The 71829-nt window shown below is 45.3% G+C and overlaps 3 protein-coding genes across 11 annotated transcripts in view; 2 read left to right on the top strand and 1 right to left on the bottom strand.

Moving 5' to 3' along the window:
• The first annotated feature begins 19835 nt into the window (after positions 1–19835).
• On the top strand, positions 19836–48718 carry LOC149970061 (serine/threonine-protein phosphatase 2A 55 kDa regulatory subunit B delta isoform). Of its 2 annotated transcripts, none has more exons than XM_090228814.1 (10): positions 19836–20057; positions 20307–20381; positions 32176–32273; positions 32488–32653; positions 33611–33723; positions 39005–39182; positions 40045–40209; positions 43087–43256; positions 44996–45087; positions 47398–48718. In XM_090228814.1, the coding sequence occupies exons 1-10, from the start codon at positions 20051–20053 to the stop codon at positions 47675–47677; spliced, it is 1344 nt and encodes a 447-aa protein (XP_090084940.1). In that variant the 5' UTR covers positions 19836–20050; the 3' UTR covers positions 47678–48718. The 2 variants fall into 2 exon arrangements, with proteins under 2 accessions (XP_090084940.1, XP_090084939.1); XM_090228813.1 differs by lacking the exon at positions 19836–20057 and adding an exon at positions 20100–20217.
• Positions 48719–51691: 2973 nt separating this feature from the next.
• On the bottom strand, positions 51692–64071 carry LOC110531588 (BCL2/adenovirus E1B 19 kDa protein-interacting protein 3). Of its 3 annotated transcripts, XM_090228816.1 has the most exons (7): positions 63673–64071; positions 63338–63473; positions 62004–62412; positions 61586–61661; positions 61185–61291; positions 58430–58579; positions 51692–53270 (listed from the first exon to the last, which is right to left on the bottom strand). In XM_090228816.1, the coding sequence occupies exons 1-7, from the start codon at positions 63682–63684 to the stop codon at positions 53222–53224; spliced, it is 939 nt and encodes a 312-aa protein (XP_090084942.1). In that variant the 5' UTR covers positions 63685–64071; the 3' UTR covers positions 51692–53221. The 3 variants fall into 3 exon arrangements, with proteins under 3 accessions (XP_090084942.1, XP_090084941.1, XP_090084943.1); XM_090228815.1 differs by lacking the exon at positions 63673–64071 and having other exon boundaries at positions 63338–63641; XM_090228817.1 differs by lacking the exons at positions 51692–53270; positions 58430–58579 and adding an exon at positions 59143–59299 and having other exon boundaries at positions 63673–63831.
• Positions 64072–67805: 3734 nt separating this feature from the next.
• The window catches only part of LOC110516041 (Janus kinase and microtubule interacting protein 3), an 89589-nt gene continuing 85565 nt past the window's right edge, over positions 67806–71829 (top strand). For all 6 annotated transcript variants that reach the window (XM_090228812.1, XM_090228809.1, XM_090228811.1 and 3 more), the window contains exon 1: positions 67806–68135. The gene's annotated coding sequence lies outside the window, so the exon portion shown is untranslated. The remainder of the gene's footprint in view (positions 68136–71829) is intronic.

Below are 71829 nucleotides of genomic sequence, written 5' to 3'. Positions count from 1 at the left end.
AAATATTACATCTAGTCAAAATCATCTCCATGCTAATGGATAAATGACAAGGGAAATTGGACATGTTTTCCAAGTGGAGGCAGTAGATCAGAAATAGAATACATGCAGTGGAAAGTAAAAGTAGGTGAACTCTTTGGAATTACCAGGCTGTTGATCGCCACACTGATAGGTAAGAGATCACCACTAAAACAACCCAAAATGGCACCCTATTCCCTTTCTAGTGCACTACTTTTGACCAGGGCCCATAGGACACTATAGGGAATAGGATGCCATTATGGACTCAGTCAGGCACAGTCTGTCTCTATATAAGGCTCTGTTGTTGTAGTGTCCCCATTGGGTTAGTTATGAAGTCCTACTGAACTATGTACAATGGCAAGAAGAAGTATATGAACCCTTTGGAATTACCTGGATTTCTGCATAAATTAGTCATACAATTTGATCTGATCTTTATCTAAGTCACAACAACAGACAAACACAGTGTGCTTAAACTAATAACACACAAATTATTGTATTTGTCTTGTCTATATTGAATACATCATCCAAAACACAGAAGTAAATCAACAACAGAATAGCTTCAACAGAAGAAAATACACCTTCTGGAGTGGCCCTGTCAGAGTCCTGTCCTCAACCCGGTTTTAAAATGCTGTGTCATGACCTCAAGAGAGCAGTTCACACCAGACATCCCAAGAATATTGCTTAACTGAAACAGTTTTGCAAAGAGGAATGGTCCAAAATTCCCCCTGACCGTTGTGCAGGTCTGATCCGCAACTACAGAAAACGTTTAGTGGAGTTTATTGCTGCCAAAGGAGGGTCAACCAGTTATTAAATCCAAGGGTTCACATACTTTTCCCACCCTGCGCTGTTAATGTTTACACTGTCTTTTCAATAAAGACATGAAAACGTGTAATTGTGTGTGTTATTAGTTTAACCTCACCAGGGTACGCTAGCATCCCACCTGGCCAACATCCAGTGAAATTGCAGAACGCCAAATTCAAAAACAGAAATACCCATTATAGAAATTCATAAAACATAGAAGTTTTATACATCGGTTTAAAGATTAACTTCTTGTTAATCCAACCTTGGTGTCAGATTTCAAAAAGGCTTTACGGCGAAAGCATACCATGCGATTATCTGAGAACAGCGCCTTGCAGACAAATCATTGAAAACACTTACCAGCCAAGTACAGGAGTTACACAAGTCAGAAATAGAGATAAAATGATTTGATGATCTTCATATGGTTGCACTCACAAGACTCCCATTTTCTCAATAAATGTTCCTGTTTATATCCAAAACCCACAGGCTCAAACGCAGTCTCAACAGGCAGACGAAAAATTCAATAAAGTATCCGTAAAGTTCGTAGAAACATGTTTTTAACCTAAATAATCGATAATATTTCAACCGGACAATAACGTCGTCAATATAAAAGGTAAACAAGAAAGGCAGACTCTCGGTCTTGCGCATGAAACATCTCTGGGAGACTGAATGGTCCACTCATTCAGAGTGGTCTTATTCTCTCATTTTTCAGAATACAAGTCTGAAACAATTACTACAGACTGTTGACATCTAGTGGAAGCCATAGGAAGTGCAATTTGAGTCCTAAGTCAATGGATACTGTAATGGCATTCAATAGAAAGCTACAAATATTTAAAAAAATATCACTTCCTGAATGGATTTTTCTCAGGTTGTTGCCTGCCAAATCAGTTCTGTTATACTCACAAACATAATTTTAACAGTTTTGGAAATTCAGAGTGTTTTCTATCCAAATCTACCAATAATATACATATCCTAGCTTCTGGGTCTGAGTAGCAGGCAGTTTACTTTGGGCACGCTTTTCATCCGGAGGTGAAAATAGCGCCCCCTACCCTAGTGAAATTAAGCAGACTATGTTTTTCTATTGTTATGACTTAGATTAAGATCAGATCAAATCTGATGACCAATTTATGCAGGAATACAGGTCATTCCAAAGGGTTCACACACTGTACATGTACACAAACACCAACAAGGGGCCCCAGAATGATTATCCTCCAAAAGGCATTGGGCTGCATCCCAAATGAAACCCCATTCCCTACATAGTGCACTACTTTTGACCAGAGCCCTATGGGTCTTAGTTAAAGGTAGTGTACACTACTTTTGACCAGAGCCCTATGGGTCTTAGTTAAAGGTAGTGTACACTACATTTGACCAGAGACCTATGGGTCTTAGTTAAAGGTAGTGTACACTACATTTGACCAGAGTCCTATGGGTCTTAGTTAAAGGTAGTGTACACTACATTTGACCAGAGTTCTATGGGTCTTAGTTAAAGGTAGTGTACACTCCATTTGACCAGAGTCCTATGGGTCTTAGTTAAAGGTAGTGCACACTACATTTGACCAGAGTTCTATGGGTCTTAGTTAAAGGTAGTGTACACTACATTTGACCAGAGACCTATGGGTCTTAGTTAAAGGTAGTGTACACTACATTTGACCAGAGTCCTATGGGTCTTAGTTAAAGGTAGTGTACACTACATTTGACCAGAGACCTATGGGTCTTACTTAAACGTAGTGCACTATCATGGGAAATCGGGAGCCATTTGAGTGCCATTTCTTTACTGTAAGTTACCATTTACTCTTTACAACACAGCGGCATCATTTCATCTTTGACCTTACAATATCGTGTAGGAGGCATGTGAAGTACACCGAGGTAAAAATGGATGCCAATGTCACAAGCCTGAAATGTAACAGCCCAATGTGAGACTTTCAACCAAGAGGCATTTGATCATGAAAATGGAAAAAGAATCCAGGCATGTGAAGGGTTATGATGCTGTTACATGTGTTCAATGTGTCAGGTCTATTGACTCTGCTGTCTGGCCGGCTACGTTAATGGCCATATGATTACCATCCAGCATGTCAACACCCCCACACAGGGGGGCACCGACACAGAGCACTCTCTGGCTCTTGACTGACAGACATGGTAATGATTGCTGGATCGTTCCTATAGAGAGGTGAGTCTGTTTGCACACCAAGGGGGGGGTTCTACTCCCACAACACCATGTGATGAATCAGGGCTGACAGGAAATGTAGTGTTGATGTGAAACAACCTTTAGATTTATCCTTAGGTCCTACTCCTACACAACCTGTGGTGGAACTGTAGTGAACACGTGAAGGAGTGAAAACATTTTCACATACGAACAACGGAGCTAAATTCAAGGATTTTACATTGGAGGGTTTCCAGAATTAATATGTTCCTCATTTACACTGCTGATAAAAACAACCTCTACTACTAGTCCTGTTAATAACAACCTCTACTACCCGTCCTGTTAATAACAAACTCTACTACCAGTCCTGATACTAACAAACTCTACTACCAGTCCTGTTAATAACAACCTCTACTACCAGTCCTGTTAATAACAGCCTCTACTACCAGTCCTGTTAATAACAACCTCTACTACTACTAACCAGTCCTGTTAATAACAACCTCTACTACCAGTCCTGTTAATAACAACCTCTACTACTACTAACCAGTCCTGTTAATAACAACCTCTACTACCAGTCCTGTTAATAACAACCTCTACTACCAGTTCTGTTAATAACAAACTCTACTACTACTAACCAGTCCTGTTAATAACAACCTCTACTACCAGTCCTGTTAATAACAAACTCTACTACCAGTCCTGTTAATAACAACCTCTACTACCAGTCCTGTTAATAACAAACTATACTACTACTAACCAGTCCTGTTAATAACAACCTCTACTACCAGTCCTGTTAATAACAAACTATACTACCAGTCCTGTTAATAACAAACTATACTACCACTAACCTTAACCAGTCCTGTTAATAACAAACTCTACTACTACTAACCCTAACCAGTCCTGTTAATAACAAACTCTACTACTACTAACCCTAACCAGTCCTGTTAATAACAAACTCTACTACTACTAACCCTAACCAGTCCTGTTAATAACAAACTCTACTACTACTAACCCTAACCAGTCCTGTTAATAACAACCTCTACTACTACTGACCCTAACCAGTCCTGTTAATAACAAACTCTACTACTACTAACCCTAACCAGTCCTGTTAATAACAAACTCTACTACTACTAACCCTAACCAGTCCTGTTAATAACAACCTCTACTACTACTGACCCTAACCAGTCCTGTTAATAACAAACTCTACTACTGCTAACCCTAACCAGTCCTGTTAATAACAACCTCTACTACTACTAACCCTAACCAGTCCTGTTAATAACAAACTCTACTACTACTAACCCTAACCAGTCCTGTTAATAACAACCTCTACTACCAGTCCTGTTAATAACAACCTCTACTACCAGTCCTGTTAATAACAACCTCTACTACCAGTCCTGTTAATAACAAACTCTACTACTACTAACCAGTCCTGTTAATAACAAACTCTACTACTACTAACCCTAACCAGTCCTGTTAATAACAAACTCTACTACTACTAACCCTAACCAGTCCTGTTAATAACAACCTCTACTACCAGTCCTGTTAATAACAACCTCTACTACCAGTCCTGTTAATAACAAACTCTACTACTACTAACCAGTCCTGTTAATAACAAACTCTACTACTACTGACCCTAACCAGTCCTGTTAATAACAAACTCTACTACTACTAACCCTAACCAGTCCTGTTAATAACAACCTCTACTACTACTAACCCTAACCAGTCCTGTTAATAACAAACTCTACTACTACTAACCAGTCCTGTTAATAACAAACTCTACTACTACTAACCCTAACCAGTCCTGTTAATAACAAACTCTACTACTACTAACCAGTCCTGTTAATAACAAACTCTACTACCAGTCCTGTTAATAACAAACTCTACTACTACTAACCCTAACCAGTCCTGTTAATAACAAACTCTACTACTACTAACCCTAACCAGTCCTGTTAATAACAAACTCTACTACCAGTCCTGTTAATAACAAACTCTACTACTACGTACCCTAACCAGTCCTGTTAATAACAAACTCTACTACTACTAACCCTAACCAGTCCTGTTAATAACAAACTCTACTACTACTAACCAGTCCTGTTAATAACAAACTCTACTACCAGTCCTGTTAATAACAAACTCTACTACTACTAACCCTAACCAGTCCTGTTAATAACAAACTCTACTACTACTAACCCTAACCAGTCCTGTTAATAACAAACTCTACTACTACTAACCAGTCCTGTTAATAACAAACTCTACTACTACTAACCCTAACCAGTCCTGTTAATAACAAACTCTACTACTACTAACCAGTCCTGTTAATAACAAACTCTACTACTACTAACCCTAACCAGTCCTGTTAATAACAAACTCTACTACTACTAACCCTAACCAGTCCTGTTAATAACAAACTCTACTACTACTAACCCTAACCAGTCCTGTTAATAACAAACTCTACTACTACTAACCAGTCCTGTTAATAACAAACTCTACTACTACTAACCCTAACCAGTCCTGTTAATAACAAACTCTACTACTACTAACCCTAACCAGTCCTGTTAATAACAAACTCTACTACTACTAACCCTAACCAGTCCTGTTAATAACAAACTCTACTACTACTAACCAGTCCTGTTAATAACAAACTCTACTACTACTAACCCTAACCAGTCCTGTTAATAACAAACTATACTTTGAATACATACTATCTAATCATTCAAGACAAGATATCTTAACTTGTTCAATATGTTTGATCTTATGTAATACTATACAGTATGATATTCTATGGTGGTGAATATCAACTTAAAGCAGCGATAGTATTGTATCCTGTAGTGGTAAACGTCAAGACAAGATATCTTAACTTGTTCAATATGTTTGATCTTATGTAATACTATACAGCTGTCAAGCCATTTTATTTTACAACAGGACAAGTTTCCCATTTCAATGTGTTTTCATAACATCTTATATACATAGATTATGTAGGTGAGGATTAAAGCACAGGCTGAATGACTGGTCAAATGCTGTTCTCAACGACCAAACACGACATTCCTGATTGATGCTGTGAACATATTCAGATGTTAAAGAATACTGTCACTCCTTTAAGTTGACGTTTACCACTATAGGATACAATACTATCGCTGCTTTAAATTGATATTCACCACCATAGACCAACAGGAATTAGAATCTGTATGTTCACAGCAGTCGGTAAAACTGAGAGGTGTTGCTGATCTAGACCTTTCACTGAACCGTGTCTTTGTAACATGTTTGAAATCAGACGTTGGAGTTGCATCAGGCCAGATTTCACGGAGGAGTCAGTCCTCAGACAGACAGACGCAGATCTCCTGAGGAGACATTTCCATGTCAAAAGGAAGATCGCTGAGATTGAAAGTAAAGCAGTTTTACACCTCTTTTCAAATATGATTTATTTTGGTAGAGTACCACACAGGAATAGAGATGTCAAATTGCATTTCCCCACATAAGACATCCTGATATTTATCCCTCTCCTCATCCAAAGCTTTATAAAAGCCTGTTAACTGTCAATCCACACATCTCAAGACAACAGGTAGGTATCCCAAATGGCACCCTACTCCCTATATAGTGCACTACTATGGTACCCTATTCCCTGTATAGTGCACTACTATGGCACCCTATTCCCTATATAATGCACTACTACGGCACCCTATTCCCTGTATAGTGCACTACTACGGCACCCTATTCCCTGTATAGTGCACTACTACGGCACCCTATTCCCTATATAGTGCACTACTACGGCACCCTATTCCCTGTATAGTGCACTACTACGGCACCCTATTCCCTATATAGTGCACTACTACGGCACCCTATTCCCTGTATAGTGCACTACTACGGCACCCTATTCCCTATATAGTGCACTACTACGGCACCCTATTCCCTGTATAGTGCACTACTATGGCACCCTATTCCCTAAATAGTGCACTACTATGGCACCCTATTCCCTATATATAGTGCACTACTATGGCACCCTATTCCTTATATATAGTGCACTACTATGGCACCCTATTATATTACTATGGCACTACGTTTGACAAGGGCCCATTTTCCCAACGCTAAGGTCATAGGGGTATCGTCAAATCTCAGAGTATATCATGTTCAATAAATAAATTGAGTTCTATTTTGCTACTTCTAGGCTACTGTCTGTAATGCGTCTCAATATACTTTACGATGTGTATCCTAGCATGTGCTCAATGATGTGACAAATCTGGGATTTAGTGCGTTTGTGTTGGGTAAGCAAAACATTAGAATAAGCCATAGTAGTGCACTATGTAGGGAATACGGTGCTATTGGGGATGTATCCCAACAGGTATCAGTCATAAGAGTCTTCCTGATGCTCCATGAAATTGTCACACCCTGATCTGTTTCACCTGTCTTTGTGAATGTCTCCACCCCCTCCAGGTGTCGGACATCTTCTCCATGATCCCCTGTGTATTTATACCTGTGTTCTCTGTTTGTCTGTTGCCAGTTCGTTTTTTTTCATGAAACCTACCATTGTTTGTTCCCCTGGTCCTGTCTGTTCTTGCTCCTGTTTTCTAGTCCTTCCCGATCTTGACCGTTCTGCCTGCCCTGACCGTGACCCTGAGCCTGCTGTTCTGTACCTTACCCTACCTGTCTGGATTATTGACCCCGGCGAACCCTGACCCTGACCCTGAGCCTGCTGTTCTGTACCTTACCCTGCCTGTCTGGATTATTGACCCCGGCGAACCCTGACCCTGAGCCTGCTGTTCGGTACCTTACCCGACCATACTGGATTATTGACCCTGGCGAACCCTGACCCTGAGCCTGCCTGCCTGCCCTGACCCTGAGCCTGCCTGCCCTGACCCTGAGCCTGCTGTTCTGGACCTTTTGCACCCTCTCTGGATTACTGACCCCTGCCTGTCTTTGACCTGTCGTCTGCCTGCCCCTGTACTAGAAATAAACTTTTGTTTATGTTATCTATGCTGCTATCTACCAACCAGGACCGTTATATTAACCATGTTTATGTTATCTATGGTGCTATCTACCAACCAGGACCTTTATATTAACCATGTTATCTATGGTGCTATCTACCAACCAGGACCTTTATATTAGCCATGTTATCTATGGTGCTATCTACCAACCATGACCTTTATATTAGCCATGTTATCTATGGTGCTATCTACCAACCATGACCTTTATATTAGCCATGTTATCTGTGGTGCTATCTACCAACCAGGACCAACCTGGGGGGGGGGGGTACACTGGTTCCATTCCAGACTGTATCACAGCGGTCTGACTGAACATATTCAGTGATCCTGACTGAACATAAATCCTCAAAGGGTTTTTGATATTTACTTGACTGTTTTCTATAGCAGGAACCTCTCTCTGCCACCTCCACCTCTCTCTGCCACCTCCACCTCTCTCTGCCACCTCCACCTTTCTCTGCCACCCCCACCTCTCTCTGCCACTCCCACCTCTCTCTGCCACCCCCACCTCTCTCTGCCACCCCCACCTTTTTATGCCACCCCCACCTTTCTCTGCCACCTGCACCTTTCTCTGCCACCCCCACCTTTTTATGCCACCCCCACCTTTTTATGCCACTCCCACCTCTCTCTGCGACCACCACCTCTCTCTGCCACTCCCACCTCTCTCTGCCACCCCCACCTTTTTATGCCACCCCCACCTTTCTCTGCCACCCGCACCTTTCTCTGCCACCCCCACCTTTTTATGCCACCCCCACCTTATTCTGCCACCCCCACCTCTCTCTGCCACCTCCACATCTCTCTGCCACCTCCACCTCTCTCTGCCACCTCCACCTCTCCCTGCCACCCCCACCTTTCTCTGCCACCCGCACCTTTCTCTGCCACCCCACCTCTCTCTGCCACCCCCACCTCTCTCTGCCACTCCCACCTCTCTCTGCCACCCCCACCTCTCTCTGCCACTCCCAACTTTCTCTGCCACCCCCACCTCTCTCTGCCACCCCCACCTTTCTCTGCCACCCCACCTCTCTCTGCCACCTCCACCTCTCTCTGCCACCTCCACCTTTCTCTGCAACCCCCACCTCTCTCTGCCTCTCCCTCCTTTCTCTGCCAACTCCATCTCTCTCTGCTACCTCCATCTACCTGCCACCAGGTTATCAGGTAAAGGTAGGGGTTGTCTCTACTTTAGGGGTGGGTGGGTGGTGTCATATGAGACCGGCTAGGTCCTGTCTGTTTATTGAATCATCTGTCATCCATTAGAGAGTCTGGTTACTATAGCTGTAGAGACTGTAGGAGCTGGTCTCAGCAGTAAACCAACAGCTTGTTAAGTGAATAGAGAGTCTAGTTACTATAGCTGAAGAGACTGTAGGAGCTGGTCTCAGCAGTAAACCAACAGCTTGTTAAGTGAATAGAGATTCTAGTTACTATAGCTGTAGGAGCTGGTCTCAGCAGTAAACCAACAGCTTGTTATGTGAATAGAGATTCTAGTTACTATAGCTGTAGAGACTGTAGGAGCTGGTCTCAGCAGTAAACCAACAGCTTGTTATGTGCATTCTTATCATTCTGAGTTATTGTAGCTATATATAGTCCTTTGGTATTCCATGTATAGCATCTGTGTCGAGACGCTGATCTAGGATCATTTTTGTCTTTTAGATCATAATGAATGAGAGTATTATGGAAAGGGAGGGCCTGATCCTAGATCAGCACTACTACTACTCCTACTACTAGGAACTAGTACTTAATACAGGCCCAGGACATGCATCTGAAGATGTGGATTTAAAGTTTCCCTTTAGGTATGTTACCTTGTATAATGTTCATTTTAAAGGAGGTGGTTAACTTTTTTAAAAGTTTTTTTTACCAAATCTCTGTTTTTGTCGTCATTCTGAACTTTATCCGCAATGTTATATTCCATTTTGTTGGACTCGAGCGATATATTTCCTTGTGCGAGCATGCTTGTGTTTTCTCATTTCTCGTTACCACGACAACGGAAGCAGAAATCACACGGTTGCTCGCTCGAGTTCAACAAAATGGAATATAACGTTGCGGATAATGTTCGGAAATAACACAATTTCACGAACATGCAAAGACTAACATCACTATACTAAAAGCTTTTGCGTTTCTAAAATGACATTTTTTTGGAACTTTTGTTCATGTTTGTCCATGTCCCCTGTACTACAGAATAAACACCGCTGGTTTCGGTTTCTCAAAACCAAGTTATTAAATAGTAAAAAATAAATTCTATAACATACCTTTTACATTAAAAAAAAATGATATTTGGTCAATGAAAAGTGAACCAGTCTTTTAAGTAGGTTAGGTTTCTTGAAGGTAAGAGCATTATGACAAGAGAGGAGGAACCATAGCTTGACTAAAGTGTCTACTGCTGTGAACCATTCATGTAGGTCTCAAATGGCACCCTATTCCCTATGATAGGGCACTACGTTGTATTGTTGCACTGCACTAGACAGGGAAAGGATGTGATTTGAGCCACGTACACTGTCTCTTATGACCCAGGTATGAACATGACGGTGCTTTTCCCTGCCTTTTTCAGCTTCCCTTCTGACTGACACAGCTTTTATTTTTAGACAGAATGACAGAAGACAGAAAGGATGTCAGGGTACAAGAGGAGTAAACACACTCCAGTCTCTCGCTCTCTCTCTGGGTTACTGAGGTCGTAAAGAACTCACACGCCTTATCCTTCCTTTAGATTTCCACATGTATATTTGTTTGATAATAAATGCATTATAAATGTCTCCTTGGGCCGGCTTACATGGCACCAGCCTTGCGCATGGTGTCCCCGGTTCGCCTGCATAGCCCAGTGCGGGCTATTCCACCTCGCCGCACTGGCAGGGCGACCGGGAGCATTCAACCAGGTAGGGTTGGGCAGGCTCGGTGCTCAAGAGCTCCAGTGCGCCTGCACGGTCCGGTCTATCCGGTACCACCTCCACGCACCAGCCCTCCGGTGGCAGCCCCCCGCACCAGGCTGTCTCTCCGTCTCATCCTTACAGGTGCTCCCGCCTGTCCAGCGCTGCCGGAGCCTTCCTCCTCGCCAGCGCTGCCGGAGTCTCCCGCCTGTCCAGCGCTACCGGAGTCAGCGAGGAGCTGCGGGAGCTGCCAGTCTGCATGGAGCAGCCAGAGCTTCCAGTCTGCATGGAGCAGCCAGAGCTGCCAGTCTGCATGGAGCAGCCAGAGCCGCCAGTCTGCATGGAGCAGCCAGAGCCGCCAGTCTGCATGGAGCAGCCAGAGCCGCCAGTCTGCATGGAGCAGCCAGAGCCGCCAGTCTGCATGGAGCAGCCAGAGCCGCCAGTCTGCATGGAGCAGCCAGAGCCGCCAGTCTGCATGGAGCAGCCAGAGCCGCCAGTCTGCATGGAGCAGCCAGAGCCGCCAGTCAGCATGGAGCAGCCAGAGCCGCCAGTCAGCATGGAGCAGCCAGAGCCGCCAGTCAGCCAGGATCTGCCAGAGCCGCCAGTCAGCATGGAGCAGCCAGAGCCGCCAGTCAGCCAGGATCTGCCAGAATCGTCAGCCAGTACGGAGCTACCCCTCTGTCCCGAGCTACCCCTCTGTCCCGAGCTGCCCCTCTGTCCCGAGCTGCCCCTCTGTCCCGAGCTGCCCCTCAGTCCAGTGGGTTCATTTAGAAGGGTCGCCGTGGTTAGGAGGCCATGGAAGCGGACAATGGGGCGGACTAAGACTATGGTGAAGTGGGGGTCACGTCCAGCACCGCGGACAGATGCCCACCCAGACCCTCCCCAATAGGTTTGGGTTTTCCGGCCGGAGACCGCACCTTGGGGGGGGTACTGTCACACCCTGACCATAGTTTGCTTTGTATGTTTCTATGTTTTGTTTGGTCAGGGTGTGATCTGAGTGGGCATTCTATGTTGGATGTCTTCTTTGTCTGTTTCTGTGTTTGGGCCTGATATGGTTCTCAATCAGAGGCAGGTGTTAGTCCTTGTCTCTGATTGGGAGCCATATTTAGGTAGCCTGTTTTGTGTTGGGTTTTGTGGGTGATTGTCTCCTGTGTCAGTGTTTGTTTCGCACGGGACTGTTTCGGGTTTACACGTTTGTTGTTTTTGTAGTTTATTCATGTATAGTTTTCTTATTAAAAACAAACATGAATTTCAACCACGCTGCATTTTGGTCCTCCTCTCCTTCCCAGGAAGAATCCCGTTACAAAAAGTTTGGACACACCTACTCATTCAAAGGTTTTTCTTTCTTTTATTTTACTATTTTCTACATCGTAGAATAATAGTGAAGACATCAAAACTATGAAATAACACATATGGAATCATGTACTGTATACAGTGCCTTGCGAAAGTATTCGACCCCCTTGAACTTTGCGGCCTTTTGCCACATTTCAGGCTTCAAACATAAAGATATAAAACTGTATTTTTTTGTGAAGAATCAACAACAAGTGGGACACAATCATGAAGTGAAACGACATTTATTGGATATTTATAACTTTTTTAACAAATCAAAAACTGAAAAATTGGGCGTGCAAAATTATTCAGCCCCTTTACTTTCAGTGCAGCAAACTCTCTCCAGAAGTTCAGTGAGGATCTCTGAATGATCCAATGTTGACCTAAATGACTAATGATGATAAATACAATCCACCTGTGTGTAATCAAGTCTCCGTATAAATGCACCTGCACTGTGATAGTCTCAGAGGTCCGTTAAAAGCGCAGAGAGCATCATGAAGAACAAGGAACACACCAGGCAGGTCCGAGATACTGTTGTGAAGAGGTTTAAAGCCGGATTTGGATACAAAAAGATTTCCCAAGCTTTAAACATCCCAAGGAGCACTGTGCAAGCGATAATATTGAAATGGAAGGAGTATCAGACCACTGCAAATCTACCAAGACCTGGCCGTCCCTCTAAACTTTCAGCTCATACAAGGAGAAGACTGATCAGAGATGCAGCCAAGAGGCCCATGATCACTCTGGATGAACTGCAGAGATCTACAGCTGAGGTGGGAGACTCTGTCCATAGGACAACAATCAGTCGTATATTGCACAAATCTGGCCTTTATGGAAGAGTGGCAAGAAGAAAGCCATTTCTTAAAGATATCCATAAAAAGTGTTGTTTAAAGTTTGCCACAAGCCACCTGGGAGACACACCAAACATGTGGAAGAAGGTGCTCTGGTCAGATGAAACCAAAATTGAACTTTTTGGCAACAATGCAAAACGTTATGTTTGGCGTAAAAGCAACACAGCTGAACACACCATCCCCACTGTCAAACATGGTGGTGGCAGCATCATGGTTTGGGCCTGCTTTTCTTCAGCAGGGACAGGGAAGATGGTTAAAATTGATGGGAAGATGGATGGAGCCAAATACAGGACCATTCTGGAAGAAAACCTGATGGAGTCTGCAAAAGACCTGAGACTGGGACGGAGATTTGTCTTCCAACAAGACAATGATCCAAAACATAAAGCAAAATCTACAATGGAATGGTTCAAAAATAAACATATCCAGGTGTTAGAATGGCCAAGTCAAAGTCCAGACCTGAATCCAATCGAGAATCTGTGGAAAGAACTGAAAACTGCTGTTCACAAATGCTCTCCATCCAACCTCACTGAGCTCGAGCTGTTTTGCAAGGAGGAATGGGAAAAAATGTCAGTCTCTCGATGTGCAAAACTGATAGAGACATACCCCAAGCGACTTACAGCTGTAATCGCAGCAAAAGGTGGTGCTACAAAGTATTAACTTAAGGGGGCTGAATAATTTTGCACGCCCAATTTTTCAGTTTTTGATTTGTTAAAAAAGTTTGAAATATCCAATAAATGTCGTTCCACTTAATGATTGTGTCCCACTTGTTGTTGATTGTTCACAAAAAAATACAGTTTTATATCTTTATGTTTGAAGCCTGAAATGTGGCAAAAGGTCGGAAAGTTCAAGGGGGCCGAATACTTTCGCAAGGCACTGTATATCAAAGTGAAACAAATCAAAAAATATTTTTGATTCTTCAAAGTTCTTTGCCTTGATGACAGCTTTGCACACTCCTTGAATGGTACTGTATGGGAGAACAAGTGGGGAGTGGGGAGAACAAGTATTTGAGACACTGCTAATTTTCCAGGTTTTCCTACTTACAAAGCATGTCGAGGTCTGTAGGTACACTTCAACTGTGAGAGACAGAATCTAAAACAAAAATCCAGAAAATCACATTGTATGATTTTTAAGTAATTCGTTTGCATTTTATTGCATGACATAAGTATTTGATACATCAGAATTTGGTACAGAAACCTTTGTTTGCAGTTACAGAGATTATACGTTTCCTGTAGTTCTTAACCAGGTTTGCACACACTGCAGCAGGGAATTTGGCCCACTCCTCCATACAGACCTTCTCCAGATCTTTCAGGTTTCGGGGCTATCGCTGGGCAATACGAACTTTCAGCTCCCTCCAAAGATTTTCTATTGGGTTCATGTCTGGAGACTGGCTAGGCCACTCCAGGACCGTGAGATGCTTCTTACGGAGCCACTCCTTAGTTGCCATGGCTGTGTGTTTCGGGTCGTTGTCATGCTGGAAGACCCAGCCACGACCCATCTTCAATGCTCTTACTGAGGGACGGAGGTTGTTGGCCAAAATCTTGCGATACATGGCCCCATCCATCCTCCCCTCAATACGGTATAGTCGTCCTGTCCCCTTTGCAGAAAAGCATCCCATAAAATGATGTTTCCACCTCCATGCTTCACGGTTGGGATGGTGTTCTTGGGGTTGTACTTATCCTTCTTCTTCCTCCAAACAAAGGCGAGTGGAGTTTAGACCAAAAAGCTATATTTTTGTCTCATCAGACCACATGACCTTCTCCCATTCCTCCTCTGGATCATCCAGAGGAGACATCTACATGCTTTGTAAGTAGGAAAACCTGCAAAATCGGCAGTGTATCAAATACTTGTTCTCCCCACTGTATATATATATATATATATAAAATTCATTTGCAGACTAAGAGACAATTTACGCTTGCTTTTGAAAATGTGGTCGGATGCGTCGTAAGGAGGGTGTGACTCAATTGCGGGGCTTCCGGAGGCATGCAGAAGCCAAATTGAGCTCCGTACCGCATCGCCGTGCACCTCTCAAGTGTTGTAACAATACAGAGGGCTCCGTATAGCTCCGCATTCATATGATTGGTTGACGTTAGCTGAGGGCGGGAGGTCCTGAATAAATACAAATACCACTTCCTTGACAACAGCTCTGCGAAGCACAAGAAGTAGAAATGCCCTGACTTCTACAGAAGCCATAACACCATAAATGCTGCACGCCCAATGCAGACGTCGGATTGACCATGCAGCGCCTGGAAAAAAACGAGGTCCTGAAGAGACCAAACGGAAGCAATCAGGATAAAATGGGGAGAAATCTACCTAAATGTGTCCAATAAAAACTCGTTTTCATAGCAAAACATTTTCCTTTGCAAAAAAAATTCTACAGTGTGCACTAATGATGTCAGTGCGCACTACCCGATGTTGAGTTCACTGCTCCGTGTTGTGGTTGGGGAGAATTCACACCTCCATATATCTCTCCTGACATTCAATCCATAAAGATAAATCATTTTAAGAGCTGCTGCTTTCCCAGCCCAGGGGAGCCTATATTGTTTCAAACTCTGATCATATATTATAGACAAAGTAAGTCCGGTGGGTAGAAAACACATTTCCAGGAAACTTTCTTATGTAGGTCTACAACATTGTCCGTTTTAGATATGCCAGACCTTGTTTGCTTCCCAAATCGCAGCCTATTCCCTATATAGTGCACTACTTTTGATCAGATCCCTAATGGCTCTGGTTAAAAGTAGTGCACTACATAGGGAATAGGCTGCCATTTGGTACATATCCTTGTTTGATCCCGACGTCCCAGAAAGGGCTGAGTAATACCTCATGTTGTCGGAGAAGAGGAACAGAATATAAATGACAGAAGGTCCATCAGGGCTTTCAAACTTAAAGACAATTAATTTGACCAGAACATGTCTAATATTGGAAGAATGGGCACTGAAGCTGTAGACTACTGTGTTCTTACAACAAAAACAAAAACTCTAAATAACAGCGGGCTATGCTCTCATCTCTTCCGCTCTCATCTCTTCCACTTTTCCAGAGTAATTTGTTTTTCAAAATAACAAGACCTGTTTCCAATGGGTTACAGAAAGGTTCCCCGAAGGCTGCTTCTTTTATACCCCTGCTAGTCATTATATGGCATGTCACTACACCTGATTGGACATATGTCCCAAATGGTACCTCATTTCCTTTTAAGGGACACTACTTTTGACCAGTGCCCACAGGACCCATAGGACAATGTGTGTGTGTGTGTGTGTGTGTGTGTGTGTGTGTGTGTGTGTGTGTGTGTGTGTGTGTGTGTGTGTGTGTGTGTGTGTGTGTGTGTGTGTGTGTGTGTGTGTGTGTGTGTGTGTGTGTGTGTGTGTGTGTGTGTGTGTGTGTGTGTGCGTGCGTGCGTGATATGTCCAGTCAGGAAAACATCCCATTATTTCCATCATAATTATACAAAAAGGGCACTTTACTTTTGGCCTGGATCTTTTAGGAAGGCTTTATATGCAGGAGATGTTGTGTTGTGTTTAACAGTGGGACTCCAGGTGATGTTGTGTTTTAACAGTGGGGACTCCAGGTGATGTTGTGTTTTAACAGTGGGGACTCCAGGTGATGTTGTGTTTTAACAGTGGGGACTCCAGGTGATGTTGTGTTGTGTTTTAACAGTGGGACTCCAGGTGATGTTGTGTTGTGTTTTAACAGTGGGGACTCCAGGTGATGTTGTGTTGTGTTTTAACAGTGGGGACTCCAGGTGATGTTGTGATTTAACAGTGGGACTCCAGGAGATGTTGTGTAGTGTTTAACAGTGGGGACTCCAGGAGATGTTGTGTTGTGTTTTAACAGTGGGACTCCAGGTGATGTTGTGTAGTGTTTAACAGTGGGGACTCCAGGAGATGTTGTGTTGTGTTTTAACAGTGGGACTCCAGGAGATGTTGTGTTGTGTTTTAACAGTGGGGACTCCAGGAGATGTTGTGTTGTGTTTTAACAGTGGGACACCAGGTGATGTTGTGTTGTGTTTAACAGTGGGGACTCCAGGTGATGTTGTGTTGTGTTTTAACAGTGGGGACTCCAGGAGATGTTGTGTTGTGTTTTAACAGTGGGGACTCCAGGAGATGTTGTGTTGTGTTTTAACAGTGGGACTCCAGGAGATGTTGTGTTGTGTTTTAACAGTGGGACTCCAGGAGATGTTGTGTTGTGTTTTAACAGTGGGACTCCAGGTGATGTTGTGTAGTGTTTAACAGTGGGGACTCCAGGAGATGTTGTGTTGTGTTTTAACAGTGGGACTCCAGGAGATGTTGTGTTGTGTTTTAACAGTGGGACTCCAGGAGATGTTGTGTTGTGTTTTAACAGTGGGACTCCAGGTGATGTTGTGTTGTGTTTAACAGTGGGGACTCCAGGTGATGTTGTGTTGTGTTTTAACAGTGGGACTCCAGGTGATGTTGTTCTTGGGTTAGCTCTCGTTGGGTCACCCATTGGAGGGTAGCTTGCTGGAGTCGTGTTCTTGGGTTAGCTCTCGTTGGGTCACCCATCGGAGGGTAGCTTGCTGGAGTCGTGTTCTTGGGTTAGCTCTTGTTGGGTCATGTACTCTGTTAAGTTTGTACACCGCCAGTTCTGCAGTCTGAATGAGTCTGACATAAGTACATTGGCAGTCACTACAGTGCCTTTGTTAAGACAGTAACCATTTTGTTGCAATATCGTTTGGCATATTTGTTCACATATTAGATCAATTTTAATTTAAACATATTTCTGACAAATACATTAAAATAAAACACATTTCACAAAACATTTCCAAATATGTTGATAAATACATGTGGAAATACGTTGTAAAATAAATTCTTTAAAGGATTTCAGAATGTACTTTAAATACATTTTCTGATGTGTTTAACATGTACTATTTAACTAGGCAAGTCAGTTAAGAACAAATTCTTATTTTACAATGACGGCCGGGGATTCAAACCTGCCGGTTACTTATCCAACGCTCTAACCACTAGGCTACGCTGTCCCCCCCACTTACTTTATGTGATATATACTGAGTGTACAAAGCATTAGGAATACCTTCTTAATATTGAGTTGCACTTCCCCCCTTTTCCCTCAGAACAGCCTCAATTCGTCAGGGGCATTGGACTCTACAAGGTGTCGAAAGCGTTCCACAGGGATGATGGCCCATGTTGACTCCGATGCTTCCCACTGTTGTGTCAAGTTGGCTGGATGTCCTGTGGGTGGTGGACCATTCTTGATAAACATGGGAAACTGTTGAGTGTGAAAAACCCAGCAGCCCCAACAGTTCTTGATACACTCAAACCGGTGTGCTTGGCACCTACTACCATACCCCATTCATTTAAAAAAATACTTTATTTGGACATTTTTATATCATTCACAAATGCATGTTTTTCCCCCGAATGGGTTGGAATTCATGAAGAGAGAAGCTACAACAAAGTAGATAGAGGATTACTCTGTCAGGCCGAGGAGGATTTCTACGGCTTTTAAGTCTAACAAGCAAATTGAAAAAATATATAAAAAAATACATAGAGCAAACAAGCTTCCACTAGCAGGAACTTAGTCACATTCAGCAGAACACTGGCGAGGAGAGGACACCACCTCGTCATAATGAGCAGAGAAAGATCTGAGGAGCCTCATCATTTCTGGCTAAATACTGCCCTCTACTGGCTGGTCTGGCTAAATACTGCACTCTACTGGCTGGATCTGGCTAAATACTGCCCTCTACTGGCTGGTCTGGCTAAATACTGCACTCTACTGGCTGGATCTGGCTAAATACTGCCCTCTACTGGCTGGTCTCTACAGTCTGCCTCAAAACAAGATTGTAAATTGACTGTCAGTGGTTGTGAGTAGCTTTGTTATTGTTGCAGTATTGACAAAGACTATTTATTATATAGACAAGATAGCCGACTTCCTGTAACTGCTATAGTTGTGATTTATCTCACACAATTGCACGGAGTAAATAATTTGTTCAACAACAACAACAAACAACAAAATGAAGGATGGTTTACTTTACAGTTTCAACTAGTTTCACGAGATCTAGAATCAGGTTCACACCAGCACATCAGGAACGTAAAGGTTTACATCATTCAAACAAACAAAAAACGTTGTTACTTTTCGGTCTCTAAGCAACAGTAATGGAGTAGACATTAACTCCACCATTGGTTCGTTTGGCAAATCCTATGGGTAAATGAATGGAGTTTTTTTTGGGGGGGGGGGGGGGTTCGGATAAACACCCAAAATAAGCAGTGTGGTAAACACAGACTTAGGAGATCTTATACCTTTTGTTCTATGAGATCATCTTCATCCGCTAACGTAACGTTTTGTGAATTTTTAAGCATTTGTGTAATTAAAAACAATAACATAAAGGTTTCATAATTCATAAACGTCATGTTAACTGACTGATATTATCTCATAGAATAAAACGTATAAGATATCCTAAGCCTGTGTTTACCTTTTCGCTGTTTATTCCAAAAACCCATTCTTTCCCCGAGAATTTTCCCATAGGAATGGCTGAACGAACCAGTGGTAACTTATTTACGGTTTTTAAGACTACAAACTGGCGAGCTCTATTCCCTGGTATATAAATGCTTGTGAAACACCAGCCAATGGCCTAGGATTAAGGCTCTGTCTATTTCTTAGATTTCGATGCCTATGACAATGTCTCTGACTTTGTGTCGAATGTCTTTATCTAAGTATGAAACCAAAAAAAAAAAAATGTTTTGCAAAAAACATTGAATGGTCATTACTGGGGAAAACAGAGAGATAATAGTCCACTTTCCCACGCCCTGCATCTGTCAGCTCGCCAAGGCCCTGTGAAGCTGCGCATAGACGGTGCGCCTCTGATGCGGTCGAGCGCCTGAAATAGACCTCCGAAGCGTCGCAATGACGTCACCGTGTCACGTCGACTGTCACTTGTGCGCCATTTTGGATTTTTGGAAATGAAATGAAAAAAATCACGGGCATTTCTGTAAAGCCCATATTCACGACTCTAATAACTGTTTCCTTTTTAATAACCTTGTACTGAAATTACAATCCTTACAACTCTAATCACTATCGGAAGACCCCCTCCCCCCTCCCAAAAAAAAGAAGCCAGTTGTGTTGCAGAAAGTGACAATGGCAGGTAAGGTTGACAACTTTGTAGACGGGGGGCCCCCGCATCAGCGCGGCCTAAAAGCATTGCAAGTTTCTTGGCTAACAGGCAACGGAGCAGCTCTGACAATGTGTGCCAAAATGTATACTCCATAGTTAACTAGTTGCTATGTTGAAGTACACATTTAAAGGTGGGAATTAATTCCTCTGTATTTCTATAACATCTGCTCCTATTTTCTGGCTATTTATTCACCTTTATTCAATTTGTGATGTTTTATAGGTGTCGGAGGAGGGAACGATTTCCAATGGTGCTTCTCTCAGGTGAAGGGAGCCATAGACGAAGATGTGGCTGAAGGTAAAGCTCGTTTCCATTTCAACAGATAGATGAACATTTTGAACGTTATTTATTGACCTAATCACGGGTGTTTTGTGCATGCTAACGTTAGCAAGCTAGCAACGTCGCTAATACAGATGGTTGCTAGTTCACTATCTAGCTAGCCAAGTGACTAAGTTGGCAGCATTCAAACCTTGTTAACTCGCTAGCCAGTTATAGCAATGGCTATTTAGGGGAGCTGTCTTGTTAGCTGCAAGTACTATTGTTTTGGCTAGCTAGGTGTAGATGGTTGACCTATGTAGTTATTGCAAGCACATGGTAGGTTAACAACAGTTGTTCTCTCTTCACCAGGCAGAACAAGGTCAGATCTTTGCTAACTACATCTGTCACTAAACATGGGCTTTAACTATATAGTTATATACCTATAGCTGTGAAAACACTGCAAGATCTTGTTAACAACTGTCAGTGTTGGTGTGAAAGAGAATCATGGATACATTGCCCTGCACACCCCTGTTATCTAAGACGGCATTGATTCGGATGTAGCGACACATTGATCTGTTCTGTAAGGCCCGCTATTGGCCGGCAGTGTGAAGGCTGACCGATATGGTGATGCTGGCCCCTCTGGTTTAAAATAAGGGGTGTCTCAGACATTTCGGGGTGCCTTCCTGACTGTACAGTACGATACACACTGTACTGTGCGGGAATCTGTGGAACTAGCTAATCACCTTGGTCTCTCAAAGATGAAAGATGTATGTTTGTCTGTACAGGACTGTCTTTGCTGCACTACTGTGATACTGATTCTGAAGCTATTCGGTTGTGTCGTTTGGGACTGGGACTACTTGTCGTACTGACATTATATTTTGCACCACAATTAATCGTCTGTTTTTGAAGAAAGGGATTGGTCTGTGTATCTGTTATGGACTGGCAGGTGGCACACTGGGCAGGGGCATCCCAGGAGAAAGGGCAGGAGGGATACTGCTGTGCTGCTGTCAGCTGGTCGTTTCCGGCTCCTCTCCTCCTCACTGCTACTTTGTTATAAATAATCAAGTGGCCTTGCTGTGAGATGTGGCACTAAAAGAGACACAGAGAGACAGAGCCCCCAGCATCACAGGGAGAGAGAGCCCCCAGCATCACGGGGAGAGAGAGCTCCCCAGCATCACGGGGAGAGAGAGCCTCCCAGCATCACAGGGAGAGAGAGCATCACAGGGAGAGAGAGAGCCACCTGCCCAGCATCACAGGGAGAGAGAGAGAGCCGCCCAGCATCACAGGGAGAGAGAGAGCCTCCCCAGCATCACGGGGGGAGAGAGAGAGAGAGAGCCCCACCCAGCATCACGGGGAGAGAGAGAGAGAGCCCCACCCAGCATCACGGGGAGAGAGAGAGAGAGCCCCACCCAGCATCATGGGGAGAGGGAGAGAGAGCCCCACCCCAGCATCACGGGGAGAGAGGGAGCCCCCCCAGCATCACGGAGAGAGAGAGCCCCCCCGCAGCATCACGGGGAGAGAGAGAGAGCCCTCACCAGCATCACGGGGAGAGCGAGAGCCTCCTTCCCAGCATCACGGGGAGAGAGAGAGCACCACCCCCCAGCACCACGGGGAGAGAGAGGGAGAGAGAGCGCCCCCAGCATGACTGGGGGGAGAGAGAGAGCCTCATTCCCAGCATCACGGGGAGAGAGAGAGCACCACCCCCCAGCACCATGGGGAGAGAGAGAGCCCTCCCCTCCCAGCATCACGGGGAGCGAGAGAGCACCACCCCCCAGCACCACGGGGAAAGAGAGAGCCCTCCCCCCCAGCACCACGGGGAGAGAGAGAGAGAGAGAGCGCCCCCAGCATGACTGGGGGGAGAGAGAGAGCGCCCCCAGCATGACTGGGGGGAGAGAGAGCGCGCCCCCAGCATGACTGGGGGGAGAGAGAGCGCGCCCCCAGCATGACGGGGAGAGAGCCCGCCCCCAGCACCACGGGGAGAGAGAGGGAGAGAGAGCGCCCCCAGCATGACTGGGGGGAGAGAGAGCGCGCCCTCAGCACCACGGGGAGAGAGAGGGAGAGAGCGCGCCCCCAGCATGACTGGGGGGAGAGAGAGCGCGCCCCCAGCATGACGGGGAGAGAGAGGGAGAGAGCGCGCCCCCAGCATGACTGTGGGGAGAGAGAGCGCGCCCCCAGCATGACGGGGAGAGAGCCCGCCCCCAGCAGCACAGAGGGGCCAGCAGCATCTTTCCTGCCCAGTCATCCATACTGCAGCCTCTCTCTATTCTTCATGAACAAGCCATAAATGTGCATGAACACTGAAACAGAGAGAGAGACTACCTCAACTTGTTCAATAAAGAAACCCCTCATTTTCATTCTCGGGCGAAAGCGTTTTGCTACGTTACGTCCTAATGAATACGACCCCCTTGGCTCTGCATCATCATACTGTCTCAACCAGCACAGAGAGTCAATAGATTTCCCTTGCTGCAGTCTTGCTGTTCAGGCCGTGCTTAGATCTTCCACGGCTGAGTGCATTTCCCCGATGTCAGCTTCATCCTTTAACCAAGGTACAGAGTCCTACTACCTCTTTATAATATGCTACAGGGGCTCTGCACTGCACCTGACCCATTGGCTTCCAGCCCAAGCGGGGGGGGGGGTTGTGTATCTAAGGTGGTTGGGTTGTGAGCATAGAGACATATATATTAGTTATCTGTATGTTAATGTACAACAAAGTACGTCTTGTCAAAGACTCCAGTCACCCAAGTCATAGACTGTGTTCTCTGCTCCCGCACGGCAAGTGGTACCGGAGCACCAAGTCTGGGTCCAAAAGGCCCCTTAACAGCTCCTACCCCCAAGCCATTAGACTGCTGAACAATTAATCAAATCACATTAATTACAATTACATCCAGCCCCCTCACCTCAACCTCCATCTGACCACACCATCTAGTGTGACAGTTGAAGCACTGATCAATGCACTTAGTCAGCTAAGTTAGACTTGTTTTAGCCTTGGTTTCTCTGCTACCGCACAGCAAGCGGTACCGGAGCGCCTAGTCCAGGTCCAAAAGGCTTCTTAACAGCTTCTGTGTGATGTCACGTGAACCCATAAGATGTGATGTCACGTGAACCCATACGATGTGATGTCACGTGAACCCATAAGATGTGATGTCACGTGAACCCATAAGATGTGATGTCACGTGAACCCATAAGATGTGATGTCACGTGAACCCATAAGATGTGATGTCACGTGAACCCATAAGATGTGATGTCACGTGAACCCATAAGATGTGATGTCACGTGAACCCATAAGATGTGATGTCACGTGAACCCATAAGATGTGATGTCACGTGAATCCATAAGATGTGATGTCACGTGAACCCATAAGATGTGATGTCACGTGAACCCATAAGATGTGATGTCACGTGAACCCATAAGATGTGATGTCACGTGAACCCATACGATGTGATGTTTCACCTAATGGCTAGCTAGACAGACATGACTGGAATAGACACTACTGTGTTCACTCAAATGTTATTTGTCTTCATGCTTGGTAAGCAAACGGTGTACAATCGTGGCCAAAAGTTTTGAGAATGACACAAATATTAATTTCCACAAAGTTTGCTGCTACAGTGACTATAGATATTTTTGTCAGATGTTACTATGGAATACTGAAGTATAATTACAAGCATTTCAAAGGTGTCAGGCTTATATTGACAATTACATGAAGTTGATGCAAAGAGTCAATATTGCAGTGTTGACCCTTCTTTTTCAAGACCTCTGCAATCCGCCCTGGCATGCTGTCAATTAACTTCTGGGCCACATCCTGACTGATGGCATACCAATCTTGCATAATCAATGCTTGGAGTTTGTCAGAATTTGTGGGTTTTTGTTTGTCCACCCGCCTCTTGAGGATTGACCACAAGTTCTCAATGGGATTAAGGTCTGGGGAGTTTCCTGGCCATGGACCCCAAAATATCGATGTTTTGTTCCCCGAGCCACTTAGTTATCACCTTTGCCTTATGGCAAGGTGCTCCATCATGCAGGAAAAAGATATTGTTTGTCGCCAAACTGTTCCTGGATGGTTGGGAGAAGTTGCTCTCAAAGGATGTGTTGGTACCGTTCTTTATTCATGGCTGTGTATTTAGGCATAATTATGAGTGAGCCCACTCCCTTGGCTGAGAAGCAACCCCACACATGAATGGTCGAAGGATGCTTTACTGTTGGCATGACACAGGTCTGATGCTAGCGCTCACCTTGCCTTCTCCGGACACGCTTTTTTCCGGATGCCCCAAACAATCGGAAAGGGGATTCATCAGAGAAAATGACTTTACCCCAGTCCTCAGCAGTCCAATCCCTGTACCTTATGCAGAATATCAGTCTGTCCCTGATGTTTTTCCTGGAGATAAGTGGCTTCTTTGCTGCCCTTCTTGACACCAGGCCATCCTCCAAAAGTCTTCGCCTCACTGTGCGTGCAGATGCACTCACACCTGCCTGCTGCCATTCCTGAGCAAGCTCTGTACTGGTGGTGCCCCGATCCCGCAGCTGAATCAACTTTAGGAGACGGTCCTGGCGCTTGCTGGACTTTCTTGGGCGCCCTGAAGCCTTCTTCACAACAATTGAACCGCTCTCCTTGAAGTTCTTGATGATCCGATAAATGGTTGATTTAGGTGCAATCTTACTGGCAGCAATATCTTTGCCTGTGAAGCCCTTTTTGTGCAAAGCAATGATGACTGCATGTGTTTCCTTGCAGGTAACCATGGTTAACAGAGGAAGAACAATGATTCTAAGCACCACCCTCCTTTTGAAGCTAACAGTCTGTTATTCGAACTCAATCAGCATGACCGAATGATCTCCATCCTTGTCCTCGTCAACACTCACACCTGTGTTACCGAGAGAATCACTGACATGTCAGTGACTTGGTACCACTACCAAGTCAATGTGCAAGGGTAATAACATGGCTATATACACAGGGTATCAGTACCAAGTCAATGTGCAGGGGTAATAACATGGCTATATACACAGGGTACCACTACCAAGTCAATGTGCAGGGGTAGAAGTAGACAGTAGCAGCAGCGTATGTGATGAGTCAAACGAGTTAGTGCAAAGTGGGTCAGTGCAGATAGTCCAGGTAGCTGTTTGGTTAACTATTTATCAGTCTTGTGGCTTGGGGGGGTAGAAGATGTTCTGTTGGTCCCAGACTTGGTGCTTCGTTTCTGCTATGTGAATGCAGAGAGAATAGTCAATGACCTGGGGTGGCTGGAGACTTTAACAATGTTCAGGGCCTTTCCTCTGACACCGCCTGGTATAGATGTTCTGTTGGTCCCAGACTTGGTGCATCGTTTCTGCTATGTGAATGCAGAGAGAATAGTCAATGACCTGGGTGGCTGGAGACTTTAACAATGTTTAGGGCCTTTCCTCTGACACCGCCTGGTATAGAGTGCTTGAATAACAGAGAGCACAGTGATGTACTGGGTTGTACTCACTACCCTCTGTGGTTCCTTGCGATCAAATGCCAAGCAGTTGCCATACCAAGCGGTGAGACAGCCGGTCAAGATTTTCTCAATGGTGGCAGTGGTTAGAGCTTTGGACTAGTAACCGGAATGTTGCAAGTTCAAATCCCCGAGCTGACAAGGTACAAATCTGTCGTTCTGCCCCTGAACAGGCAGTTAACCCATTGTTCCTAGGCCGTCATTGAAAATAAGAATTTGTTCTTAACTGACTTGAAAATCACTGAAAATCTGCATACAACCCTAATTACAACCCTAATTGAACCTCTGGCTGTTGGTTGTTTAAAGGCTGTAGTAGGTCATCTTGGTTGGAACCTCTGGCTGTTGGTTGTTTAAAGGCTGTAGTAGGTCATCTTGGTTGGAACTTCTGGCTGTTGGTTGTTTAAAGGCCATCTTGGTTGTAACCTCTGGTTGTTGGTTGTGTTTAGAGCTGTGTTGTGAATACAGTATCTGCTGTAGGGCCATATAAATATAATTTTTTTTTTTTGTGGCCTGATTCCATTTTCTCCATTTTTGGGGGCAACATTTTTGTATGTGTTCCATTCAGAGGATGAATGGGCAAGACAAAAGATGCCTTTGATAGGGGTATGGTAGTAGGTGCCAGGTGCACTGGTTTGTGTCAAGAACTGCAACACTGCTGGGTTTTTCACGCTCAACAGTTTCCCGTGTGTATCAAGAATGGTCCACCACCCAAAGGACATCCAGCCAACTTGACAACTGTGGGAAGCATTGGGCGGCAGGGTAGCCTAGTGGTTAGAGCGTTGGACTAGTAACCAAAAGGTTGCAAGTTCGAATCCCCGAGCTGACAAGGTACAAATCTGTCGTTCTGCCCCTGAACAGGCAGTTAACCCACTAGGCCGTCATTGAAAATAAGAATGTGTTCTTAACTGAAGGTAATAATAAAGGTAAAATAAAAAACTAAAATTGTAGTCAACATGGGCCAGCATCACCGTGGAACACTTTGACACCTTGACGTCCATGCCCACACACTGTGGCTGTTCTGAGGACCAAGGAGGGTGCAACTCAATATTAGGCAGGTGTTCCTAATGTTTTGTATATACACACTGCATTCTGAAAGTATTCAGACCCCTTGACTTTTTACACATTTTGTTACTCCAGAATCAATTTATTCTAAAATTAATTGATTCAATATTTATTTAATCTACACGCACTACTCCTTAATGACAAAGCAATAGCAGGTTTTTAAAAATGTTTGCAAATGTATTCAATATTTTTAAAAATGGATACCTTTTTACCTAAGTATTCAGACCCTTTGTAAATGAGATTTGGATTTGAGCTCAGGTGCATCCTGTTTCCATTGATCATCCTTGATGTTTCTACAACTTCATTGGATTCAACCTGTGGTACATTCAATTGATTGGACATGATTTGGAAAAGGCACACACCTGTCTATATAAGGTCCCACAGTTGACAGTGCATGTCAGAGCAAAAACCAAGCCATTAGGTGGAAGGAATTGTCCATATAGCTCCAAAACAGGGTTGTGTTGAGGCACAGATCTGGGGAAAGGTACCAAAAAAATGTCTGCAGCATTGAAGGTCCACAAGAACACTGTGACCTCCATCTTTCTTAAATGGAAGAAGTTTGGAACCACCAAGACTCTTCCTAGAGCTGGCCGCCCATCCAAACTGATGTATCGGGGTAGAAGGGCCTTGGTCAGGGAGGTGACCAAGAACCCAATGGTCACTCTGAAAGAGCTTCAGAGTACCTCTGTGGAGATGGGAGAACCTTCCAGAAGTACAACCTTCTTTGCAGCAATCCACCAATCAGGCCTTTATGGTAGAGTGGCCAGACGGAAGCCACTCCTCAATAAAAGGCACATGACAGCCTGCTTGGAGTTTGTCAGAAGGCATCTAAAGACTCTCAGACCATGAGAAACAAGCTGCTCTGGTCTGATGAAACCAAGATTGAACTCTCTGGCCTGAATGTCTGGAGGAAACCTGGCACCATCCCTACAGTGAAGCATGGTGGTGGCAGCATCATGCAGTGGGGATGTTTTTCAGCAGCAGGGACTGGGAGACTAGTCAGGATCAAGGGAAAGATGAACATAGCAAAGTACAGAGAGGTCCTTGATGAAAACCTGCTCAGGACCTCAGACTGGTATGAGGGTTAACAGGACAAAGACCGTAAGCACTCAGCCAAGACAATGCAAGTGTGGCTTCGGGACAAGTTTCTGAATGCTCTTAAGTTGCCCAGCCAGAGCCCAGACTTGAACCCGATCGATCGAACACCTCTGGAGACACCTAAAAATAGCTGTACAGCGACGCTCCCCATCAAACCAGACCGATTGATAGGATCTGCAGAGAAGAATGGGAGAAACTCCCCAAATACAGGTGTGCCAAGCTTGTAGCGTCATACCCAAGAACACTCAAGGCTGTAATCACTGCCAAAAGTGCTGCAACAAAGTACTGAGTAAAGGGTCTGAGTACTTATGTAAACGTGATTTTTTTTATTTTTTTTGCATAAATGTCTAAACCTGTTTTCGCTTTGTGATTATGGAGTATTCTGTGTAGATTGATGTCTAAACCTGTTTTCGCTTTGTGATTAAGGAGTATTCTGTGTAGATTGATGTCTAAACCTGTTTTCGCTTTGTGATTATGGAGTATTCTGTGTAGATTGATGTCTAAACTTGTTTTCGCTTTGTGATTATGGAGTATTCTGTGTAGATTGATGTCTAAACCTGTTTTCGCTTTGTGATTATGGAGTATTCTGTGTAGATTGATGTCTAAACTTGTTTTTGCTTTGTGATTAAGGAGTATTCTGTGTAGATTGATGTCTAAACCTGTTTTGGCTTTGTGATTAAGGAGTATTCTGTGTAGATTGATGTCTAAACCTGTTTTCGCTTTGTGATTATGGAGTATTCTGTGTAGATTGATGTCTAAACTTGTTTTCGCTTTGTGATTATGGAGTATTCTGTGTAGATTGATGTCTAAACTTGTTTTCGCTTTGTGATTATGGAGTATTCTGTGTAGATTGATGTCTAAACCTGTTTTCGCTTTGTGATTAAGGAGTATTCTGTGTAGATTGATGTCTAAACTTGTTTTGGCTTTGTGATTATGGAGTATTCTGTGTAGATTGATGTCTAAACCTGTTTTGGCTTTGTGATTAAGGAGTATTCTGTGTAGATTGATGTCTAAACTTGTTTTTGCTTTGTGATTAAGGAGTATTCTGTGTAGATTGATGTCTAAACTTGTTTTCGCTTTGTGATTAAGGAGTATTCTGTGTAGATTGATGTCTAAACTTGTTTTCGCTTTGTGATTATGGAGTATTCTGTGTAGATTGATGTCTAAACTTGTTTTTGCTTTGTGATTATGGAGTATTCTGTGTAGATTGATGTCTAAACTTGTTTTCGCTTTGTGATTAAGGAGTATTCTGTGTAGATTGATGTCTAAACTTGTTTTTGCTTTGTGATTATGGAGTATTCTGTGTAGATTGATGTCTAAACTTGTTTTTGCTTTGTGATTATGGAGTATTCTGTGTAGATTGATGTCTAAACCTGTTTTCGCTTTGTGATTATGGAGTAGTCTGTGTAGATTGAAGATGAACATGTTTTATTGAATCCAATTTAGAATAAATGTGTAAAAAGTCAAGGGGACTGAATACTTTTCGAAGGCCCCGAATATTTTAAGAGCATCTTTGAGAACTAACAATCACAACAACAACAACAACAAACTTCAGACACTCAGACAGCATAAGCCATGGAAAAAAAATGTGTAGAATTACAGGAAATTCGCTTCATAAGAGAAACATGTTGCTACTGTGGCCCAGAGGAGGGCTGAACATCTTTGGCAGTGTGGACTTCAGAAAATAATTTATAGCCTGGCTAGCCTACTTCTTGTATCGAGCATATTACGTATTTATCAGGAGACTAGCATGGCGCATGGTTGTTTTGTCTTGCTGTGAGGCCAAGTACCCCACTGAGCTGCTAGTGTTGTTGCAGTGGGTTCTCCACCCGGCACAGCCAGAAGAGGACTGGCCACCCCTCATAGCCTGGTTCCTCTCTAGGTTTCTTCCTAGAGTTCTGGCCTTTCTAGAGAGTTCTTCCTAGCCACCGTGCTTCTACACCTGCATTGCTTGCTGTTTGGGGTTTTAGGCTGGGTTTCTGTACAGCACTTTGAGATATCAGCTGATGTAAAAAGGGCTATATAAATACATTTGATTTGATTTGGCTGTTTTGTGTTGTCATTATTCCCCAGTGAGCTGCTAGTGTTGTTGCAGTGGGTTGTGTTGTCATTATTCCCCCAGTGAGCTGCTAGTGTTGTTGCAGTGGGTTGTGTTGTCATTATTCCCCAGTGAGCTGCTAGTGTTGTTGCAGTGGGTTGTGTTGTCGTTATTCCCCCAGTGAGCTGCTAGTGTTGTTGCAGTGGGTTGTGTTGTCATTATTCCCCCAGTGAGCTGCTAGTGTTGTTGCAGTGGGTTGTGTTGTCATTATTCCCCAGTGAGCTGCTAGTGTTGTTGCAGTGGGTTGTGTTGTCATTATTCCCCCCAGTGAGCTGCTAGTGTTGTTGCAGTGGGTTGTGTTGTCGTTATTCCCCAGTGAGCTGCTTGTGTTGTTTTGTGTTGTCATTATCCCCCAGTGAGCTGCTAGTGTTGTTGCAGTGGGTTGTGTTGTCGTTATTCCCCAGTGAGCTGCTAGTGTTGTTTTGTGTTGTCATTATTCCCCAGTGAGCTGCTAGTGTTGTTTTGTGTTGTCATTATCCCCCAGTGAGCTGCTAGTGTTGTTGCAGTGGGTTGTGTTGTCATTATTCCCCAGTGAGCTAGTGTTGTTGCAGTGGGTTGTGTTGTCATTATTCCCCCCAGTGAGCTGCTAGTGTTGTTGCAGTGGGTTGTGTTGTCGTTATTCCCCAGTGAGCTGCTTGTGTTGTTTTGTGTTGTCATTATTCCCCAGTGAGCTGCTAGTGTTGTTTTGTGTTGTCATTATTCCCCAGTGAGCTGCTAGTGTTGTTGCAGTGGGTTGTGTTGTCATTATTCCCCCAGTGAGCTGCTAGTGTTGTTTTGTGTTGTCATTATTCCCCCAGTGAGCTGCTAGTGTTGTTTTGTGTTCTCATTATTCCCCAGTGAGCTCCTAGTGTTGTTGTAGTGGGTTGTGTTGTCATTATTCCCCCAGTGAGCTGCTAGTGTTGTTGCAGTGGGTTGTGTTGTCATTATTCCCCCAGTGAGCTGCTAGTGTTGTTGCAGTGGGTTGTGTTGTCGTTATTCCCCCAGTGAGCTGCTAGTGTTGTTGCAGTGGGTTGTGTTGTCATTATTCCCCCAGTGAGCTGCTAGTGTTGTTGCAGTGGGTTGTGTTGTCATTATTCCCCAGTGAGCTGCTAGTGTTGTTGCAGTGGGTTGTGTTGTCATTATTCCCCCAGTGAGCTGCTAGTGTTGTTGCAGTGGGTTGTGTTGTCATTATTCCCCCAGTGAGCTGCTAGTGTTGTTGCAGTGGGTTGTGTTGTCATTATTCCCCCAGTGAGCTGCTAGTGTTGTTTTGTGTTGTCATTATTCCCCCAGTGAGCTGCTAGTGTTGTTGCAGTGGGTTGTGTTGTCATTATTCCCCCAGTGAGCTGCTAGTGTTGTTGCAGTGGGTTGTGTTGTCATTATTCCCCCAGTGAGCTGCTAGTGTTGTTTTGTGTTGTCATTATTCCCCAGTGAGCTGCTAGTGTTGTTTTGTGTTGTCATTATTCCCCCCAGTGAGCTGCTAGTGTTGTTTTGTGTTGTCATTATTCCCCCAGTGAGCTGCTAGTGTTGTTGCAGTGGGTTGTGTTGTCATTATTCCCCCCAGTGAGCTGCTAGTGTTGTTGCAGTGGGTTGTGTTGTCATTATTCCCCCCAGTGAGCTGCTAGTGTTGTTGCAGTGGGTTGTGTTGTCATTATTCCCCCCAGTGAGCTGCTAGTGTTGTTGCAGTGGGTTGTGTTGTCGTTATTCCCCCAGTGAGCTCCTAGTGTTGTTGCAGTGGGTTGTGTTGTCATTATTCCCCCCAGTGAGCTGCTAGTGTTGTTGCAGTGGGTTGTGTTGTCATTATTCCCCCAGTGAGCTGCTAGTGTTGTTGCAGTGGGTGCTACAGTAGAGGATGACGTGTGCCTGATAGGGTTCGGTCCTATACTGAGAGGGGGATGTTCACGAGGCCCCACTCTTTATAATATGATTGAAAAACTCACTGCTACGTCAGACTGGTCATCAATGATATTGATCATGGTTTTTGGTTTTGTGACGTAGATCTAACCCGTGTTATAGTGTGTCTTAAGTTCAGGTTTGTTTATCATTATTTTATTACATATGCAAAAAACGGCCAACATAGAAGTGTTACGCACTCATGACCTTTTTGTTCTTGTTGTTGTTGTCTCTCTCTCAGCCGACATAATCTCAACGGTTGAGTTTAACTATTCTGGAGAACTACTAGCGACGGGAGACAAAGGAGGTCGTGTCGTCATTTTCCAACGGGAACAAGAGGTCAGTTAACTATCAAACAGACATAAATCAATAGGGAGGGGGGGGGGAAACAACAACGTTTAAGACTAAAACGCACCTTGAAAACAACATTAGTCGGATTCACCTTTTTAATGTAGCATAATGTACAACATCGTATTTTTGTAATATTTTTAAGTGCATTATTGTTGTGAAATATAGTTGTACTGATAATGAGCTGGGGGTTTATTTCTTTCAGAGTAAAAACCGTCCTCATTCCAGAGGCGAATACAACGTGTACAGCACTTTCCAGAGCCATGAACCCGAGTTTGACTATTTAAAAAGCTTAGAAATCGAGGAGAAAATCAACAAAATAAGATGGTTACCTCAACAAAACGCTGCGCACTCTCTGCTCTCAACAAACGGTAAGTCGCCGAGCTCTCCTTCATGTTTTTCTGATTCCGTTCGGTCAAGGTGATGACGACTCTTCAGCACCACAGACGGTTCCACTGAATATTGAACTGTAAAGGTCGCTTATTAACCTCTGTCGTGGAAATGTCCTGTATTACCAAATCCACGAGAGAGCAAACCACCACACAAGTCAGAGTTATATCATAAAGTCCATCTTTTAATTATATGAGCTTCACCATAAGCCCGGTGACTCTCAGATCAATTCAGTGTCTATAAATGAATTCTCTGAGAGTGCTTACAAAACAATTCTTAGTATCATTTATAGCCCAGACACACCCATCTGAACTCACATGACAAATAACAGATCTTAGGAACATTGCACAAAGACAGCCAGCATTAGCTATAAATTATTGTTCAGTTTACTCTCTTAGACGAGGTTCTACTTCTCGTTCTTGGTACAACATAGTACCAAAACATTACCTCATCCAATGGCATATATCAATTGTCAAACCTAGATACTCCCATATTAAATACACCCCCTCCTGGACAAGCTCACCGAGACAGTGAGCCTCTTAGGTTATATACTAGATCACGATAAGGGCAACCTCAGAGGGGACATGTAATAGTGAGCCTCTTAGGTTATATACTAGATCAAGATAAGGGCAACCCCAGAGTGGACATGTAATAGTGAGCCTCTTAGGTCATACACTAGATCAAGAGATAAGGGCAACCTCAGAGAGGCCATACAACAGTTCCAGACCCATTCACATAAGAATACAAGCCTGACCTCTCCACTCTCTGGGGCCCAAGTAACTTTTCCCCCACATAAGCATTATTATGTAAATCTTATTTAACTAACTCATTCTGATTCTGCTACCACACTCCTTCCTCTGAAGTCTTTTTACAGACGGAAGGCCAAGGTGACTGTAAACCTGTGCTATAACACTGACATGGCCTTTTTCACAACCCAGACAAAACCATCAAGCTGTGGAAAATCAGCCAACGGGACAAAAGAGCAGAAGGCTACAACTTGAAAGACGAGGATGGAAGACTGAGAGATCCTTTCAGAATCACGTCGTTACGGGTATGTCTCCTCTCGTTCATCACCGTTTACCTGATATAGTTTTGAATGATCCTGTTCAGGGAAATATTATAAAAAATAATAATTTTACCCTCTTTTCTCCCCAATTTCGTGGTATCCAATTGTTAGTAGTTACTATCTTGTCTCATCGCTACAACTCCAGTAGGGCTCGGGAGAGACGAAGGTCGAAAGGCATGTGTCCTCCGATACACAACCCAACCAAGCCGCACTGCTTCTTAACACAGCGCCATCCAACCCGGAAGCCAGCCGCACCAATGTGTCGGAGGAAACACCGTGCCTCTAGCGACCTGGTCAGCGTGCACTGCAGCGTGCACTGCACCCGGCGCGCCACAGGAGTCACTAGTGCGCGATGAGACAAGGATATCCCTACCGGCCAAACCCGGACAACGCTGGGCCAATTGTGCGTCGCCCCATGGAGCCTGGGCTCGAAACCAGAGTCTATGCCTTAGACCACTGCACCACCCGGGGAGGCCCTCCGTTCAGGGACATTTTTAACATTTTTAAAAACACAACGAACAACGTAAAGTATTTGGAGTGAAAATGTGAGGGCTAAAATACACGGCACCGAGTGACGGTCTGATATGAACCTGCCGTTCGTTCTCCGTCCGTTTAGACGCAGTGCGTTTTAGTAACCGCTCGCCGTTAGCCGTTCTGACTGCTGACATTTTCACAAGTTTGGACACGTAGAATCAGTTCGCACTCGGTTCGCAAATTACATCCGGCACTCTGTTCAGAGGTGCCAAGTCCTCTTGGCCGGCAAACGCTACCCGTGTGTCCCTGCCTTTTTAAACAGTGATTATGTCATCCCTTCTGATCCATCTCGCATGTGATTGATTACCTGATATGTGATTGATTACCTGATATATGATTGATTACCTGATATGTGATTGATTACCTGATATGTGATTGATTACCTGATATATGATTGACATATTATTGATATTATTTGTTAGTAAAAAAAACAAAAACATTTAAAAGTATATAATATACTGTTCCTTCAGAAAGCCTCCACCCCCCCCGCCCGCCGTGTCTCCTTCCACCCCCCCCGCCCGCCGTGTCTCCTTCCACCCCCCCCGCCCGCCGTGTCTCCTTCCACATCCCCCCTCCGTGTCTCCTTCCACCCCCCCCGCCCGCCGTGTCTCCTTCCACCCCCCCCGCCCGCCGTGTCTCCTTCCACATCCCCCCTCCGTGTCTCCTTCCACCCCCCCCGCCCGCCGTGTCTCCTTCCACCCCCCCCGCCCGCCGTGTCTCCTTCCACATCCCCCCTCCGTGTCTCCTTCCACCCCCCCCGCCCGCCGTGTCTCCTTCCACCCCCCCCGCCCGCCGTGTCTCCTTCCACATCCCCCCTCCGTGACTCCTTCCACACCCCCCCTCCGTGACTCCTTCCACACCCCCCCTCCGTGACTCCTTCCACACCCCCCCTCCGTGACTCCTTCCACAGCCCTCCTCCGTGACTCCTTCCACAGCCCTCCTCCGTGACTCCTTCCACACCCCCCCTCCGTGACTCCTTCCACACCCCCCCTCCGTGACTCCTTCCACACCCCCCCTCCGTGACTCCTTCCACAGCCCTCCTCCGTGACTCCTTCCACACCCCCCCTCCGTGACTCCTTCCACAGCCCTCCTCCGTGACTCCTTCCACAGCCCTCCTCCGTGACTCCTTCCACACCCCCCCTCCGTGACTCCTTCCACCACCCCGCCTTGCCACAGCCCCACTCCGTGACTCCTTCCACCACCCCGCCTTGCCACAGCCCCCCCCCGTGACTCCTTCCACCACCCCGCCTTGCCACAGCCCCCCTCCGTGACTCCTTCCACCACCCCGCCTTGCCACAGCCCCCCTCCGTGACTCCTTCCACCACCCCGCCTTGCCACAGCCCCCCTCCGTGACTCCTTCCACCACCCCGCCTTGCCACAGCCCCCCTCCGTGACTCCTTCCACCACCCCGCCTTGCCACAGCCCCCCTCCGTGACTCCTTCCACCACCCCGCCTTGCCACAGCCCCCCTCCGTGACTCCTTCCACCACCCCGCCTTGCCACAGCCCCCCTCCGTGACTCCTTCCACCACCCCGCCTTGCCACAGCCCCCCTCCGTGAATCCTTCCACCACCCCGCCTTGCCACACCCCCCCTCCGTGACTCCTTCCACCACCCGCCTTGCCACAGCCCCCCTCCGTGACTCCTTCCACCACCCCGCCTTGCCACAGCCCCCCTCCGTGACTCCTTCCACCACCCCGCCTTGCCACAGCCCCCCTCCGTGACTCCTTCCACCACCCCGCCTTGCCACAGCCCCCCTCCGTGACTCCTTCCACCACCCCGCCTTGCCACAGACCCCCTCCGTGACTCCTTCCACCACCCCGCCTTGCCACAGCCCCCCTCCGTGACTCCTTCCACCACCCCGCCTTGCCACAGCCCCCCTCCGTGACTCCTTCCACCACCCCGCCTTGCCACAGACCCCCTCCGTGACTCCTTCCACCACCCCGCCTTGCCACAGCCCCCCTCCGTGACTCCTTCCACCACCCCGCCTTGCCACAGCCCCCCTCCGTGAATCCTTCCACCACCCCGCCTTGCCACAGCCCCCCTCCGTGACTCCTTCCACCACCCCGCCTTGCCACAGCCCCCCTCCGTGACTCCTTCCACCACCCCGCCTTGCCACAGCCCCCCTCCGTGACTCCTTCCACCACCCCGCCTTGCCACAGCCCCCCTCCGTGACTCCTTCCACCACCCCGCCTTGCCACAGCCCCCCTCCGTGACTCCTTCCACCACCCCGCCTTGCCACAGCCCCCCTCCGTGACTCCTTCCACCACCCCGCCTTGCCACACCCCCCCTCCGTGACTCCTTCCACCACCCGCCTTGCCACAGCCCCCCTCCGTGACTCCTTCCACCACCCCGCCTTGCCACAGCCCCCCTCCGTGACTCCTTCCACCACCCCGCCTTGCCACAGCCCCCCTCCGTGACTCCTTCCACCACCCCGCCTTGCCACAGCCCCCCTCCGTGACTCCTTCCACCACCCCGCCTTGCCACAGCCCCCCTCCGTGACTCCTTCCACCACCCCGCCTTGCCACAGCCCCCCTCCGTGACTCCTTCCACCACCCCGCCTTGCCACAGCCCCCCTCCGTGAATCCTTCCACCACCCCGCCTTGCCACAGCCCCCCTCCGTGACTCCTTCCACCACCCCGCCTTGCCACAGCCCCCCTCCGTGACTCCTTCCACCACCCCGCCTTGCCACAGCCCCCCTCCGTGACTCCTTCCACCACCCCGCCTTGCCACAGCCCCCCTCCGTGACTCCTTCCACCACCCCGCCTTGCCACAGCCCCCCTCCGTGACTCCTTCCACCACCCCGCCTTGCCCGAACCCAAAACAGACCGAACTGTAATCCCTTTATTTATCTTTTAAATACATATTTTAATAATTCTCCTCTGCTGCTAAATTGTTGACGCCCCCAAAAATATGGAACATTACATCATATTTCTGCCCACTTTGAAGAGGCTAGAGCTGTCCACATGTACATTTCCTCTGCCGACACGACTAGTAACGAACAGCAAATCAGACAACGCCATAGTAACACGGGAAACTGCTGAGCGTGAAAAACCCAGCAGCGTTGCAGTTCCAGACTCAAACCGGTGCGCCTGGCGCCTACGGCCGTAGCTCGTTCAGAGGCACTTAAATATTTTGTCTTCACCCTCTGAATGGCACACATACACCATTATTTAGTTTTTTCACCTTTATTTGACCAGGTAGGCTAGTTGAGAACACCTTTATTTAACCAGGTAGGCTAGTTGAGAACACCTTTATTTAACCAGATAGGCTAGTTGAGAACACCTTTATTTAACCAGGTAGGCTAGTTGAGAACACCTTTATTTAACCAGGTAGTCTAGTTGAGAACGCCTTTATTTAACCAGGTAGGCTAGTTGAGAACACCTTTATTTAACCAGGTAGGCTAGTTGAGAACACCTTTATTTAACCAGGTAGGCTAGTTGAGAACACCTTTATTTAACCAGGTAGGCTAGTTGAGAACACCTTTATTTAACCAGATAGGCTAGTTGAGAACACCTTTATTTAACCAGGTAGGCTAGTTGAGAACACCTTTATTTAACCAGATAGGCTAGTTGAGAACACCTGTATTTAACCAGGTAGGCTAGTTGAGAACACCTTTATTTAACCAGGTAGGCTAGTTGAGAACACCTTTATTTAACCAGATAGGCTAGTTGAGAACACCTTTATTTAACCAGGTAGGCTAGTTGAGAACACCTTTATTTAACCAGGTAGGCTAGTTTAGAACAAGTTCTCATTTACAATTGCGACCTGGCCAAGATAAAGCAAAGCAGTTCGACACATACAACAACACAGAGTTACACATGGAGTAAAACAAACATACAGTCAATAATACAGTAGAAACAAGTCTATATACGATGTGAGCAAATGAGGTAAGATAAGGGAGGTAAAGGCAAAAAAAGGCCATGGTGGCAAAGTAAATACAATATAGCGAGTAAAACACTGGAATGGTAGATTTGACAGATGAGTGTGCAAAGTAGAAATACTGGGGTGCAAAGGAGCAAAAGAAATACAGTAGGGGAAGAGGTAGTTGTTTGGGCTATTTATAGATGGGCTATATACAGGTGCAGTGATCTGTGATCACAATCAATGTCTCAATGGTCTCAAGGCTTAAAAATCCTTCTTTAACCCCGTCCCCTCCTCTTCATCTACACTGATTGAAGGGGATTTAACAAGTGACATCAATAAGGAATCATGGCTTTCACCTGGATTCACCTGGTCAGTCTGTGTCATGGAAAGAGCAGGCGTTCTTAATGTTTTGTCCACTCAGTGTCCGTCTGCTACAGAGGGAAAGGAGAGAGCATGAGAAAATAATGTTGGATATAAAAGTTCTGAAAACATGTTTATTATTATTATATATATTATTATTATATTAATATATTATTATTATAAACATTATATATTTATATATTCTATTATTTTTCTATTTAAAATAGAAGATGGAGAACCAGCTATAGGATGAAAAAACATAATTTTTGGCGCATGAACAACCAACTAGCACCCGCTAACGTTAACCAGCAAAAAACTATAAAGAGTGTATATATATATATATATATTTTGAGTCAAGTATCATTATAATATTGCGATATGTAACCAACCCCCCCCCCCCCCCCCCCACTTCACTACTACAGGTATTTTTGTCATCTTCAGAAAAGGAGCGAACTGCAGGGTTTTTAAACGTGGTACATCTTCATAATAAAAGGCTTCTTTGTTGTAGGTGCCTGTGCTGCTGCCCATGGACCGGATGGTGGAGGCTAGTCCGAGGAGGATATTCGCTAACGCACACACATATCACATCAATTCCATCTCTGTAAACAGTGATCATGAAACGTACCTTTCGGCTGATGATCTCAGGGTTAACCTCTGGCACTTAGAAATCACTGATAGAAGTTTTAGTATCCTTTTTTAATCACAAAAAATACACATGTATTTCATTTAAATGGGAAGATTTGTGTGTGTGTTTACCTGTGTGTGTGTGTCTACCTGTGTGTGTGTGTCTACCTGTGTGTGTGTCTACCTGTGTGTGTGTTTACCTGTGTGTGTGTGTGTCTACCTGTGTGTGTGTGTCTACCTGTGTGTGTCTACCTGTGTGTGTGTGTGTCTACCTGTGTGTGTGTGTCTACCTGTGTGTGTGTGGTGTGTCTACCTGTGTGTGGTGTGTCTGCCTGTGTGTGGTGTGTCTGCCTGTGTGTGTGTGTCTACCTGTGTGTGTGTGGTGTGTCTACCTGTGTGTGTGTGGTGTGTCTACCTGTGTGTGTGTGTGTGTGTGTGTGTGTATACCTGTGTGTGTGTGTATACCTGTGTGTGTGTGTCTACCTGTGTGTGTGTGTCTTCCTGTGAGTGTGTCTACCTGTGTGTGTGTGTGACTACCTGTGAGTGTGACTACCTGTGAGTGTGTCTACCTGTGTGTGTGTGTGTGTGTGTGTGTGTGTGTGTGTACCTGTGTCTACCTGTGAGTGTGTGTCTACCTGTGTGTGTGTGTGACTACCTGTGTCTACCTGTGTGTGTGTGTGACTACCTGTGTCTACCTGTGAGTGTGTCCACCTGTGAGTGTGTGTCCACCTGTGAGTGTGTGTCTACCTGTGAGTGAGTGCGTGTCTACCTGTGAGTGAGTGCGTGTCTACCTGTGAGTGAGTGCGTGTCTACCTGTGTGTGTGTGTCTACCTGTGTGTACCTGTGAGTGTGTCTACCTGTTTGTGTCTATGCCCTTGCCATGTCTTGGTGTTGATCCTTGATCGTGCCCCTCCCCTCCCCCAGACATTGTAGATATAAAGCCTGCCAATATGGAGGAGCTGACAGAAGTCATCACAGCTGCAGAGTGCCATCCACACCAGTGTAATGTATTTGTGTACAGTAGCAGTAAGGGGACCATCCGCCTCTGTGACATGCGAGCTGCTGCCCTCTGTGATAGGCAAAGCAAATGTAAGTCAATAATATCGTTGGGGGTAAAACTTTACAGAAATGTTATTGTTTTAGATAGAATAATATATGTTGTTGCTAGCAAATCCTGCGAATCTTGTTATCAACTCGAAATAAGAGAACGGAGTTGAGCGTTCCTCAAACTAAGTCCAATGTGTTTTCACAAACAAACAGTTTTTACAATAGTTTCCCTCTGATGTCAGAAGGTTATATATATTTTTATTTTTTTAACCTTTATTTAATTAGGCAAGTCTAGGAACAGGGGGTTAACTGGTCTAGGAACAGGTCTAGGAACAGGGGGTTAACTGGTCTAGGAACAGGTCTAGGAACAGGGGGTTAACTGGTCTAGGAACAGGTCTAGGAACAGGTCTAGGAACAGGGGGTTAACTGGTCTAGGAACAGGTCTAGGAACAGGGGGTTAACTGGTCTAGGAACAGGTCTAGGAACAGGTCTAGGAACAGGGGGTTAACTGGTCTAGGAACAGGTCTAGGAACAGGGGGTTAACTGGTCTAGGAACAGGTCTAGGAACAGGGGGTTAACTGGTCTAGGAACAGGTCTAGGAACAGGTCTAGGAACAGGGGGTTAACTGGTCTAGGAACAGGGGGTTAACTGGTCTAGGAACAGGTCTAGGAACAGGTCTAGGAACAGGGGGTTAACTGGTCTAGGAACAGGTCTAGGAACAGGTCTAGGAACAGGGGGTTAACTGGTCTAGGAACAGTGGGTTAACTGGTCTAGGAACAGGGGGTTAACTGGTCTAGGAACAGGGGGTTAACTGGTCTAGGAACAGTGGGTTAACTGGTCTAGGAACAGGGGGTTAACTGGTCTAGGAACAGGGGGTTAACTGGTCTAGGTACAGGGGGTTAACTGGTCTAGGAACAGTGGGTTAACTGGTCTAGGAACAGTGGGTTAACTGGTCTAGGAACAGTGGGTTAACTGGTCTAGGAACAGTGGGTTAACTGGTCTAGGAACAGTGGGTTAACTGGTGTAGGAACAGTGGGTTAACTGGTCTAGGAACAGTGGGTTAACTGGTCTAGGAACAGTGGGTTAACTGGTCTAGGAACAGTGGGTTAACTGGTGTAGGAACAGTGGGTTAACTGGTGTAGGAACAGTGGGGTAACTGGTCTAGGAACAGTGGGGAAACTGGTCTAGGAACAGTGGGTTAACTGGTCTAGGAACAGTGGGTTAACTGGTCTAGGAACAGTGGGTTAACTGGTCTAGGAACAGTGGGTTAACTGGTCTAGGAACAGTGGGTTAACTGGTCTAGGAACAGTGGGTTAACTGGTCTAGGAACAGTGGGTTAACTGGTCTAGGAACAGTGGGTTAACTGGTCTAGGAACAGTGGGTTAACTGGTCTAGGAACAGTGGGTTAACTGGTCTAGGAACAGTGGGTTAACTGGTGTAGGAACAGTGGGTTAACTGGTGTAGGAACAGTGGGTTAACTGGTGTAGGAACAGTGGGTTAACTGGTGTAGGAACAGTGGGTTAACTGGTCTAGGAACAGTGGGTTAACTGGTGTAGGAACAGTGGGTTAACTGGTCTAGGAACAGTGGGTTAACTGGTCTAGGAACAGTGGGTTAACTGGTGTAGGAACAGTGGGTTAACTGGTCTAGGAACAGTGGGTTAACTGGTCTAGGAACAGTGGGTTAACTGGTGTAGGAACAGTGGGTTAACTGGTGTAGGAACAGTGGGTTAACTGGTCTAGGAACAGTGGGTTAACTGGTGTAGGAACAGTGGGTTAACTGGTGACCAGTGGGTTAACTGGTCTAGGAACAGTGAGTTAACTGGTGTAGGAACAGTGGGTTAACTGGTCTAGGAACAGTGGGTTAACAGGTCTAGGAACAGTGGGTTAACTGGTCTAGGAACAGTGGGTTAACTGGTCTAGGAACAGTGGGTTAACTGGTCTAGGAACAGTGGGTTAACTGGTGTAGGAACAGTGGGTTAACTGGTGTAGGAACAGTGGGTTAACTGGTCTAGGAACAGTGGGTTAACTGGTCTAGGAACAGGGGGTTAACTGGTCTAGGAACAGGGGGTTAACTGGTCTATGAACAGTGGGTTAACTGGTCTATGAACAGTGGGTTAACTGGCCTAGGAACAGTGGGTTAACTGGTCTAGGAACAGTGGGTTAACTGGCCTAGGAACAGTGGGTTAACTGGTCTAGGAACAGTGGGTTAACTGGTCTAGGAACAGTGGGTTAACTGGCCTAGGAACAGTGGGTTAACTGGTCTAGGAACAGTGGGTTAAACTGCCTGTTCAAGGGCAGAACGACAGATTTGTACCTTGTCAGCTCGGGGTGTTTGAACTTGCAACCTTCCGGTTACTAGTCCAACGCTTTAACCACTAGGCTACCCTGCCGTAACATACAGAATGATGTAATCCGTGTAGTACCCTCTCAGCTCTTTAGAGTAGCGGGACAACGGTCAGAGAATATAGGCTTTGTTTTCAGGCTGATAGAGAGCTTTCATTGTTTATTAAATGCAGCTATAATGTGTTGTAAGACTCTTCATGAACATGAATGATTCCTCTTGATTAATTTATCATGTAATGATTCTTCAGTTGAATGACAGTTAAGCTCATACATGGTTATAACAAGTTATAAAGCTATATACCTGCAGGCTTTAGGTAAAGTGTAACCTCCTGTCTGTCTTCTAGGAGCTAGATGCAGGCTTGTTTTTGATACTAACGTTGTCCTGTGTGCCTCAGTTGGTAGATCATGGTTCTTGCAATGCCAGGATTGACTCTTTAATCACCAGGGTCACACATACAATAACATGTCTGCATGCATGACTTTAAGTCACTTGAGATAAAAGCATCTGCTAACTGGCCAAGACGTTGCTGTTTTGATGAACTGATTTGGAAAGGTTTGTGTTTATTTGTTTCTCAGTCTTCGAGGAGCCAGAGGACCCTAGCAGCCGGTCCTTCTTCTCCGAGATCATCTCCTCAATATCGGATGTGAAGTTCAGTCACAGCGGCCGTTATATGATGACCAGAGACTACCTGTCAGTCAAGGTGTGGGATCTGAACATGGAAAACCGGCCTGTGGAGACCTATCAGGTACTGACTGGAACTTTACCTGTAGAGACTTACCAGGTACTGACTTTAACTTTACCTGTAGAGACTTACCAGGTACTGACTTTACCGGTAGAGACCTGCCTGTAGAGACCTACCAGGTACTGACTTTACCTGTAGAGACCTGCCTGTAGAGACCTACCAGGTACTGACTTTAACTTTACCTGTCGAGACCTGCCTGTAGAGACCTACCAGGTACTGACTGGAACTTTACCTGTAGAGACTTACCAGGTACTGACTTTAACTTTACCTGTAGAGACTTACCAGGTACTGACTGGAACTTTACCTGTAGAGACCTATCAGGTACTGACTAGAACTTTACCTGTTGAGACTTACCAGGTACTGACTGGAACTTTACCTGTAGAGACCTACCAGGTACTGACTGGACCTTTACCCGTAGAGACCTACCAGGTACTGACTGGAACTTTACCTGTAGAGACTTACCAGGTACTGACTTTAACTTTACCTGTAGAGACTTACCAGGTACTGACTGGAACTTTACCTGTAGAGACTTACCAGGTACTGACTTTAACTTTACCTGTAGATACCTGCCTGTAGAGACCTACCAGGTACTGACTAGAACTTTACCTGTAGAGACTTACCAGGTACTGACTGGAACTTTACCTGTAGAGACTTACCAGGTACTGACTGGAACTTTACCCGTAGAGACCTACCAGGTACTGACTGGAACTTTACCTGTAGAGACCTACCTGTCGAGACCTGCCATATTCCTCTGGCTATAGAGCACTGTGTTGTGTAGTAGTATGTTTTTATCACATTTTGAATGAATTGCAGTGGTATGAAAACAGACAGAAACAATATGTATAGTGAACAAAGATATAAACCCAACATGCAACAATTTCAACACTTTTACAGTTCATTTAAGGAAATCAGTCAATTGAAATAAATCCAATGGTCTCTGATCTATAGATTTCACATGACTGGGCAGGGGCGCAGCCATGGATGGGCCTGGGAGGGCATAGGCCCACCCACTGGGGGGCCAGGTCCAGCTAGTCAGAATGACTTTTTTCCTCACAGGGGCTTTATTACAGACAAAAATACTCCTCAGTTTCATCAGCTGTCTGGGTAGCTGGTCTCAGACGATTCCACAGGTGAAGAAGCCGGATGTTGAGATCCTGGGTTGGCATGGTTACATGTGGCCTGCTGTTGTGAGGCCGGTTGGACGTACTGCCAAATTCTCTAAACCGATGTTGGAACATTCGATTCTCTGACAACAGCTCTAGTGTACATACCTGCAGTCAGCATGCCAATTGCACGCTTCCTCAAAACTTGAGATATCTGTGGCATTGTGTTGGATGACAAAACTGCACATTTTAGTGGCCTTTTATTGTCCGCAGCACAAGGTTCACCTGTGTAATGATCATGTTTAATCAACATCTTCCTATATACCACACCTGTCAGGTGGATAGATTATCTTGACTAAGGACAAATGCTCACTAACGGGGATGTTAGTGCACAACATTTGAGAAAAATAAGCTTTTGGTGGAACATTTTAAGGAACATTTCTAGGATATTTTATTTCAGTTCGTAAAACATGGGACCAACACTTTACATGTTGCATTTTATATTTTTGTTCAGTGTATATATGTTATTTAGTTAAATCTTTAAAATTCTTGTCTCAGGAATGAAAGACAAATTCTTCCTAAAGGCCAAATAAATGAACTGATCGAAACTGTTTTAAATGTGTTTTATATTTTGTATAGGTGCACGAGTACCTCCGTAGCAAGCTCTGCTCGCTGTATGAAAACGACTGCATCTTCGACAAGTTCGAGTGCTGCTGGAACGGTGCTGACAGGTACCGCAAACCAACCGACACGGAACTTTAGAATCAGTTTGAAAGTTATGTTCGTTCTCATAAATGGACCTACAACACGCAAATAACAAACACCTGCCTTACAAAAGCCCAGGATCACCTGACACCATTCATTCCTATGTGAAGACTCAACGGCACATTGAAGATAAAATAGTCGGTTAAGATGGCGTCTCATGGAGACGTGACATGGCGCCGTTTGGGCTACTCCAGGAAGTGATGTTGCAGGCTAGCTGAGTGTTGCCTCCTCATTGAGTAACTCAAGTTTAAGGCTGACCAGGGTACTGCAGGCTGCCATTAGCAACTAAAATATCCTTCACTTCTGTGTGTGATTTTTTTAAATAATCGGTTCAAGGACATACATCTGTTGTGTTAGAAGCGATTATTAATACCATGATTGTCATCTAAACATTTTATTTACACTAAGATTGATCACAAAGATTGATGTTTTTCCATTGATTATAATGTGTTCTGTTTTCTGAGAACAATGCCTGCAGTACCGCAGTCGGCTTTGTATTTCCGTGGTTTCAATGAGAAGGGGCAGTCGTTTTCCCCTGATTACAATTCAGACCTGCAATTGACTTCCAAGCAAAGACGACTCTACAACATTACCCTTCTAGAACCATGATGACATTACAACATTACCCTTCTAGAACCATGATGACGTTACAACATTACCCTTCTAGAACCATGATGACTACAACATTACCCTTCTAGAACCAAGATGACATTACAACATTACCCTTCTAGAACCATGATGACATTACAACATTACCCTTCTAGAACCATGATGACATTACAACATTACCCTTCTAGAACCATGATGACATTACAACATTACTCTTCTAGAACCATGATGACGTTACAACATTACCATTCTAGAACCATGATGACGCTACAACATTACCCTTCTAGAACCATGATGACATTACAACATTACTCTTCTAGAACCATGATGACGCTACAACATTACTCTTCTAGAACCATGATGACATTACAACATTACTCTTCTAGAACCATGATGACATTACAACATTACTCTTCTAGAACCATGATGACGCTACAACATTACTCTTCTAGAACCATGATGACATTACAACATAACTCTTCTAGAACCATGACAACGTTAAAACATTACCCTTCTAGAACAATGATGATGTTATAACATTACCCTTTTAGAACCACGATGACATTACATTACTCTTCTAGAACCATGATGTTACATTACTCTTCTAGTACCATGATGACGTTACATTACTCTTCTAGAACCATGATGACATTATAACATTACCCTTCTAGAACCACGATGACGTTACAACATCACTCTTCTAGAACCACGATGACGTTACAACATTACCCTTCTAGAACCACGATGACGTTACAACATTACCCTTCTAGAACCACGATGACGTTACAACATTACCCTTCTAAACCACGATGACGTTACAACATTACCCTTCTAAACCATTGTGGTGTTACAACATTACCCTTCTAGAACCCTGATGTTACAACATTACCCTTCTAGAACCACGATGACGTTACAACATTACCCACCTAGAACCATGATGACGTTACAACATTACCCTTCTAGAACCATGACGACGTTACAACATTACTCTTCTAGAACCATGATGACGTTACAACATTACCCTTCTAGAACCACAATGACATTACAACATTATCCTTCTAGAACCACAATGACGTTACAACATTACTCTTCTAGAACCATGATGCCGTTACAACATTACCCTTCTAGAACCCCGATGACGTTATAACATTACCCATCTAGAACCATGATGATGTTACAACATTACCCTTCTAGAACCATGATGGCGTTACAACATTACCCTTCTAGAACCACGATGACGTTACAACATTACCCATCTAGAACCACAATGACGTTACATCATTACCCTTCTAGAACCCCGATGACGTTACACCATTACCCTTCTAGAACCATGGTGGCGTTACATTACCCTTCTAGAACCATGATGGCGTTACAACATTACCCTTCTAGAACCACGATGACGTTACAACATTACCCTTCTAGAACCACGATGACGTTACAACATTACTCTTACCCCTTTGATGGGTTGCTTTACACTAGATATATAAATGCAAATGTAAATGATTTATCTAGTATTTTTGTCCAGCAGCGAATTTCTATTTAATAATAGGTCTTATAATAGTACATGGTATTTATATTGCGCTTTTAAAGGACCCAAAATCACTTTGCAACTGTAGACATTTTTGGGATGTGCAAATTCACCTTGTTTTGCTGTTCCTCCTCCCCAGTGCCATCATGACGGGCTCGTACAACAACTTCTTCCGGATGTTTGACCGGAACACGCGGCGGGACGTCACGCTGGAGGCCTCTAGAGAGAACAGTAAACCTCGGGCCATCCTGAAGGCTCGCAAGGTGTCCACCGGGGGGAAGAGGAAGAAGGACGAGATCAGCGTAGACAGTCTGGACTTCAACAAGAAGATCCTGCACACCGCGTGGCACCCAAAGGAGAACGTCATCGCTGTCGCCGCCACCAACAACCTCTACATATTCCAGGACAAGATCAACTAAACTTAAACACCCCCAGTCCCCCCCACCACCCCCCCGAAACTGTTCCGACCCTCCCCGAACCCAGCCATCATACCTACCTACCGCGAATGGACAGAAATCTTGTACGTTGTATAGGTAAAGAATAGTTGATAAATCTGTTTAAAGAAACAACAGCAGCCTTGTCTGTCCTCCTAATGATGAAGAAATGTGATGCGCTTGTTTCGTTGTGTAGCCAGCCAGCCAGACGCCTGGTCGCCTGGTCGCCTGCTGGAGTCAGACGGCCTGTTTCTTTAAGAGTCTGAGGTGTTGGTTGGTTGGTTTGCGTCCTGTCTCGTTGCGAGGGCAGACACAGGCAGGCAGGAGCCCCAGGTCTGACTCTGGACAGACTAGCCCGGGCCTGACTGCGGCAGAAACATCGATGGGACAGCGGCTCAACAAAGAGGCCCAAAAAAATGTCAGTTTAAAGTTTAGTGTATTTATTTAAAAGTCTGAGCCTTGTTTTACTTCCTATGATTCGACGACACATTATGGAATAAGGAGGAAAGATGTGTTGGAAGTCAGAATGAGATATTAGTCTCTTAACTGTAAATCTGGGCCTTGGAAGAAACTGAAATGAAATTAGCTTAAATAAAGTAAGGTTGCAAATTCCCAGGTAACTTTCCCGAAAAATCCCAAGGTTTTCCAGAAATCCCATTTGGAAGATTCCCAGAATCGGAAAAAGGAATGAGCAGGAAATGATCCGGGAATCCTGCCAACTAGGATGCTGGGAAAGTTAGGGGAAATGTTGCAGCCTTACTGATAACATTCCTCCTCCCTGGCCGACTCTCTCAGGCCTCCTCCGTGTTGGACCTTGTTAAGCTCTTCAACACAGGTCTCCATGTTTGGTCAGTGGACAATTGTTTTTGGTTATTTTTTTTAAAAGTTTTTGGTTATTATTATTTTTTTAGTTTTTATCCTTCTTTTTTCTTCTTCTCATGTATAATAACATTTTACTCATTGACTGTATCTATATAACCACACCGTCTGGTGTCAACCACTTAATAAAAGTAACGAAAACCACAACGACGCGTTTTTTCACATTCTGAAATGAATCTGGGTTTATTCTGTTCTACTTCTGCGTGTCATTTGGTAGATGTGGACAGTCAACCTACTGGCCACACAATGCCTTTTCTAAGGCACCTGATTGGCCATTCTCCGTTATTAGGCAGCTCACTACTGGAACTTGTGAGAATCCTGTTATTGGCTCTGTCAGTATTTTTTATTTTTTTATTTAACTAGGCAAGTCAGTTAAGAACAAATTCTAATTAACAATGACGGCCTAGGAACAGTGGGTTAACTGCCTGTTCAGGGGCAGAACGACAGATTTGTACCTTTCGGTTACTGGCCCAAAGCTCTAACCACCAGGCTACCTGGCTCTAACCACTAGGCTACCTGGCTCTAACCACTAGGCTACCTGGCTCTAACCACTAGGCTACCTGGTTCTAACCAGTAGGCTACCTGGCTCTAACCACCAGGCTACCTGGCTCTAACCACCAGGCTACCTGGCTCTAACCACTAGGCTACCTGGCTCTAACCACTAGGCTACCTGGTTCTCACCACTAGGCTACCTGCTCTAACCACTAGGCTACCTGGTTCTCACCACTAGGCTACCTGCCTGCTCTAACCACTAGGCTACCTGCTCTAACCACTAGGCTACCTGCTCTAACCACTAGGCTACCTGCTCTAACCACCAGGCTACCTGGCTCTAACCACCAGGCTACCTGGCGCTAACCACTAGGCTACCTGCTCTAACCACTAGGCTACCTGCTCTAACCACAAGGCTACCTGCTCTAACCACTAGGCTACCTGCTCTAACCACTAGGCTACCTGTCTCCTCTAACCACTAGGCTACCTGGCTCCAACCACTAGGCTACCTCGTTCTAACCACTAGGCTACCTGGCTCTAACCACCAGGCTACCTGGCTCTAACCACCAGGCTACCTGGCTCTAACCACTAGGCTACCTGGCTCTAACCACCAGGCTACCTGGCTCTAACCACTAGGCTACCTGGCTCTAACCACTAGGCTACCTGGTTCTCACCACTAGGCTACCTGCTCTAACCACTAGGCTACCTGGTTCTCACCACTAGGCTACCTGCCTGCTCTAACCACTAGGCTACCTGCTCTAACCACTAGGCTACCTGCTCTAACCACTAGGCTACCTGCTCTAACCACCAGGCTACCTGGCTCTAACCACCAGGCTACCTGGCGCTAACCACTAGGCTACCTGCTCTAACCACTAGGCTACCTGCTCTAACCACAAGGCTACCTGCTCTAACCACTAGGCTACCTGCTCTAACCACTAGGCAACCTGTCTCCTCTAACCACTAGGCTACCTGGCTCCAACCACTAGGCTACCTCGTTCTAACCACTAGGCTACCTGGCTCTAACCACTAGGCTACCTGTTTTAACCACTAGGCTACCTGGCTCTAACCACTAGGCTAGCTGGTTCTAACCACTAGGCTACCTGTTCTAACCACTAGGCTACCTGGTTCTAACCACTAGGCTACCTGGTTCTAACCACTAGGCTACCTGTTCTAACCACTAGGCTACCTGGTTCTAACCACTAGGGTACCTGTTCTAACAGAACCGGGAGGAAACCCCCGGTGATGCCCGCTGCACGTTTCGACTGTACCAACCAGGTTTTAAGTTGTGTAATAGCATCCGGTATGTTCTACAGAAGACTACTGTCCTTTTTAAAAAAAGTTTTTGCTTGAATGGGTTTGTTGTCCTGTCTGAACTCTGGTACAGTCAGGATCCTGTCTGAACTCTGGTACAGTCAGGATCCTGTCTGAACTCTGGTACAGTCAGGATCCTGTCTGAACTCTGGTACAGTCAGGATCCTGTCTGAACTCTGGTACAGTCAGGATCCTGTCTGAACTCTGGTACAGTCAGGATCCTGTCTGAACTCTGGTACAGTCAGGATCCTGTCTGAACTCTGGTACAGTCAGGATCCTGTCTGAACTCTGGTACAGTCAGGATCCTGTCTGAACTCTGGTACAGTCAGGATCCTGTCTGAACTCTGGTACAGTCAGGATCCTGTCTGAACTCTGGTACAGTCAGGATCCTGTCTGAACTCTGATACAGTGAGGATCCTGCGGTCGGTCTGCGGTGGAGGAGAGATGTTTTACTGTCGTGTCTCTACTGTCCAGACATCATCCTCTCCTTCAGCTGTACTGATCTGTAACAACTGACGGGATGAAAGCCAGCTTCATGGTGAGACCTGTCTCGTCTTCTCTAATCAGTGTAGATGAGAGGAGACTAGGAGAGGACCGATTATTAAGACGATTGGGAGAGCCATAGATCGTTCCTGTCCAACTGGATGTGCAGGCGTGGCGTTTCATCAACCAATGGTTGCTTGCCACGTCATCGACTGTGCAGTAGGGCAACAAATTGCTATATATGATGTGGTTAGCCGATATGTTAAATACCTATCCAGGCGTTGTAAAAAATCTGGCGTGTGTCTGCAATGTTGTCGGGCAGGAACTCGACCAGAGAGTCCCAACAACTGCTGAGTGCCCTGCCTTCCTCCAGACTAAGCAGTCGTTCAGTCAACTCCGGAGGAACCTGGACCTCCATGAAGAAACCAGGGTACTTGTTATTGTACACCCAGTATACAATATCCCCCCAGCAATATACAATGGTCTGAAATCACTGAGAGAATATTCTAAGGTTTAAAAGTACAACATGGTATCGTTGCGATGCTCTTTAAATCAGGAACTAGTCGGGGGGAATTACAGTCTTCTGTTGAATGATCATGGTTCCTTGTGTTATAATGCTAACATTGTGGAAATGTATTCATCTGTTTGGTTATTTGTGATGGGAGTTAGAGTTTACTTGTTGGCATGGTAGGGGGACACGTTTGAAATATCCATTTGGTATGAATGACCCATTCACTGTTGGGGAAAAAGGCAATTTTAGGAAAATGTATTGACTGACATTTTGGATAATCACGTTTTCCTTGTACGGTTTTCCAGAAACGAGCACAGAGGTGGATATTTTTATGATTCAACCATTTTATTTTTCAGATACAATTCCAACTGTTCATACAAAACAGTTTTACAAATTCACATAGACACTTGACATGTTGACCAGCTCTACAAGACATGCAGAAACAGATTGGTAAATGCCTCTTCAAGGCATAACTCAGGAAAGCCTCTGTTGCTCTCTTCATTCTTAGAACAAAAAAATACTGAAGCATTCTGGATACTGAGATTTCGTATTTAATTAGGAGTGAAGTATAAGTAAGGCAAAATAAGATATTTCTAAATTCCCTCATGATTACAAGTGTGAAAGTCTATATTTTCCCCTAAAATATTTGATATGGGGATGCGTGGTCTTATGCAGTAGTGGTAGAAAAGCTGTTTTTGTGTATTTCAAATGGTCACGTAGACCATTAACATGCCACCGACCATTAAAACACTTCCGGTTTACATAGTGCCACATCTAATGTACAATTCTACCCATACACATGCATATTCAGTGAATGGGACACCTAGTTGTCACAGAAAACAACCCTGAGTGAAAAAATAACACCAATAAACTGAAAGGTGCCGACAGAACCAAAACCCTGACGCTCCCGTTCGACCTAATCTGGGATCTAATGGAAGATGCTCCATACATTCATTCTCCTTCTACTTCCTCAAACACTTTTCAAGGTTGATCTATTTCAAACCTTTTTAATTTCTCCTGAAACCTTGTTTTATTATTAAAGCCCTTTATGATCCATGAGAAGGATCCGGGTCAGAAATAACATTTCGGTTGAATGTCTTGATCCCTTTTTCCCCCCAAAACCAAGGACATTCTGATAAAACGAGCAACAGCTCCCTCAAATACAACGTCCAGCTTTCTTGTCTGACCCACTCCCTTTTCTTCTCCGTACATATCTCAACGCTGAGAAATTCACAATGCTTTTCTGTATCATCACCTTCTTACTGTAATGTCATTACCTCAAAAGTCTTCTACTACAAAAAAATGTCTCAACTCGGAGCAAGATAAAATGGCTTGAAAATGACTGACAGTGAACGCTAGCTAGCTAGCTAGCCGTTGACAACGATGGCTCTTAAAAGGTTGATTATAAGATGGCCCCCCCTACCCAGAGATCGTCCAGTGAGATGGAGGAGGAACACCGGGTTCTACTTTCCAGTGGAGCAGGGTTATTTAAAAAGCAGCTCTGGGAACTAAGGGAAACGCCAACAGTATTCACAGGGGTACAATACAGATACAGGCAGGGTGGACTGCTCACCGCCAGGGGAAAACAAAAAGGAAGTGTGTCCCAAAATGGCAGCCTATTCCCTATGTAGTGCACTACTTTTAACCAGAGCCATTAGAGATCTGGTCAAAAGTAGTGCACTATGTAGGGAATAGGGTGCCATTTTGAGCCATGTATTTGAGTGGAGTTGGGGGACACATGACAGATGTTGCCTATCTGTATCTAATAAGCGAACCACTTCAAAGCTAGCAGCAGTGGAAGGTAACGGTGTTGGAGCCAAAAAAAACATGTTGTTCCAGTCCAGCGGAGTGTCCCTTTAGAAGGTACTGGTCACTGAGGTACTTAGACGTCTCCCAATGTACACCCTGAGGACAGAGGGGAAAGAACATCAACATACTAGTATAGTTTTGTACATATGTTGTCAGTTTTATTTTGTGCAACTTGGTAAACATGCTAAGTTTCTCCCCCCCCCCCACACACTTATTTTTGTCGGTTAGAGTTTCTTGAAAATCAGCAAGGCATTCTTCAGATGTTTCACTCTACAGTCCCCAGTGTATTTTATTATTTTATTTACTAGGATCACCCAATGGGCTGCTGCTGAGGCAGGGGCTGCTCTTCCTGGGGTCCAAACAGGAAACTACACATAAAACACACAGTGTAGTCATTACAGTGTCATTTAGCAGACGTTCCCATCCAGAGAGACCCACAGCTAGCGCATTCATCTCAAGATAGCCAGGAGACACAACCAGGCATCACAGTCGTATCACCAACCATGTATCACAGTCATATCCCAACCAGGACTTTGTGATGACCACTCCAATACCTTGACTTTGTCGTCCTTAAGCCATTTTGACACAACTTTGGAAGTATGCTTGGGGTCATTGTGCATTTGGAAGACCCATTTGAAACCAAGCTTTAACTTTCTGACTGACGTCTGGAGATGTTGCTTCAATATATCCACATAATTTTCCTCCCTCGTGAAGCCATCTATTTTGTGAAGTGCACCAGTCCCTCCTGCAGCAAAGCACCCCCACAACATGATGCTGCCACCCCCATGCTTCATGGTTGGGATGGTGTTCTTCAGCTTGCAAGCCTCCCCCTTTTTCCTCCATACATAACGATGGCCAAACAGTTCTATTTTTGTTTCATCAGAACAGAGGACATTTCTCCAAAAAGTACGATCTTTGTCCCCATGTGCAGTTGCAAACCGTAGTCTAATTTTTTTATAACGGTTTTGGAGCAGTGGCTTCTTCCTCGCTGAGCGGCCTTTCAGGTTATGTAAATATAGGACTCGTGTTACTGTGGATATAGAGACTTTTGTACCTGTTTCCTCCAGCATCTTCACAAGGTCCTTTGCTGTTGTTCTAGGATTGATTTACACTTTTGGCACCAAAGTACGTTCATCTCTAGAAGACAGAACGCGTCTCCTTCCTGAGCGGTATGACGGCTGCGTGGTCCCATGGTGTTTATACTTGCATACTGCTGTTTGTACAGATGAACGTGGTACCTTCAGGCGTTTGGAAATTGCTCCCAATGATGAACCAGACTTGTGGAGGTCTACAATTTTTTTTCTGAGGTATTGGCTGATTTCTTTTGATTGTCCCATGATGTCAAGCAAAGAGGCACTGAGTTTGAAGGTAGGCCTTGAAATACATCCACAGGTACACCTCCAATTGACTCAAATTATGTCAATTAGCCTATCAGAAGCTTCTAAAGCCATGACATTTTCTGGAATGTTTGTAAACAATTGTTGGAAAAATGACTTGTCATGCACATGGTATATGTCCTAACCGACTTGCCAAAACTATAGTTTGTTAACAAGAAATGTGTGAAGTGGTTGAAAAACAAGTTTTAATGACTCCAACCTAAGTGTTTGTAAACCTCCGACTTCAACTGTATCACAGTCGTATCCCCAACCACGTATCACATACATAAATCAATGCAAAATGCATTAAAATGCCTGTCTCGGGCCTACTGGGTGGCGCTGTGGTTAAGGGCGCTGTACTGCAGCGCCAGCTGTGCCACCAGAGAATCTGGGTTCACGCTCAGGCTCTGTCGCAACCGGCTGCGACCGGGAGGTCCGTGGGGCGACGCACAATTGGCCTAGCGTCGTCCGGGTTAGGGAGGGTTTGGCCGGTAGGGATATCCTTGTCTCATTGCGCACCAGTGACCCCTGTGGCGGGCCGGGCGCAGTGCGCGCTAACCAAGGTTGCCAGGTGCACGGTGTTTCCTCCGACACATTGGTGCGGCTGGCTTCCGGGTTGGATGCGCGCTGTGTTAAGAAGCAGTGCGGCTGGTTGGGTTGTGTATCGGAGGACGCATGTCTTTCGACCTTCGTCTCTCCCGAGCCCATACGGGAGTTGTAGCGATGAGACAAGATAGTAGCTACTAAACAATTGGATACCACAAAATTGGGGAGAAAAAGGGGTAAAAATCAACAACAACAAAAAATGATAATAATAAAAAATAAATAAATGCCTGTCTCTTCACAGCAAGGTGTTATTTAATCTGGTTTATGAACCTGGTTTTATTGCCAGCTTGAGTTACCTGCAGCAGGTAGCCTAGCAGGTAGCCTAGTTAGAGCAGGTAGCCTAGTGGTTAGAGCAGGTAGCCTAGTGGTTAGAGCAGGTAGCCTAGTGGTTAGAGCAGGTAGCCTAGTGGTTAGAGAAGGTAGCCTAGTGGTTATTGCAGGTAGCCTAGTGGTTAGAGCAGGTAGCCTAGTGGTTAGAGCAGGTAACCTAGTGGTTAGAGCAGGTAGCCTAGTGGTTAGAGCAGGTAGCCTAGTGGTTAGAGCAGGTAGCCTAGTGGTTAGAGCAGGTAGCCTAGTGGTTAGAGAAGGTAGCCTAGTGGTTAAGCGCATTGGGCTTAAGGTTGCTAGATCGAAAGGTTGCTAGATCGAATCTCTGAGCTGACAAGGTAAAAAAAATATATATATTGGTCGTTCTGCCCCTGAACAGCCAGTTAACCCACTGTTCCTAGGCCAGTTAACCCACTGTTCCTAGGCCAGTTAACCCACTGTTCCTAGGCCAGTTAACCCACTGTTCCTAGACCAGTTAACCCACTGTTCCTAGGCCAGTTAACCCACTGTTCCTAGACCAGTTAACCCACTGTTCCTAGACCAGTTAACCCACTGTTCCTAGACCAGTTAACCCACTGTTCCTAGACCAGTTAACCCACTGTTCCTAGACCAGTTAACCCACTGTTCCTAGACCAGTTAACCCACTGTTCCTAGACCAGTTAACCCACTGTTCCTAGGCCAGTTAACCCACTGTTCCTAGGCCAGTTAACCCACTGTTCCTAGGCCAGTTAACCCACTGTTCCTAGGCCAGTTAACCCACTGTTCCTAGGCCAGTTAACCCACTGTTCCTAGGCCAGTTAACCCACTGTTCCTAGACCAGTTAACCCACTGTTCCTAGGCCAGTTAACCCACTGTTCCTAGGCCAGTTAACCCACTGTTCCTAGGCCAGTTAACCCACTGTTCCTACGCCAGTTAACCCACTGTTCCTACACCAGTTAACCCACTGTTCCTACACCAGTTAACCCACTGTTCCTACACCAGTTAACCCACTGTTCCTAGACCAGTTAACCCACTGTTCCTAGACCAGTTAACCCACTGTTCCTAGACCAGTTAACCCACTGTTCCTAGACCAGTTAACCCACTGTTCCGAGACCAGTTAACCCACTGTTCCTAGACCAGTTAACCCACTGTTCCTAGACCAGTTAACCCACTGTTCCTAGACCAGTTAACCCACTGTTCCTAGACCAGTTAACCCACTGTTCCTAGACCAGTTAACCCACTGTTCCTAGGCCATCGTTGTAAATAAGAATTAGATCTTAACTGACTTAAATAAAGGTTAGATAAATATTGGGTGACAGACTTCCATGTAGTCATGTCTCTATTTAATACTGTGTGTTTCCCAGCCTCTGTTCTGGACCTGGGGACTGTGAAGAGATCTCTGGTTGCATGTCTTGTGTTGTACAGATGAGTGTCTGAACTGTGAAGAGATCTCTGGTTGCATGTCTTGTGTTGTACAGATGAGTGTCTGAACGGTGAAGAGATCTCTGGTTGCATGTCTTAAGTTGTACCGATGAGTGTCTGAACTGTGAAGAGATCTCTGGTTGTATGTCTTGTGTTGTACAGATGAGTGTCTGAACGGTGAAGAGATCTCTGGTTGCATGTCTTAAGTTGTACCGATGAGTGTCTGAACTGTGAAGAGATCTCTGGTTGCATGTCTTGTGTTGTACCGATGAGTGTCTGAACTGTGAAGAGATCTCTAGTTGCACCGATGAGTGTCTGAACTGTGAAGAGATCTCTGGTTGCATGTCTTGTGTTGTACCGATGCGTGTCTGAACTGTGAAGAGATCTCTGGTTGCATGTCTTGTGTTGTACAGATGAGTGTCTGAACTGTGAAGAGATCTCTGGTTGCATGTCTTAAGTTGTACCGATGAGTGTCTGAACTGTGAAGAGATCTCTGGTTGTATGTCTTGTGTTGTACAGATGAGTGTCTGAACTGTGAAGAGATCTCTGGTTGCATGTCTTGTGTTGTACAGATGAGTGTCTGAACGGTGAAGAGATCTCTGGTTGCATGTCTTGTGTTGCACCGATGAGTGTCTGAACTGTGAAGAGATCTCTGGTTGCATGTCTTGTGTTGTACCGATGAGTGTCTGAACTGTGTTGCCAACTGCTTAAACAGACAGTTCTGTACCTTCAACACCTCGCACGAAGACCAATAGTGATGCAGTCAAACTCTCCTCAACTTTGAGCCAGGAGAGATTGACATTCTCCCTCCGTATACACAGTGCCTTAAAGGCTCACAGCTCAAACTCTGGCGACTGAAGTGGATCAACTATTCCATTCTTCCCACAGTGAGGTGCGACCAGAAAACGTAAGGCATCTGATCTGGGGCCTTAGCAGCACAGCTAAAACACACATCTGCTAGAATGCAGCTCTAGTCAACTCTGTGTGTGTGTGTGTGTGTGTGTGTGTGTGTGTGTGCGTGTGTGTGTAGATATAGTTGATGATAAAAAATACTGTTATATAAAAATACTGTAGTATAGCCTTCTAATTCTACTTAGATTAAGATCACATTATTGGTGAAGGGTGCAATGGCATCGAGGACCTGATACCAACACCCCCCCCCCCCCCCCCCCCTCCCTCCCTCCCTCCCCTCCCCTCCCTCCCTCCCTCCCTCCCCTCCCCTCCCTCCCTCCCACCGGTTGCCAGCTCACTTCCCAACAGATTCTTCCCATCAGACCCGGGATTCGAACTGGCCACCGGTTGCTGGCTCGCCTCTAACCACTAGGCTACCTGCTGCCCCTGGTATCTATGGTGGAGATGAGACAAAATAGTATACTGATCACCAAACTAGATTTGTGTAACTATAATCTCTCTACAGAGTGCAGATTATATCCCATACAAACACACAAGAGACCTATTTCACTTTCTGCTCTTTTACCCTTTACAAATAATACATTCTTCATAATTAGCTTTTATTTTCTAAATGTTTTTAAAATCAGAACTCACCCCAGACCGATGGCCAGTACGTGGGATATGAGCAGAGAAGGAAGGAAAAGTTTGAGGAACTCTGCAGAGAAGATCCCTCCGTTCTTCATGACGCTGGTGTTTCTGATGCTGAGAGGGTTGATACGTTTGGGATGCTTCAGAACAAACTCCCTGCACCCAAAAGACAAGAGAGCACATTACAATGTCCCTGGAAGTGGTTTAGGATGCTTCAGAACAAACCCCCTGAACCCAAAAGACATGAGAGCACATTACAATGTCCCTGGAAGTGGTTTAGGATGCTTCAGAACAAACCCCTTGCATTTAAAAGACATGAGAGCACATTACAATGTCCCTGGAAGTGGTTTAGGATGCTTCAGAACAAACCCCCTGAACCCAAAAGACAAGAGAGCACATTACAATGTCCCTAGAAGTGGTTTAGGATGCTTCAGAACAAACCCCCTGAACCCAAAAGACAAGAGAGCACATTACAATGTCCCTGGAAGTGGTTTGGGATGCTTCAGAACAAACCCCTTGCATTTAAAAGACATGAGAGCACATTACAATGTCCCTGGAAGTGGTTTAGGATGCTTCAGAACAAACCCCTTGCATTTAAAAGACATGAGAGCACATTACAATGTCCCTGGAAGTGGTTTGGGATGCTTCAGAACAAACCCCTTGCATTTAAAAGACATGAGAGCACATTACAATGTCCCTGGAAGTGGTTTAGGATGCTTCAGAACAAACCCCTTGCATTTAAAAGACATGAGAGCACATTACAATGTCCCTGGAAGTGGTTTGGGATGCTTCAGAACAAACCCCTTGCATTTAAAAGACATGAGAGCACATTACAATGTCCCTAGAAGTGGTTTGGGATGCTTCAGAACAAACTCCCTGCACCCAAAAGACAAGAGAGAACATTACAATGTCCCTAGAAGTGGTTTGGGTAGAAAGGAATATCAAGTTCTGTTCTATATCATTCTATAATAGCATAGAATTGTATATACAGTGCCTTGCGAAAGTATTCGGCCCCCTTGAACTTTGCGACCTTTTGCCACATTTCAGGCTTCAAACATAAAGATATAAAACTGTATTTTTTTGTGAAGAATCAACAACAAGTGGGACACAATCATGAAGTGGAACGACATTTATTGGATATTTCAAACTTTTTTAACAAATCAAAAACTGAAAAATTGGGCGTGCTAAATTATTCAGCCCCCTTAAGTTAATACTTTGTAGCGCCACCTTTTGCTGCGATTACAGCTGTAAGTCGCTTGGGGTATGTCTCTATCAGTTTTGCAAATCGAGAGACTGAAATGTTTCCCCATTCCTCCTTGCAAAACAGCTCGAGCTCAGTGAGGTTGGATGGAGAGCATTTGTGAACAGCAGTTTTCAGTTCTTTCCACAGATTCTCGATTGGATTCAGGTCTGGACTTTGACTTGGCCATTCTAACACCTGGATATGTTTATTTTTGAACCATTCCATTGTAGATTTAGCTTTATGTTTTGGATCGTCTTGTTGGAAGACAAATCTCCGTCCCAGTCTCAGGTCTTTTGCAGACTCCATCAGGTTCTTCCAGAATGGTCCTGTATTTGGCTCCATCCATCTTCCCATCAATTTTAACCATCTTCCCTGTCCCTGCTGAAGAAAGGCAGGCCCAAACCATGATGCTGCCACCACCATGTTTGACAGTGGGGATGGGTGTGTTCAGGGTGATGAGCTGTGTTGCTTTTACGCCAACCATAACGTTTTGCATTGTTGCCAAAAAGTTCAATTTTGGTTTCATCTGACCAGAGCACCTTCTTCCACATGTTTGGTGTGTCTCCCAGGTGGCTTGTGGCAAACTTCAAACGACACTTTTTATGGATATCTTTAAGAAATGGCTTTCTTCTTGCCACTCTTCCATAAAGGCCAGATTTGTGCAATATACGACTGATTGTTGTCCTATGGACAGAGTCTCCCACCTCAGCTGTAGATCTCTGCAGTTCATCCAGAGTGATCATGGGCCTCTTGGCTGCATCTCTGATCAGTCTTCTCCTTGTATGAGCTGAAAGTTTAGAGGGACGGCCAGGTCTTGGTAGATTTGCAGTGGTCTGATACTCCTTCCATTTCAATATTATTGCCTGCACAGTGCTCCTTGGGATGTTTAAAGCTTGGGAAATATTTTTGTATCCAAATCCGGCTTTAAACTTCTTCACAACAGTATCTCGGACCTGCCTGGTGTGTTCCTTGTTCTTCATGATGCTCTCTGCGCTTTTAACGGACCTCTGAGACTATCACAGTGCAGGTGCATTTATACGGAGACTTGATTACACACAGGTGGATTGTATTTATCATCATTAGTCATTTAGGTCAACATTGGATCATTCAGAGATCCTCACTGAACTTCTGGAGAGAGTTTGCTGCACTGAAAGTAAAGGGGCTGAATAATTTTGTACGCCCAATTTTTCAGTTTTTGATTTGTTAAAAAAGTTTGAAATATCCAATAAATGTTGTTCCACTTCATGATTGTGTCCCACTTGTTGTTGATTCTTCACCAAAAAATACAGTTTTATATCTTTATGTTTGAAGCCTGAAATGTGGCAAAAGGTCGCCAAGTTCAAGGGGGCCGAATACTTTCGCAAGGCACTGTAAATTGTATTCAATTCAATGATATTCTATTGTTTTCTATTACAAACTGGGCTGAGCAGAACTGAATTGAAAACACATATAATAGATATGACCCGTCTGTCTGGGATACTGGGTGGAATATATTGAGGGGGGGGGGGGGGTACTAACTTGCGTTGAATGTTCTCAGGTCTACTGGACCAGTCCCAGATCCAGTCTGCGTTCTTCTTCATCAGGTTCTCCACTTCACGTCTCCGTTCTAGGTAGTCTTCTTCAGACTGGAACAGAATATATATATTTTTAAACGACTTTATTTGTTAATTTGTTACAACGGGGAAAAACTGCTCTTCTGCTCTGCTCTCAACCTCTGAGTGGAAAAACTAGGAATGTAAAAAACAATATATTTTAGAATTAGAAATATTAGGTTATAACTTTTTTTGTTTTTGTTTTCTAACCCTTGAAACCACCCTGCTGTGCCTCACCAACTACTTAGAGATTAGTGCCCCACACAGAGTTTAATAGAATGATGTTATATTTCATCTCTATGGTGACCCTGGATAAGGGCTCCAAACCTGTGAGCTGTTCTTCTCTCCTGAGCTGTGCACTTCTGAGCCACGGCGGAGCAAAGGAGTCTGGGGTCTCGGAGGACTGAGTGGGGGGTCGGGGGGGGGGGGACACACACAGCGGAAGAGAGAGACTACATAAGTATTGGGGAAGAGCCCTCTTGACAGATCTCTTGTGTTTCCATCATGACAAGCTTCATCTATTAAATCTGATCTAGAATGTACAGAGGCACTCATGTAGATGGCGGATAGGAGATCAGAGGTCACTATAGTACCTACTGTACTATAACTCTAGTGAATGACAGTGTCTCTTATCTCTTAGTCCTTTGTGTTCAGATAGCTAATCAGTATAAAACGAATCCAAAATGTTGTCCTGATCGGTCATGTGATGGTCTATATGGCATGTGATTGGTGAGTGGAGAGACACCTGTCACAGGGAACACTGCCCCTGGAGCTGCTTCTTCCTGACTCGTGCTGGGCGTCTAACAACATCTTCTCCAAGTCCACCCCTCCCTGGACTGAGCCAGACGCAGACCCTGACCCAGGAATCAGGTCACCTCCCTGGGTAGAGGCAGAGAGAGACCCAGGCAGGACCGACGCAGAGGTAGACCCAGCCATCAGGTCTCCACCATGGACTGAGGCAGAGGCACCTAACCCAGAGCCTGGTAGCTCAGTGGCAGAGCCTGGTAGCTCAGTGGCAGAGCCTGGTAGCTCAGTGGCAGAGCCTGGTACCTCAGTGGCAGAGCCTGGTACCTGCTCTTCCTCCACACCAGCAGCCCCATGTGCTGGTGAGCCAGCACTGTTGCCATTGTTAAAGTGCAGCTCCACCCAGGAACCTTAAAGAAGAAAACATAAACATGACAAAATGGTGCAGAACATTGAGACGTAGTTGATAATAGGCCGGTCATAAAGCAGGTATTAACAGGCTGCGTGTGCTGTGGGAGTGGTTGAGGAGGTGTGTTTAGCCTAGATAGCGTGGCACAGTCTGCCATCGCTAAATGTTTTGTTCTTTAAATAGCACCTGCTCAGTGCCCATGACAGTACGTGCCCCCCTTATTGCTCAATGGTCCCTGTCCTCTGCCCACATTTTCCTTCCTGTGTGTATCCAATAGGAAAGCGAAGTGTTCAGCCCCGCCCTTCCACTTTATAGGCTGGCTATCCAATAGGAAAGCGTCGTGTTCAGCCCCTCCCCTTTATAGGCTGGCTATCCAATAGGAAAGCGACGTGTTCAGCCCCTCCCCGTTATTACATAACGGAGAAGCACACAACAGGTGGATGGGCAGAATCATCTGGTTTGTTGTGTTTCTTATCGTAGCTGAATTGAACAATGCCAAACATAGACATCATTACAGCATTGAGAATACGTCATTCAGAACACTGCGCTAAAGTCAATATCGACTTTACATCAGCTAGCTGACAATGTTATTATAGGCCTGCCCTATAGCCCAACGTTACCTATCCTACTGTCTGATCTGTCTAATGTAGGACAGCCAGGCAACACGAGGAATGTTTACATGGCCGCGGAATTACTACCACCTGCTGAAGAAACATTGTTGTCCTACAATGTAGCAAAAAAACTCATATCTGTGTCTCCTCGGCGCAACACTGTTTCACCATAATAATATGATGTACAATGACGTAGGCTACATGTCTCAGGAAGACGATACAGCATGGCATCCTGAATATACTGCGATCATACGGTCCGTTGTTTTCACATTATGCAACATGCCATTATAGACTACGAGACAGCAATTAACTTACCCTGCAAATTTTCCTCGATGACACTTTGTTTGTCTTCCGTCATGTTGGTAAATAAGGGACGCAATGCGTATTTGATTGACTCCCCCTTTGCGTCGCGATCGTTCCGAGTCAAACGTCCTAAATATTTGGAAGAATCCTGTAATTACAAATCCGAATGTAGACAATATTATTCTGATGCCTCTGAATTGGGAGAAAGGTTTAGATCGAGTGCAGACCATTCAGGAAAGCACTAGGCTACCAGAACAATAACAACAAGCATGTGACTAAACTTGGCCAGCTGTGTGGCCTACACGGGTTTGCCCCATGAATATCAAATCTGGTCCCTTATCACTCACTGGTGTATTCATTAGTCGAATTCCGTTGCGAAACGTTTTGTAAAGGAAACAGTTTCAAAGAAAACGAGAGTTTCTATTGGACAAATTCAGGTAGATCCTTCCCCGTTCGTTCCGTTTGCTCTGTGCATTTGCTTCCGTTTGGTTCCTAGAGTAAACGGTAAACGGTTTCTATTGCAAAACGTTGCCAGATGAAACGTTTTCCTGTGTGAAGCAACTCTCTGGGCTGTTGACCGAAATTAACGCTTCGTGTGATTGGTCCAGAAAATACTAGACGCGGTAGAGCTACATGTAAACAAACACGAGCGTGCGTATTTAGGCATAAATAGCCTGATGTGATTGCTGTTATTGTATCATAATACCGGTATGCATGAGCTTTCTAGGAAACATGCTGACAACACTGGCAGGTGTTTCCTCCATCCATAAAGTTAGGCTGCAACACATGAAGAAACAGCCTTCACCTGTTGACCTTTTCCAGACCATCCAAGACTGTTTGAGTGATGAATGCACTGACAGTGTCTGTGATAATGTGTGTCTAAAACTAATTTCCTCTACTTCGTCCTCGGGGTAGCCTATGGCTTCTAGATATACCACGACAGCTCTTACAGACTCCTCAACAGCTCTCACAAGCTAACATCTACTTAAAGTTTACTACTTCTGGTGTCCATATAGAGTTGTGAATTCAGTCATGCATTTGTGAGAAATATCACACCCAGCTAATCAGACTGATCTGAGAATGTTCTCTGACGCCATCTGCAGGATCAGTTTGTCCTGCTGAGGACTGAGTATTCCATCACAATGACACCCTCCCTCCCCTGCATCCAAATCAGTATTCCATCACAATGACACCCTCCCTCCCCCTGTATCCTCCATCAGTATTCCATCACAATGGCACCCTCCCTCCCCCTGTATCCTCCATCAGTATTCCATCACAATGGCAGCCTCCCTCCCCCTGTATCCTCCATCAGTATTCCATCACAATGGCAGCCTCCCTCCCCTGTATCCTCCATCAGTATTCCATCACAACGGCACCCTCCCTCCCCTGTGTCCTCCGTCAGATAAGAGATGCAGACAGATAAAACCACAGCCCTGGCTGAATACATCCTGGCTCCTTCCACACATAACAGCCTGAAATCACTGACATCTCTGGTCAAAGTAGCTCTTTATGGTGAGATATAAAAACGATTCCTCATCATTGTAATACTATAAATAAATGAACACCCATGTTGCTCCTGATGGGTCCCCGTCTCTCCTCTCTCTCAATTCAATTCAATTCCAGGGCTTTATTGGCATGGGAAACATGTGTTAACATTGCCAAAGCAAGTGAGGTAGATAATATACAAACGTGAAATAAACAATAAAAACTAACAGTAAACATTACACGTACAGAAGTTTCAAAACAATACAGACATTACAAATGTCATATTATTTATATATATATATATATATATATACAGTGCCTTGCGAAAGTATTCGGCCCCCTTGAACTTTGCGACCTTTTGCCACATTTCAGGCTTCAAACATAAAGATATAAAACTGTATTTTTTTGTGAAGAATCAACAACAAGTGGGACACAAGCATGAAGTGGAACGACATTTATTGGATATTTCAAACTTTTTTAACAAATCAAAAACTGAAAAATTGGGCGTGCAAAATGATTCAGCCCCTTTACTTTCAGTGCAGCAAACTCTCTCCAGAAGTTCAGTGAGGATCTCTGAATGATCCAATGTTGACCTAAATGACTAATGATGATAAATACAATCCACCTGTGTGTAATCAAGTCTCCGTATAAATGCACCTGCACTGTGATAGTCTCAGAGGTCCGTTAAAAGCGCAGAGAGCATCATGAAGAACAAGGAACACACCAGGCAGGTCCGAGATACTGTTGTGAAGAAGTTTAAAGCCGGATTTGGATACAAAAAGATTTCCCAAGCTTTAAACATCCCAAGGAGCACAGTGCAAGCGATAATATTGAAATGGAAGGAGTATCAGACCACTGCAAATCTACCAAGACCTGGCCGTCCCTCTAAACTTTCAGCTCATACAAGGAGAAGACTGATCAGAGATGCAGCCAAGAGGCCCATGATCACTCTGGATGAACTGCAGAGATCTACAGCTGAGGCTGGAGACTCTGTCCATAGGACAACAATCAGTCGTATATTGCACAAATCTGGCCTTTATGGAAGAGTGGCGAGAAGAAAGCCATTTCTTAAAGATATCCATAAAAAGTGTTGTTTAAAGTTTGCCACAAGCCACCTGGGAGACACACCAAACAAGTGGAAGAAGGTGCTCTGGTCAGATGAAACCAAAATTGAACTTTTTGGCAACAATGCAAAACGTTATGTTTGGCGTAAAAGCAACACAGCTCATCACCCTGAACACACCATGCCTACTGTCAAACATGGTGGTGGCAGCATCATGTTTTGGGCCTGCTTTTCTTCAGCAGGGACAGGAAAGATGGTTAAAATTGATGGGAAGATGGATGGAGCCAAATACAGGACCATTCTGGTAGAAAACCGGATGGAGTCTGCAAAAGACCTGAGACTGGGACGGAGATTTGTCTTCCAACAAGACAACGATCCAAAACATAAAGCAAAATCTACAATGGAATGGTTCAAAAATAAACATATCCAGGTGTTATAATGGCCAAGTCAAAGTCCAGACCTGAATCCAATCGAGAATCTGTGGAAAGAACTGAAAACTGCTGTTCACAAATGCTCTCCATCCAACCTCACTGAGCTCGAGCTGTTTTGCAAGGAAGAATGGGAAAAAAATTCAGTCTCTCGATGTGCAAAACTGATAGAGACATACCCCAAGCGACTTACAGCTGTAATCGCAGCAAAAGGTGGCGCTACAAAGTATTAACTTAAGGGGGCTGAATAATTTTGCACGCCCAATTTTTCAGTTTTTGATTTGTTAAAAAAGTTTGAAATATCCAATAAATGTCGTTCCACTTCATGATTGTGTCCCACTTGTTGTTGATTCTTCACAAAAAAATACAGTTTTATATCTTTTTTTTTGAAGCCTGAAATGTGGCAAAAGGTCGCAAAGTTCAAGGGGGCCGAATACTTTCGCAAGGCACTGTATATATACAGTGTTGTAACAATGTATAAATGGTTAAGGAAAATAAATAAGCATAAATATGGGTTGTATTTACAATGGTGTTTGTTCTCTCTCTAGTGACGTGTCTGTGTGCTGTGGAGGAATGGAGCTGCTCTGACCCTGCAGGGGCCAGTGGGTGTCTAGAGCCTGCAGGGGGGTGTCTGGAGCTGGGCTAGAGCCTGCAGGGGGGTGTCTGGAGCTGGACTAGATTCTGCAGCGGGGTGTCTGGAGCTGGGCTAGAGCCTGACGGTGGCCAGGGTGGTGTATGGAGCTGGGCTAGAGCCTGACGGAGGCTAGGGGGTGTCTGGAGCTGGGCTAGAGCCTGACGGAGGCTAGGGTGTGTCTGGAGCTGGGCTAGAGCCTGACGGTGGCCAGGGTGGTGTATGGAGCTGGGCTAGAGCCTGACGGAGGCTAGGGGGTGTCTGTAGCTGGGCTAGAGCCTGACGGAGGCCAGGAGGTGTCTGGAGCTGGGCAAGAGCCTGACGGAGGCTGCATGGAGGCAGGCAGAGACTGGCATTCAACACAAGCTCCAGAAGGGGAGCCAAGCTCACAGCTCACAGCACACAGCTCACAGCACACAGCATACAGCACAGAGCATCACTGGATATGCACGCAGCACACACACACCCACGCATCCTCGTCCTCCTCCTCCTCCTCCTCCTCCTCCTCCGCCTCCTCCTCCTCCTCCTCCTCTGCTTCCTGTCTCCTACCGGCTGCCTGGTTCCCTTTCTCCACCAGGGAGGGCTGTGTGTTCACGGTAAGCATCACAATCCTCCTCCTCCTCCTCCTCCTCCTTCTCCTCCTCCGCCTCCTCCTCCTCCTCCTCCTCCTCTGCCTCCTCCTCCTCCTCCGCCTCCTCCTCCTCTGCTTCCTGTCTCCTACCGGCTGCCTGGTTCCCTCTCTCCACCAGGGAGGGCTGTGTGTTCACGGTAAGCGTCACAATCCTGCTCTTCCTTCATCTCAACTGGATTTTCCCTCTCTCCTCTTTTGTGCCTCCTCCCTTTTTGTGATGAATCATTATCCTCTCTCTGCCTGTGTTATTTCAGGGATTGTGGGTGCTGCTGTATGTGGAGGCTAGTTAGTCAGGGATTGCATGCAGGCAGCCTCCCATCTTTATACTCCATTATCAGAGAGAGCGAGAGAGCGAGAGAGATGAGGGCTGTGACTCAGGGAAGCAGATCTGGCTGTACGGTAGAGACACTAGAGAGATAGACATGCAGAAGACTGTTCTGTGTTCATTTTAGGAGAATGTGCCACAGCTCATAGCAGAAAATGGCGATTCTAGCACAGTTCCCCAGCTAAGGCAGGCAAGGGAGCAGACAGACAGACAGCGTTCACGTCACATACTGGATCATGGTTTTAAGGTTGGTCTAACTCTAATCATACGCTTGTTTGAGTTCCTGTTGGAGAGAGGTAGAGAGAGAGAGAGAGGTAGAGGTATGGCAGAGAATGCTGCAGGGTGGAGCTTTTGCATACCTTCTGCTATCTGTAGGTGTGATGTGTATTTGTGACTGTGATGTGTAACTGTGACTGTGTTGTGTATCTGTGACTGTGATGTGTATTTGTGACTGTGATGTGTAACTGTGACTGTGTTGTGTATCTGTGACTGTGATGTGTATTTGTGACTGTGATGTGTAACTATGACTGTGTTGTGTATCTGTGACTGTGATGTTTAACTGTGACTGTGGTGTGTATATGTGATTGTGTTGTGTATCTGTGACTGTGATGTATATCTGTGACTGTGATGTGTATCTGTGACTGTGGCGTGTATCTGTGACTGTGATGTGTGTCTGTGACTGTGATGTGTGTCTGTGACTGTGATGTGTGTCTGTCAGATAGCTTGTTGTTCTTCAGTATAATGGTAATGAGGATGCATGTGGGCCTTGTTGTGTGTTAAGCCTCTCTGTTAGTAGAAGCTGCCGCAGCATCTCGCTCTCTCTCTATGTAAAACAATATGGGTCCAGCCAGCCAGAGATGTTGGTCGGGTCGCTCCAGTCTCTGCCAGTCAGAGATGTTGGTCGGGTCGCTCCAGTCTCTGCCAGTCAGAGATGTTGGTCGGGTCGCTCCAGTCTCTGCCAGCCAGAGATGTTGGTCGGGTCGCTCCAGTCTCTGCCAGCCAGACATGTTGGTCGGGTCGCTCCAGTCTCTGCTAGCCAGAGATGTTGGTCGGGTCGCTCCAGTCTCTGTCAGCCAGAGATGTTGGTCGGGCCGCTCCAGTCTCTGCCAGCCAGAGATGTTGGTCGGGTCGCTCCAGTCTCTGCCAGCCAGAGATGATGTAATTATTTTGACAGGTGCAAGATCCAAAACTGCCTGCAATTTGTGTGTTCAAATCGAATCAAACTTTATTTGTCACATGTCGACTTTACAGTGAAACGCTTAGTTACAAGCCCTTAACCAACAGTTAACAGTTCAAGAAGAATTAAGAAAATATTTACCAAATAAACTAAAGTTAAACATTATCAACAAATTAACACAATAAAATAACAATAACGAGGCTATATACAGGGGGTACCGGTACAGAGTCAATGTGGAGGCTATATACAGGGGGTACCGGTACAGAGTCAATGTGGAGGCTATATACAGGGGGTACCGGTACAGAGTCAGTGTGGAGGCTATATACAGGGGGTACCGGTACAGAGTCAATGTGGGGGCTATATACAGGGGGTACTGGTACAGAGTCAATGTGGAGGCTATATACAGGGGGTACCGGTACAGAGTCAATGTGGAGGCTATATACAGGGGGTACTGGTACAGAGTCAATGTGGAGGCTATATACAGGGGGTACCGGTACAGAGTCAATGTTGAGGCTATATACAGGGGGTACCGGTACAGAGTCAATGTGGAGGCTATATACAGGGGGTACTGGTACAGAGTCAATGTGGAGGCTATATACAGGGGGTACCGTTACAGAGTCAATGTGGAGGCTATATACAGGGGGTACCGTTACAGAGTCAATGTGGAGGCTATATACAGGGGGTACTGGTACAGAGTCAATGTGGAGGCTATATACAGGGGGTACTGGTACAGAGTCAATGTGGAGGCTATATACAGGGTGTACCGGTACAGAGTCAATGTGGAGACTATATACAGGGGGTACCGGTACAGAGTCAATGTGGAGGCTATATACAGGGGGTACTGGTACAGAGTCAGTGTGGAGGCTATATACAGGGGGTACCGGTACAGAGTCAATGTGGAGGCTATATACAGGGGGTACCGGTACAGAGTCAGTGTGGAGGCTATATACAGGGGGTACCGGTACAGAGTCAGTGTGGAGGCTATATACAGGGGGTACCGGTACAGAGTCAGTGTGGAGGCTATATACAGGGGGTACCGGTACAGAGTCAATGTTGAGGCTATATACAGGGGGTACCGGTACAGAGTCAGTGTGGAGGCTATATACAGGGGGTACCGGTACAGAGTCAGTGTGGAGGCTATATACAGGGGGTACTGGTACAGAGTCAATGTGGAGGCTTTATACAGGGGGTACCGGTACAGAGTCAATGTGGAGGCTATATACAGGGGGTACCGGTACAGAGTCAATGTGGAGACTATATACAGGGGGTACCGGTACAGAGTCAATGTGGAGACTATAGACAGGGGGTACCGGTACAGAGTCAATGTGGAGACTATATACAGGGGGTACCGGTACAGAGTCAATGTGGAGACTATATACAGGGGGTACCGGTACAGAGTCAGTGTGCAGGGGTACAAGTTAGTTGAGGTCATTTGTACATCTAGGTACAGTTGAAAACGCACTGTAGTTGTTCAACTAGCCTACCTGGTTAAATAAAAGGTAAAATTAAAGGTGAAATTAAAGGTAGGGGTGGAGTGACTGTGCAAAGATAATAAACAGCGAGTAGCAGCAGTGTACAAAACACATGGGGGGGGATATGATTAATTGTTTAGGAACCTGATGGCTTCTGGGTAAAAGCTGTTAAGGAGCCTTTTGGTCCTAGACTGTGCTCCGGTACCACTTATCGTGCGGTAGCAGAGAACACAGTCTATGACTTTGATGGTCTTTCCCGGAGTTTGATAGAATGACACAGCATTTTATATAGGTCCTGGATGGTGACTTATAACGTGTTAAGGATGTACATATTGTAGTTGTTCTGGGTATGTTCATGTGTGTAGAGACAGTTGAAACATATTGTATTTGTTCATGTGTGTAGAGACAGCTGAAACATATTGTAGTTGTTCTGGGTATGTTCATGTGTGTAGAGACTGTTGAAACATACTGTAGTTGTTCTGGGTATGTTCATGTGTGTAGAGACAGTTGAAACATACTGTAGTTGTTCTGGGTACGTTCATGTGTGTAGAGACAGTTGAAACATATTGTAGTTGTTCTGGGTATGTTCATGTGTGTAGAGACTGTTGAAACATACTGTAGTTGTTCTGGGTATGTTCATGTGTGTAGAGACAGTTGAAACATACTGTAGTTGTTCTGGGTACGTTCATGTGTGTAGAGACTGTTGAAACATACTGTAGTTGTTCTGGGTATGTTCATGTGTGTAGAGACTGTTGAAACATACTGTAGTTGTTCATGTGTGTAGAGACAGTTGAAACATACTGTAGTTGCTCTGGGTATGTTCATGTGTGTAGAGATGGTTGAAACATATTGTAGTTGTTCTGGGTATGTTCATGTGTGTAGAGACAGTTGAAACATGCTGTAGTTGTTCATGTGTGTAGAGATGGTTGAAACATATTGTAGTTGTTCTGGGTACGTTCATGTGTGTAGAGATGGTTGAAACATACTGTAGTTGTTCATGTGTGTAGAGACAGTTGAAACATACTGTAGTTGTTCTGGGTTTGTTCATGTGTAGAGATGGTTGAAACATATTGTAGTTGTTATGGGTATGTTCATGTGTGTAGAGACAGTTGAAACATATTGTAGTTGTTCTGGTTATGTTCATGTGTATAGAGACAGTTGAAACATACTGTAGTTGTTCATGTGTGTAGAGACTGTTGAAACATACTGTAGTTGTTCTGGGTATGTTCATGTGTGTAGAGATGGTTGAAACATATTGTAGTTGTTCTGGGTATGTTCATGTGTATAGAGAC

Source organism: Oncorhynchus mykiss, unplaced genomic scaffold, assembly GCF_057628025.1.
Source record: "Oncorhynchus mykiss isolate SJ-2025 unplaced genomic scaffold, ASM5762802v1 scaffold101, whole genome shotgun sequence".
In the NCBI taxonomy this organism is placed as follows: Eukaryota; Metazoa; Chordata; class Actinopteri; order Salmoniformes; family Salmonidae; genus Oncorhynchus; species Oncorhynchus mykiss.
This window is presented reverse-complemented; position numbering and strand designations above follow the sequence as displayed.

Coding starts and splice junctions, on each gene's coding strand:
- LOC149970061 (XM_090228813.1), top strand. CDS start 20,196: ATGTTGAAGTACACATTTAAAG. Junction 20,218..20,306: donor GTTGAAGTACACATTTAAAG/GTGGGAATTAAT, acceptor GATGTTTTATAG/GTGTCGGAGGAGGGAACGAT. Junction 20,382..32,175: donor AGACGAAGATGTGGCTGAAG/GTAAAGCTCGTT, acceptor TCTCTCTCTCAG/CCGACATAATCTCAACGGTT.
- LOC110531588 (XM_090228816.1), bottom strand. Junction 58,580..61,184: donor CCTGAGAACATTCAACGCAA/GTTAGTACCCCC, acceptor TTTTGGGTGCAG/GGAGTTTGTTCTGAAGCATC. Junction 53,271..58,429: donor GTACTGGCCATCGGTCTGGG/GTGAGTTCTGAT, acceptor CTCTGTCCTCAG/GGTGTACATTGGGAGACGTC.